The sequence below is a fragment of the Podarcis muralis genome, chromosome 2 (genome assembly GCF_964188315.1).
Source record: "Podarcis muralis chromosome 2, rPodMur119.hap1.1, whole genome shotgun sequence".
In the NCBI taxonomy this organism is placed as follows: Eukaryota; Metazoa; Chordata; class Lepidosauria; order Squamata; family Lacertidae; genus Podarcis; species Podarcis muralis.
The window spans coordinates 20,283,900-20,339,277 of record NC_135656.1 but is presented as its reverse complement, the minus strand read 5'-3'; the positions used below and the strand labels follow the sequence as shown (position 1 = coordinate 20,339,277).

General features: G+C 44.7%; 1 protein-coding gene across 3 annotated transcripts; it reads left to right on the top strand.

Moving 5' to 3' along the window:
• The first annotated feature begins 1,470 nt into the window (after nucleotides 1-1,470).
• On the top strand, nucleotides 1,471-8,142 carry LOC114587353 (uncharacterized). 3 transcript variants are annotated; one of them, XM_028711450.2, is made up of 5 exons: nucleotides 1,633-1,742; nucleotides 3,102-3,122; nucleotides 3,639-3,717; nucleotides 5,548-5,757; nucleotides 7,535-8,142. In XM_028711450.2, the coding sequence occupies exons 1-5, from the start codon at nucleotides 1,719-1,721 to the stop codon at nucleotides 7,702-7,704; spliced, it is 504 nt and encodes a 167-aa protein (XP_028567283.2). In that variant the 5' UTR covers nucleotides 1,633-1,718; the 3' UTR covers nucleotides 7,705-8,142. The 3 variants fall into 3 exon arrangements, with proteins under 3 accessions (XP_028567273.2, XP_028567293.2, XP_028567283.2); XM_028711440.2 differs by lacking the exons at nucleotides 1,633-1,742; nucleotides 3,102-3,122 and adding an exon at nucleotides 1,471-1,618; XM_028711460.2 differs by lacking the exon at nucleotides 3,102-3,122 and having other exon boundaries at nucleotides 1,632-1,742.
• Nucleotides 8,143-55,378: the final 47,236 nt, after the last annotated feature.

Genomic DNA, 55,378 nt, shown 5'->3' with positions numbered 1-55,378 from the left:
GAAGAGTTTGCACAAGAATGCAGTTAACAGAACGTGCTCATCAGTGCACTTGCATTTAGATTTCAGTAGATGCAACCCAAAGTTTGCAGGCATACAGTTGAAAGCTAAAATATAAAATATAGGGTACTACTACGACTTCCAGGCAGTCTTGAATTCTTGCATCCATTATTTTAGGGAAAAAACATAACTCTGTGCCGCTGTCCTGTGTTAAGACTCCAAATGTAATAAAATGTTTCCACTGGCCCATGTTTTCAAACAGGTGTCATGACACCACTGCCCAATCGAAACCTGTAGCATGCTCTGGGTAAATGATTTTATAAATTTTAAGCATAAACACAAGTTTAGAAAGCATAATAAAGCAAAACTTGTGCAGTGCTGGCGCGCATGCCAACAATCTTTTTGGACACAGGACAAAGTGAATTCCTCCTGAGTACGTGTGCATACCCAAAAATAAATAATCACTGGAATAATAATAATGGATGATGTGAGGTGGAGTTCAAACGTCTATACAGTAATAATAATAATAATAATAATAATGGTTGATTTGAAGTGGCGTTCAAACTTCAATACAGTAATAATATAATAATAATGGATCATGTGAGGTAGAGTTCAAACTTCTATACAATAATAATGATGGATGGTGTGATGTGGAGTTCAAATATCTATATAGTAACAATAATAATAAGGGATTATGTGGGACGCGGGTGGCGCTGTGGCTCAGCGCCTAGGACTTGCCGATCGAATCCCCATGGCGGGGTGCGCTCCCATCGTTCGGTCCCAGCACCTGCCAACCTAGCAGTTCGAAAGCACCCCCAGGTGCAAGTAGATAAATAGGGACCGCTTACTAGCGGGAAGGTAAACGGCATTTCCGTGTGTGCTACGCTGGCGACGTGACTCGGAAGTGTCTGCGGACAGCGCTGGCTCCCGGCCTCTAGAGTGAGATGAGCGCACAACCCTAGAGTCTGTCAAGACTGGTGCGTACAGGCAGGGGTACCTTTACCTTTATGTGAGATGGAGTTCAAACTTCTATACAGTAATACTACTACTAATAATGGATGGTGTGAGGTGGCGTTCAAACTTCTATACAGTAATAATAATAATAATAATGGATGGTGTGAGGTGGAGTTCAAACTTCTATACAATAATAATAATAATAATAATAATAATAATAATAATAATAATAATAATAATAATAATAATAATGGGTGGTGTTAGGTGGAGTTCAAACTTCTATACAGTAATAATAATAATAATAAGGCAAGCTGCAGCACGCAACCTCCTCTCCGCCCTCGCCCACCCTTGCGGCGGGCAGGCGAGAAGCCGGCAGGGGCGCGCGCGGGGGAGGGTTCCCAAAGGATCAGCTTCTTGGTTCCGGGAGCGGATTGGTCGGCTGCTCAAGGGGAGCGCCCCGAGGGTCGGCCACGTGACACACGCGCGCCTGCGGCCGCGGAGTAAGTGGCGGCGCAGCTGCATTTCGGGGCAGGCGCCGGTTGCGTCCGGGTGACACTGTGACTGAGGGGCGGACTCTGGCCGCGCGGGGCAGGGGGGCGGCAGCGCGCGCATGGAGGCGGTCGGGCAGCGCGAGCCTCCGGGGCGCCGCCTCCTCCCAGAGCAGCGGGTGAGGGGAAAACGGCCACGGGCTGGGAGAGAGAGAGAGAGGCTCTGGAGTTCACGTGCAGGGGGAGGAAACACGTGTTAAACTTGTTCTCACGTTCGAAATGTCCAGCTACTTTTTTGGGAGGGTGAGGAAGGGAGGTCCCACGAAAAGCTGTCGAGCGGGTCCTTTAAAACAGTGGTTCCCAACCTTTGTTTTTGGTCATGCCCCACCTAAGCATCTCTCAAATCCTAATGCTTCCCAAATTCTTATTATTCAAAAGGTGAACTCCTATTCACGTGGAGGAAGCCTAAAATGCCATTCACTGAGATGTTATTTTCGAATTGCCCCCCTGTGGTTGGGAACCACGGCTTTAAAATGTAAAAGGAAACCTGGACGCCCCCCCAAAAGAGAACATTGGGGGGGGGCAGGCTTCTGTTAGTTTGTTGAAGTGTTTCTATTGATTTTAAATACTTTTTTTGGGGGGGGGGGAACTGCCCCTCCTTGGTTATGCCCATGTCCCCCAACATGGGGGAATTGAGAATTGCTGAATTGGAAGGAATCCTGTGAGGGTCGTCGAGTCCAACATCGTGTTGCTACTTTTGTTCTGGCAAAATGCAGGGCGGGGAGGTTATATTTTTAAATATTTTTAAATAAAAAAATTGATACTGAAGTGATTTCAAAGCATAGGAGCCAACTGCTAGGGGCCAAGGTCCACGCCCCAATAAAATATTTGAGGGGGCCAGGCTACCCCAAAGTTGTTGGGCATTGCCATTCAGATTGTATGTGCCGTGTCTATCGATGGATTATGTGGGTCCCCCAATGTTTTATTCAAGTTGTCACTCTCCCTTCAAAGCAATCCATTGCAAGCTGTTGCAGCCTAACAGGATGGCTGCTCTGAAGTTTGTCGCACAGACGTGCACATGAAATTGTAAATCTGTCTTGCGCTTTGCTATGCACAACTTAAATGCATGACCTTTCGCACACCCTTTCCAACACATGCATTTGGAGAGGATCCCTAACTTGGCAGAGAGAGAGCCCTGAAATACAGGACAAAACTCTTGTCAATACAGGACTAGCATTTGACATTTAAATATGGGACAGTCCTGCATTATACAGGACAGGTGGCAACCCTAAAATGCAGGAACATGAGGTTCCCCATCCCATTTGAAACCATACCGGACCCTGCTGAGCTTTGCAAATGTGCTAGTGGTTTTATTGCTGCAGACATTTCCTCTGCTCTTGTAAAGAACAGCTTCCCAGGGTACTGACTTTTTCTTGGATGAAGTAAGGTGGAGTTCAAACTTCTATACAGTACTCCAGAATTATTATTACGTTTTGTAGGGAGGGAGTGGAAATTAATATGGGCCTTTCTGCATCTGAGGCATTTTGTATTGTTCTGGGGATCGCTGGATAAATTATTTACTTTCTGAAGGGTTAAAAAAAATCTGTAGAGTGTTTCCCTGTGGTTGATCCTATATCTTCTGTTGTTCTGCTCCTGACAAAGACAAAGAATGAGCATTATCAGGTGAACAAATGGGTGGAGTCTTAGAGGTTTTTTGTTCATTTGGATAAACTTGTTGACACCCTTCTTTAGAAATAAAATTTCCAACCTCTGAGCAGGAGGGTTGGAGTCTGTACCTCTTTATATGGCTTCCTTTTTTGACTCCAGGGAAGCAAGTGTGCCAGTGCATTTGTATATTGTGGTAGAAGGAAACATTTTCTTAAGACAAGTGTTGTGATTGTTCTCATGAGGTTACACGAGGAGGCTAATAATTTCCATAACATACGTTAGGAATCATCATCTGACAATTTAGTTAACTAAATAGGTCATAACAGTGAAATCAGCATTAAAAATATACACAAATAGGTCACAAACATTTTGCTCACTGTAAAAGGTAATGTAACACAATCTTTCAAAAATAAAGAGATGGTTACCAAAAGCTCAATAATAGGATAATTTATTGTCCAGTAACAGCCAATCTCATGAGGAATCCAATCAAAGATGTGGATCATTTGACTTCTTAAACGTTTTCCCCTCTAGAAAAAGGCTGATGCATCTGCATTTGCTGGACAGGAGGAATTTGAAGTGGTGAAGACTTTCAGCTGGAGGCCTGGAAAAGGTACTTTTTTGGGGTGGGGAGGAAATGGCTGAGAAGTACAATCTTAGCTTTGAATACCAGAGATTCCCATATTCCTGGGAGAAGGCCCTATGGTTCAGTAGTAGAATACATACCTTGTACAGTATATCTCCCAAGCTCTCAATCCTTGTAAGAGACTTTGAGTAGCAGAACTGGGAAAGAGGACAGCCACTGCTAGTCCTTGCTGGTTTAGGTGATGCACTGGTATTGTTCAGTAGATGGTAGCTCCTTATAATATAATATACATATATTGCTGGGATCTGCCCTCTCGGGAGACAGTGGAAGGGTGTGCCTTCGGGGGTGAAGTCCAACTGTTGGAGCCTGCTGTGGCTATGTTTTTATCTCCATGAACTGGAACGTGTGCAGAGGAGGACAACCAAGATGATCAGGGGTCTAGAAACCAAGCCTTTTGAGGAACAGTTGAAGTTGCTGGGTATGTTTAGCCTGGAAAAGAGGAGACTCAGAGGAGATATGATAGCCATCTTCAAATATCTTAAGGGCTGTCACATGGAAGATGGAGCAAGTTTGTTTTCCCCTGCTCTAGAGGGTAGAACTCAAACCAATGGCTTCAAGTTACAAGAAAGGAGATTCCCACTAAACATCAGGAAGAACTTTCTGACAGTAAGAGCCATTCAACAGTGGAATGGTCTGTCTCGGAAGGTTGTGGACTCTCCTTCCTTAGAGCTTTTAAAGCAGAGGTTGGATGGTCATCTGTCAAGGATGATTTAGTTGAGATTCTTGCACAGCAGGGGTTGGACCAGATGACCCTTGGGGACCCTTCCAACTCTTACGATGAGAGCTGTGAGGCTATAAACTGAACAAGGAAGTGCTACCATGAGAGCTGGAAAGCCACGCTCCCACGTTTGCAACTTGGGAAGGGAGTTTGGAAGATTACACAAACACCTTTGCTAGCTGAAACAACTTTTGTTGTAAATGTTGGATGGAGTAACCCCTAGCATGTATCCATCCCATAGGAGCCAATTCCTAGGGGCCAAGGGGTCTTTGCATCTCCCCCCCAATAAAATATTTGAGGGGCCCCCCAGCTGATGGGCATTGCCATTCAAATGGTGTCTGTGCACCATGGCAATGTGATCAGTTATGCAAGGCTTACTTGCCCCCCCCTGCAATATTTTATTCCAAGTTGGTACCCCTGATCCACTCTTGTACAATGAGACCAACATTTCTGTCCTGTCCCCCAGTTGCATCCCTTTTGCATGACGCGGTGTCACCCAGCTTTTCACACTATTCCATGAAAGTTGCAGGCTTCCTCACAGTCATTCTGCACCCCATCATTGTTTTCTTCCGTCTCTGCCACAGTCATTCCCAGAACGACCAGTCTTCCCTCCTCGGATGTGCTTCACAAACCCATGACAACATTTTCTCCCCCCCCCCCACTTAACCGCACCATCCCTTCCTCTCTCTGCGCTAACTGCCCCAGCCGCCACTTGACCAACATTCAGATTCCCTTCGCAACAGTTGCCAATGCTGCCCTGAACTGCCTATCCCTCCCAACTAGTTACGTTTTTACTTATCCCTTGTTTTCCTCAGTCAACTAGCTTTATGAAATAATATCTGTTAAAACTGAAAGGGAAACCTCAGACAATATTTGATACTAAATGATTACCAGGTGGGAATTTGTAATATTCAAAGATCGCCTCAAACAACAGCAGTTGTTTTCTGCTGCCACGTACAATGAAGTGAGGAAATGGCTAAGCTGATTTATTGCGTTAACCTATCAAACTCCCTAGGTTTCTGGATCCATTTTGCTGTTTAATTTTTCAAATAAATCAACGAAGGCTTCTTTCTGTATAGGTTTGGCAGAACATGCGGCGGAGAAAGCGAAAACCGCCCTTGAGGAATTGGAAGACTTTGAGTCACTCTACGAAGACTCTGAGTCAGATGGCGAAGACGTAAGCATGCCCACAGATGCAGCTTTTATTGAGACAAAAACTGTATCTCACTACGTAGAAGAGGACTGGGATAAAGAGTTGGAAGACAACGAAAACAATAGCAATCCTTATGGTAGGTGGATGCTTCAACATGGTTCTTTTTAAAAAAAGAAAAGAAGAAAAGAAATGCTAGAAAGCCAGGTGTCTAGGGAGAGGTGCATTGTGGGAAGATTTCTTTAGAACTGCTCTTGCGATAGGCCAATAAAAGTGTCATAAGAACATAAAAAGAGCCTGTTGGATTGCTAGTCCAGCATGCTGTTCTCATGGCGACCAGCCAGATAAATGTCTGTGAGAATCCCATAAGCAGGAAGTAAGTTCAATAGCAATTGTGATTCCCAGCAGCTGGTATTCAGAGCTATACCAACTCTGATGCCTGTGGTGGTACATAGCTTCATGACTATTAGCCATTCATAGTCATATCCACGAATTTTTTAAAAAAGTATTCTTTGAATAAGTTGTACCAAATTGAGTACGAGATTAAAACTTAAGGGGTGTGGGTGGGTGTTTAAAAGGAAGCTACTATGGACATGTTTTTTTTAACCCACACGTCTATAGAGGACAGAGTGTGGTGTAAAAATAGGGATGTTTCAAGAACACAAAGGTATCTCTTTTAATCTGTGAAACTTTGGAGATACGCAATCTAAGACTACATGTGTCACTCAGTTCATAGCAACAGCATTAGATGTGTGAGAGAGTAGAGCAGTCTGGGAGAACAGAGTAGGCCGGGTATATGTACCAGTCTTTTGAAAAAGCAGTTGTAAGACAGCTAAAGATCAAAATCTACTTGGCACCTAGATGCAGCAGTTGTCGAGACTACATTGACAAAACGTACATCCCATCTCCTTGTAGGGCCAGCCCTGTCATGTGGCGGAGTAAATCAGCCACTTCTGGTAGCAGGTGCTGTAGGGTGGTGGCGGCAGCAGCAGCAGTTTGTTGAGCCGTTCCTCCTGAACCCTCTGGCCATTCCCATTCTGAGCTGGTGCTCTGGAAGCAGCGATACTTCCTTGCTGTTGGTCTGGGATGGCTGACTGTCTCACCTAGTTACCTTCTCCCAGTACATCACAGATGGTTGGGAAAAGCCCCCGAGAAAGCAAGCAGAGAGGGAAACAGTCCAGGGCTTGTAGTCTAGCAGCCATCAGACGTACGCACATATTGCTCTACTCAACATGATATACTTTGGTGCTACCACTTCTGGATTACAGCATTGGTTTGAGCAGTTGAGCAGTAGCGCTGGAGAATATTATCTTCCTGAAACTTGTTCTAATCAAGAGAGGAAGTTTCCATTTTTTCTGCATGACTTGCCAACATGCTTATTGCAATATGTGTGGAGTGGTGAAGGAAGGGGAAATTAATTATTCAGTGGCACAACAACAACAACAACAAACAACAAAAAATTTTCTTGCCATGTTATTTTACTTAACAACTTGGATCCAAATTTCATTGTGTTCAGCATAGACCTTTATAAGGCTAAAGTAAGTTGACATACTGCTTAAGTAAGTTGATATCCTTTGATGAGAGTTGCAACCGAATTGCAGAATAAGCACACACTGATAAACGCTCTGAGATCCAATTTTGTGCATGTATTTAGCTTTCTGTTCTCTTGGCTCAAGGAAGAAAGCTGACAACATGGCCTTAAGGGTTGTTGGGAAGATAAAATGATATCCTCTCCATGTATGCTGCCCTAGGCTTATTGGAGGAAGGGTGGGATGAGAGGAATAATTGTTATCAAAAATAATTTGCTCTGATGTCAAGAGGGCTTTATTCCCTAGCGTGGGTTCTTAGAATTGCAGCCTGTTGAAGACAGCTTTATAGTGTAAATCATATTGATTTAAGTTCACTCAACACTTTAGATTTTGAAGATGTGATTCACTGCGGACGTTTCTTGGATCAAGAGCCAGTGGCATTTTCAGTTCGAGAAAAGCCTTTGTATGACCCAAGCTTGCACCATGTAGCACCGGTGACTTGGAGACAGGTAGAGACTATGCCAGTGGAAGGCCAATTTGACGACGCTGTTGACTGAGGTGATAATGGGGTAGAAATGTGGACTTCTAAACTTATATCTCCTTGAAACTTACTTGAGACTCAACATGAACACCTCTTGTATTTTATGGAATAGTTTATACAACTTGGAAACTAGAGAAGTGGAAGATCAGAAACTAGGTGGATGGCAATCTTGTAGCACTTTTCGCTTTAAATTGGCTTGGTATAGGTTTTATTTTTCAGTTCAGCATGCTGTTACTTTGAGCTGCTTATTACTTTCCCCTTGTCTCGTGTGCAATTTTAGTTATTTGATTTGACACGAACGACCTCATTGAGCTGTCAATCCATATTTGTACCCATGTTACAAACTCAACATTGTAACTGTTGCACTTCAGTTTTCTTGTAAATGTTATTTATTGGACTTTGGTGTTCTGACAGGATCGCTCCTGAAGAATACAGGCTTTTTGAGTGTGTACAATGTGTGTGTTTCATTTAATGTGATTGTCAATATAAATGTGGGGGAAATGGCTGATGCAACATAATGCTTTAGCTCCTGAATGCTTTTGCCTGCCTTCCATTGATTTAATCATGCAAATACAATGGAGCTCTTCTCAGCAAACACAAGATAATCCCCAATTAGTTCGAGAGCTATCATCCCCATGTCTTGGATTGAGCCTCAAACTTGCTTCCGTGCACCTGATTTCCTAGAAGCCAAGGAGCTCCTGTGCTGACCCTGTGCCTTTCCCCAGTAAAAAGGTAAAGGACCCCTGACAGTTAAGTCCAGTCATGAATGACTCTGGGGTTGCGGTGCTCATCTCACTTTTTTGGCCGAGGGAGCAGACGTTTGTCCGCAGACAGTTTTTCCGGGTCATGTGGCCAGCATGACTAAGCCGCTTCTGGTGAAACCGCTCCCACCGGAGCGGTACCTATTTATCTACTTGTACTTTGACATGCTTTTGAACTGCTAGGTTGGCAGGAGCAGGGACTGAGCAACAGGAGCTCACCCCGTTGCGGGGATTCGAACCGCTGACCTTCCGATCGGCAAGCCCAAGAGGCTCAGTGGTTTAGACCACAGCGCCACCCACATCCCTTTATTCCTGTAGTTCATTGCAGTTGCAGCCTGTGCATATGCAGTGCCATTTACATGGTGAAAACATACACAGAAATCTGTGCAACATGGCACCTTTTCCGTATATCACACTTTGCATAGCTGTCAAGTGTCCCTCATTTGAAGGGACAGTCCCTTATTCCAGCGCCATGTCCCGCTGCTGTCCCTTATTGATGGATGTCCCTTAAATGATGTCCCTTAAATTTCAAAGGAAGCAGCTCCTCTCCCTCCCTCCCTGCCGGCTAGGGAGGAGGGAGGCTCCAACTGTGTTGCTTGGCTGTGTTGCTCACCCAATAAGAAGTCTAAGAACGACTGGGGGGTGGAGCTTGCATGCCTTGTGTGTGGCTAGTTAATGCAAGCTGAGGGGTTTTTGAATGCTGGACGCCATTTTGTTGCACGTGCTGCTGCAAACTTTGCAGTGCAAAGCCAGGCCGGGGAGCCATCTTAAGTTGAGGCTGCATAGGCCTTGTGGTTCATGTGATTCAGATTCTATTCAGTTGAACCTCTGGTTACAAAGTTGGTTGGACAGTGTCCTCGAAGCTACCAGCATGAGTTTGACCAGACTGCAGGAGGGCAGGAAGACTGGAGTGCCTGGAACAGGTGAGGCTGCAGGTCCCTTATTTTGGCTGCTGTTCCCTTATTTTCAAGGCTGCTGGTCCCTTATTTTCAAATCTGCAAGTTGACAGCTATGCACTTTGGCACTGAATTGAGTTCACTAGATGCTTCCCGCCAGCTGTTGCCTTGAGTCTCTGGTTATTTCCTGGAGATGCAAATAGAACATTGTGACCTGGTGTTTGATGTTGATGCTGAAACTCTTGAAACACTTCTGTGTATGTGTGTGAAGGCTGATTCTTCCTTTGAGGATTAATTTGAGTGATGCCTGCTATTGCAGTCCATGCAGGACAGCCCCTAGAGGGCAGCATCAACCCAGCCCATAGTTTTTATGGCCTGTTTCCTCAGACAATAGGCTCTTACAGGGTGCAGCGGCAAAGCGATATAGTCCGAGACATTTTTAAGTGTTGATCAGGTGATACTGTGCAGGTGAAATCGTGCTTAATTGGGCCAGTGAGGTTCCTCCACCCACCCCAAAAATTGTAACATCTTGAAACTCGCATATTTTATCTGCCAGTTATCAGAATAATAATTTTAAAACTAACGATGATTTATATTTTTTGGTTCAGTTTAATTGGTATCCAGCTGCACCTGCCATATTTGAAAGCAAATTGAGCTGCCCTTTCCCATGAGCTCAGAAAGAATATCGCCTTGTCCTTACTCTCGTTTTCAAGGGATCAAAATCAATACGTAGAGAATTAGACTGCACATCATTGCCGCATAAATAAAAAGCTCAACAACTTATTTGACCCAACCCCCCCCAAGGGGTAGATCACTGCCAGTTTATTATTGTGTGAGTAGATCATTGCAGTCTCTTGGAAGTTGGCCGTCCCTGGTCTATCACATCCCATTGCTAACAATGACTTCAGTATCTGCGTGTGGATCTTACATAGCTGAAGCAGCACCGTGCATGCACAAGAAGGAAGTATTCATTTGGGGGAAACCCCACGTTTGCAGAAGTACAATAAACGTTTAGGAAAAAAATACAACCGGGTGAGCCCCTCACCCCAAGCCCCATAAGGACTGAAGCCTACTCAGTAGTCACAAAATGCCGGCTGACTTTTGGGTGTGGACCCAGGGATAAGAATAATGGAACGAAGTATCTCAGAAAAGTGTTGCTGGCTCCCTGCTTGGTCAGAACCCTGACCAGGAGCACCCCACACTGCAACACTTTGTTGCCACTCCCCCTTACTTGGAAATAATTGTCAAACGCAGACATTTCCCCTTTTTTTATTATTATCAGGAGATGCAGAACTGGGTGTCACCAGCACAGTAGTAGCGGCACTTGAGCTCAAACCTCTGGCAAATCTCCCCTGGGGATTTGAAACAAATGTTAAGATGGTATATGATAAGATGGGATATGAATACAGTGGTACCTTGGGTTACATATGCTTCAGGTTACATATGCTTCAGGTTACAGACTCCGCTAACCCAGAAATAGTGCTTCAGGTTAAGAACTTTGCTTCAGGATGAGAACAGAAATTGTGCTCCGGCGGCGCAGCAGCAGCAGGAGGCCCCATTAGCTAAAGTGGTGCTTCAGGTTAAGAACAGTTTCAGGTTAAGTACAGACCTCCGGAACGAATTAAGTACTTAACCCGAGGTACCACTGTATTTGTGGCACTGCGTGAGACAACACTTAAGAGGTGGAGCTGCTTTAACCTGAGGCACCATCTTCTGGAAGCTGTCAAACAGGTGAGAAAGGGATGGCTGGGAAAATATGCCTCTGTTCCCTAACCCTGAGAGCCAGTCCTGAAGGATACTATGGTTGATGGGAGAAAAAGCTACTGAGAGGTCTGAGGTTTACTATTCTTCTTCCAGAGATAGTCATCAAAGGCAGACTCCACGCGGAAACTGGGCCAGAAGCCAGACCGATAAATTATCGCAATCAGTATTACGCAACAGTCTCCAGAGTTGTCCTGCCACCACATGCTTGATCACCTTCCTCAAGAATAGGACGCTGCAGAGGAAGCCAAAATAACTCTTGGCTGCTTATTTTATTTGATGAGAGAATGCTCCAAAGAGGCAACCCCTCCATTGTGCATTCTGGAGCCATTTTGGACTCGCAGCTGTCCATGGAGGTGCAGATTAATTTTGTGTCCAGGGCAGTTGTCTACCAGCTCCACCTGGTATGCCGGCTGAGACCCTACTTGCTTGTGCACTGTCTTACACGTGCTGGTTATCTGCTGGTACACGTGCTGGTTATCTGCTGTTTGGAATACTGCAATGTGCTCTATGTGGGGCTACCTTTGAAGGTGACTCGGAAACTAAAACTAATGCAGAATGTGGCAAACTGGTACTGGGAGTGGCCCCTAGGACCATATAACACCAGTCCTAAAGGATCTTCACTGGTTCTCAGTACATTTCTGAGCACAATGTTGCATACCTTCCAACATTTCTCCAAGGAAAATAGGGACTTCCCGTTCCATAATGATCATTTTACTATTTATACTCCACACATCTTATTGGGTTGCTCCAGCCACTCTGGGCAGCTTCCAATATATATAAAAACATAATAAAACATTAAACAGTAAAAACCTTCCCTATACAGGATTGCCTTCAGACGGCTCAGGGGTCGAATTCGAATAACTCCATACCCTCCAACATTTCTCCAATGAAAATAGGGACGTCCTAAGGAAAAGCAGGACATTCCCGGATCAAATCAGAAACCGGGACGGCTTCTGTAAAACAGGGATGTCCCTGGAAAATAGGGACACTTGGAGGGTCTGGTATTGGTGCTGATCTTTAAAGCCCTAAATGGCCTCAGCCCTTCAGACCTGAAGGAGTGTCTCGACCCCCCATAATTCATCCTGGACACTGAGATCCAGCTCTGAGGGTCTTCTGGCGGTTCCTTCACTGCAAGAATGGAAGCTACAGGAAACCAGGCAGAGGGCCTTCTCGGTAGTGGCGCCCATCCTGTGGAATGCCCAGGGTGATGGTTGACTATTCAGTGGTACCTTGGGTTAAGAACTTAATTCATTCTGGAGGTCTGTACTTAACCTGAAACTGTTCTTAACCTGAGGTACCACTTTAGCTAATGGGGCCTCCCGCTGCCACCGCTGCACGATTTCTGTTCTCATCCTGAAGCAAAGTTCTTAACTTGAGGTACTATTTCTGGGTTAGTGGAGTCTGTAACCTGAAGCGTCTGTAACCTGAAGCATCTGTAATCCGAGGTAGCACTATGTAGCCTCTAGAAGGCAACTCTGTATAGGGAAGCATTTTAATGTGCAATGTTTTATTATGTTTTATATATATATGTTGGAAGCTGCCCAGAGTGGCTGGGGCAACCCAGTCAGATGGGCGGATGCTGCTGATGTGGTAGAATCCAAGGAACAGCATCTACATTGTGGATACAATTAAATTATGCTTGTAAGTGATGCACGGTTTAGTGAAGCACCTGCCAAAGATTGTATTTTTGTGTGTGGAGGTGGTTGGGAGATCTTTGACAATCTAATTCTTTCTTTTGCAAGGCAAATGTTCAACACTCTTCCCCCTTAATTGCATGGAATTCCTAAAGCTGTGCATTTTTTACCATTTCCTTAAAAAAAGAAGATAACTGAGGAGGTTTTGTTGTTGTCAGTTGCCTGGCAAACTGTTACATCATTAAACATGTTTAGCCTGAAAGTGTCTCAGTTAGTGTCTGCAGTTCCAGTTGTAAAAAAAAAAAGGGGGGGGGATGCAAATAATTTCACAGACCGGGAGAAAAATGCTGAAGACAGCAGCTCTTCCTAGCCATCTGCTATTCTTAGGGATTCTAGTCTAAATCCCTGAGAGTCTGGCAGAGGTCACCTGGATTAAGCAGGCCGATAAATTCTAGCACTCTCATGAGCGAATGGCAAAGCTCACAGTTTAACAAGGACTTTCTGCGGATGGAAGCCAGGACCAACTTTGGGAACTTCCTGTGACCGTGTGCTGAAGTGCTCCCTCCAGATGCTAAAGAGTATTGCAAGCATCTTTATTTTTTATCTGCATTTATAATAATAAATATACAGTATACCACTAATACCAGCATCTTATAAAGGAGAGACATCACCTTGCCAACAAAGGTCTGTATAGTTAAAGCTATGGTTTCCCCAGTAGTGATGTATGGAAGTGAGAGCTGGACCATAAAGAAGGCTGATTGCCGAAGAATTGATGCTTTTGAATTATGGTGCTGGAGAAGACTCTTGAGAGTCCCATGGACTGCAAGAAGATCAAACCTATCCATTCTGAAGGAAATCAGCCCTGAGTGCTCACTGGAAGGACAGATCCTGAAGCTGAGACTCCAATACTTTGACCACCTCATGAGAAGAGAAGACTCCCTGGAAAAGACCCTGATGTTGGGAAAGATGGAGGGCACAAGGAGAAGGGGACGACAGAGGATGAGATGGTTGGATAGTGTTCTCGAAGCTACCAGCATGAGTTTGACCAAACTGTGGGAGGCAGTGGAAGACAGAAGTGCCTGGCGTGCTCTGGTCCATGGGGTCACGAAGAGTCGGACACGACTAAACGACTAAACAACAACAACATACCACTAATTCATAAAATATATCAAAACATTAAAAATATAAAACATACAATAACATGAAAAGGCAAAAACAACAAAAGTTTAAAACAAGCATCAATGAACCGCTGATCTAAAGCATTAGCCTCCTGTGATTGGCAGGTACTGTAGAACCTCTGGATTGGCCAAGCCTGGTAGAGGGGCCAGGAGCGCAGACTTCTACCTTTGACAGCTCTCAATACAGCATCACCTGTTGCCCTGTGCCTTCAGCATCTTGCCTTTCCCTGTCCTCCAGGCTTAGATTGGAGCATGGCGGTCCAGGACTCCCAGATCAGGATTGGTAGAGCTGCCACACAGACTCATTTAGCTATTTTATAGGTTGGAACTGAGGAAATCAGACATACTTAATGTCCAACAAAATACTGGCAGATAATCAGAAGTGGCTTCAAATTCAGTGCTGCACTTTTGAGAGAAGGATAAGAAATCTACCCTTTCTTGCAAGCTTCCCTCGCCCCCCTGTAAAATCTTCCCTGGCTCTTTCCCCTTCTGCTCCAGATGTGGATTTCCTCTTGTTTTGCAAACTTGCAGATTCTGAATGGGGAATGGCTGATGGGATCTGGGTTAGCCACATCTCCCTGCACCACTCCTCTGCTTGGATCTGTGGCCTCTGGAAGGAGATTTTCATTACCTGCTGGGGTCATGCACAATTACTTGCCCCTCTGTCAAGGGATAAACAGCAAGAGAGCCCAGCCATATGCACCAGCTGCCCCAATTACATGCTCTTGTGGAGAGCAAAGAGAGTCTGGACCCTGTTAGAAACATCCTGCAAAGCACATGTGGGCGTGTGCCACAGCTTCTTGCAGTAGTCATTAAGGCTTTGATTAAGCTCCTTTGTGCAACTGGTGACAAGATGTTGCAAACTAGGCCATGCTGCTGCTTGCAATTTACTCTGTTGCTGGTACTGCTTGAAGTTTCAATGTAGTTGAAGTTTCAATGTAGTAAACAGCTCCCACCTCTTCAGTACAGTAATTCCATGATCTGGCAGGAAGAAAAGTGAACCTAGCCTTATTTTTGCTGCTCAAGGTTGATTCCAACGCAGGAGATGGTTTGTTTCCATGCAGTCACCATGTTTCTGTAACTATTGGCAAGAGCAAGCTCATGAATGGAACACGTTCAATTCTGGATCAGAGAAATTGATTGCTTTGCAGCAAACTCTTCTTATCAGTCCTAGGGAGGCTTGACTGGATCATAGCTGTCAACTTTTTCCTTTTCTTGCGAGGAATCCTATTTGGAATAATGGAATTTCCCTTAAAAAATGGGAAACGTTGACAGCTATGGACTGGATGCTGGCTTTATAAGCAGAAGTAGCACCCTGTACCTGTGGCAGAAGAGCAGTGGGGGATGGCTGTGAGTGAGGTCCATAGCTGTCAACGTTTCCCTTTTCTTGCGAGGAATCCTATTCAGAATAAGGGGATTTCCCTTAAAAAAAAGGGAAACGTTGACAGCTATGGTGAGGCCCTTAGAGATGGAGAGTGATGGGAGAATCTGGATACGTAGGGAGGAGATGCAACCCTGAAAAGAGATGAGGCGAAGAAAGGTGAGTTCCTGGACATTTTCTGCTAAAATGCTTAGAAGGCCCTGCTGGGCTTAAGCCATTCCCATGCTTAAAAGTTTAAGCTGGATCTTGAATATCCTGTGCCTTTAAATCAGGGTTGTTATGGACCCCCAACTCCCAGCGTGGCTAATCATGGTCAGGGATGAGGAGAGTTGCAGTTCAGAGACATCTGGAGATCCACATCCTGGTTTTTAAGTCAAACACAGAATGCTATCTTGAATGAGGGCAAAGTGAATTGAGGCTCCTTTCTGCTAGCTCTCATTAACAAGACTCTCAGAAAAGCCCTTGAGAAACACAATCAGATTTCCCAAGGAATAGGCACTCCCTTCGTGCAACTGCCCTTCCAAACAGTTCTTTTTAAGGGCAGTGATTCTTAAGGTCACTATACAGTGATTAGTCCTGTAGTAAAAGAGCCCTGTTGGATCAGACCCAAGTCCTACCCAGTCAAATATCCTGTTTCCCATCATGAATATCAGATGCTTCTGGGAAGCCCGCAAACAGGGCATGAGCAAAAAGAACACTCTTTCCAGCAGCTGATCTAAATAAATTAAAGGCATCGCCAACACTGAAATGCTGTTTAAAGCTACCTTAGGTTACATAGATACACACAAACATTATGGTAAATCTTTAACTGTGTTTATCGGAAACGAGCCAACTTGAACTTCACAAAGGAGGTGGCAAAGAAATACCAAGCACCTTTCTTATTGAAAGAAACACAATTCCTTTAATTCCACACCGTTCCAGAAACACAACCACTTCAGTCATGGAGAATCTCAAGACATTTCTTCGCACATCACATGACTTCTTCAGTTCCTTTGAAGTTTGCCAAGGAGTCTCTGATGAAGGAATTGCCTGCTCCATTCCAATATACCACTTGCAACAGCTAGGAAGTAAACAAAAGGACTTTGGCAATCATAATTGTGTGGGATTCCCCTCCCCCCGGACAATATTTTTTTTTAGTTTAATTATGTGTCAAATATCTTTTTAATTGATTAAATCCAGGTAATTCTAGTTGTTACCAATATCTGTGTCTTTGGCAGATATTGAAGAAACAAATGAATGAGCAACAGCTACTCATTTTTAAATTGAAAGTCTATTTTTAATATTTAATTCTTCTCATTACTGTGCTAAAATAGCCTCAATTAATTCCCTATTATAGTAACAAACAAAGACCAAAATAGCCTCATGACTCATACTATAAACTGTTTGTTCTTCCCCCAGCCCTATTGGTTCATCAGCTAAATAGTTAGTTGATTAGCCGAATGATTAAAATGTGCAGCATTTAATTAGAATTGTTCAAATCGTTGCAGGATATTCTATAATTAAAAGCAGCTGCCACAAGGGGGCAGCCTTTAGCAGTAGCCTGCAACATTCTCTGGAAGCACCGAATATAAATCTACACCATTGTAGATTCTGCGGAAACAACTAGCACTGTATTTGCACTAAGACACTGCGGAACTGGCCAATCAAGGGAAAGTAAAATGGCAAGCCACTTTCTTAGTTGAAAAAAAGAAGAAGGAGGAACTGGCATTAACTAAACTTAAGAAAATGTTTAGAGTTGGGTCTGCAAAGTTCATCGTCGTAATACAACCTCTCCTGAGCTAGTCTGGGCAGGTGCTAAGACAGAATGAATGCAAAAAAGAGGGGGGGGGGACAGTATTTGTCAATGTGAGTTTCAAAATGCCCACTTAAAAAGTGTTTTTCAAAAGTTACCCTCTTCCCCCGGCATAGGAAAACAACAGCACATCTGGTCAGTTAAAAATTGGTTGCTTACAAACTCTCCAAAGGTCAGATTCATGTGCCTCAGAAAAGTTCAACAGGGAGTAAAACTTAGTTTAGTTACAAAGTGGTGAAAGTTTCTAGATTCTTCTCTGGCGATCACTCGTACCCGAGTAAGATTGTCTTCCATAAACATGGCTTTAACAATGATTCCGTAAGTGACTGTGGAGGCCAATTCTGGATCCACACGTCCTTCCAGAGTGGGGACATAGGTTTCTGGGCAGGAGTTGATCACGGTGTGGATTTGCCAAGCGTGTCTTCCTCTTAGCACATTTCTCCCTTGCGTCCTGAGTTCGAGTGTCTTCAAAGTTCCTAGATTATTGGTATAGTGGCTTGTGCGAGCCATGCGGTTTTGCTGGAGCAACCAGTTCAAACCTCTTCATACACTGAGCTGCTCAGGTAGACTGCAGGAGAACAAAGGCTTGTTTATCTAGTTCCTCCCAAGATGAAGGGCCGTGGACACAGCTAAGCCTGGCAGGACAGCTTACTTTGTGGTATTAACCCTTTCATGCATTAATTAAACTTAAGCAAGTTGGTTATATGAGGCTGGTTAACCCCACAGTTGCCATGTTAAGCCAGCAGAGCTGATAGCTGTGGCCACTGATCCTTCTCAGTCTGCTTAGGACAGTGAAGTTCCTAGTTAAGCACCTACCTTTTCTCTGCTATTGAAAGCGAGGAGTTAAGAAGAACTGCAAGAAAGCTAATGGTATTGCAGGAATCAGCCAAGAGCAAGCAGGGAAATAGCCTTTTATAGCTTCCAGACAGAGGGATCCCAGAAATACCATATACGTTAGCAGTTGAATTGACATTTTGGAACAGGTAAATCTCACCATCATTTTAGCACCCTATTTGATTTGTGTGTGTTTTAAGTCAGCATCATTTTTTTAAAAAATGTATGAAGCTGCTGGAATAGGACAAAATGGAGAGTGAATGGATGGATAGACCCAAATAATGTTCCTTATTAAAAAAAAATTTTTTTTGGAGACAGGGAAGGCTTTTCCTCTGTTCTCTTTATTGCTAGTTTGTTTTTTCATCCATTAATATCTTAATCCCATATTAGTTTATTTAAGAGTGGATCCTGCAGGGAGACATGATGAAATGGATGAACTATTGTTGAAATTGGTTCGGACAATTTCATGCCGTGATTGTTCAAAGCTATTTGAGAAAAGAGGTAACGTTGTTCAAAGTGGACCATTCCTCTTGAACTTTCTCCTCAAGGAGGCACCAAGGCTTGTTGTCCTTTATACACCTCAAATATTGTTGATCTCCACATGGTCATCACATTACCCAGCCACTTCCTGCATCCTGAGGGGAGCCATTTTATGACACAAGTCTACCAAGTAGAAAAGGCCAACCAATCGGAAGTCTGGCGGTCAAAACAATAGTAATGTCTATTAGGTTTGGCCAACCTATTGAGCAGGAATGGTCAATGCCTAGACATTTGTATTCTGTTGGGCCCAGATAATGCTTTCTTACTTGGCTTGCCCTCTTTTCATTAGTTGAACTTTTTATGAGAACATTAAATACGCTGGCAAACTGTCCGTAAAATGCTCCCTGTGTGTTTTAATCCAAAGCGATGGTGCCGATTGCATTCCTAGACAGCAGAATTGAGAACAGAAGTGCCAAGTGTACAAAAGCAGAACGTTTAAGATCACTGAGAATAAAGAAGAGCCTCACTGTTAATATTATTAGCTCACTGTAGATACTTGAGAAGTGGGACAGGGAGAGGCTGACCCAAATGGTTCGTGCAGTTTTAAAATAGCCCTAGATGGGGTAGGTTGCCAAAGGTCAAGCTACAGGAAGAAGATCTAGAAATAAATATCCATCTGCATAGCCTTTTGCAAGCAGGTGCGCAGCTACAAATCAACATTTCTTCTCTAAAAGATGTCCTGGGCCAGATGAGTCCAAATCCCCAAACCTGAATCGCTTTGATTATGGAGATACGCTAACATTATAGGACTTAACACCATAGCTTTGTTTGGATCAGGGAACACAGTTGACAAGGTCACTTATCCAAGGCATGTCCCCCTGAACACATCACCCTTCTAGATTAAGATTATGCAGCACAGCCAGCCCTGGCAGAAATGTGTCCCAAACCACAGCCCAACTGCTAGTTTGTGTTTTTGTTACATGGAACAAACAACATTTTATATTATATTACTGTTGTAAATGGGGAAGCTGTTGGAACTCCAGTAGGTGGGCCATGTTGCATTTCCAAGATAGGTCATCTTTGAGCTTGGCAGCATCTTAAGAGATGCGACGAGGACCAGACTGGCACCACCATGGTGAAATGTTCCAGCTGGAATACTTAACAGCACCCTATGAATTGGGTAGAGTAATTTCCCCAGCTCCAATCCATATCATTGGGGGCAACTGGCAGGGAAGCAAGGAACTGACAGCAACAATCTCTAGTGGCTTAGTTCATTGGGGGCGGGGAGATTATTAGTTTGTTATTGGTTGTTTTCTTTGTTTTTTATGCTTTTATATTTTTGTGCGTGTTGTGAACCACCCTGAGATCTGCGGATGCCAGGAGGGTATACAAATTTTAACAGCAACAGCAAACCACATTGCGACCACCACTTCACATGGTGGTGATGACAACTGAATCAAATTATTAACTGGATCTTATCTACCACTTTTACCCAATAAGGTGAGACTTTGACATTGTTGTTGTTGTTTAGTCATTTAGTCATGTTCGACTCTTCGTGACCCCATGGACCAGAGCACGCCAGGCACTCCTGTCTTCCACTGCCTCCCGCAGTTTGGTCAAACTCATGCTGGTAGCTTTGAGAACACTGTCCAAACATCTCGTCCTCTGTCGTCCCCTTCTCCTTGTGCTCTCCATCTTTCCCAACATCAGGGTCTTTTCCAGGGAGTCTTCTCTTCCCATGAGGTGGCCACCAAATTTTCAAGAAATTAGCATTATGGGTGTTATACCTCCAGCAAATCCCAGAGGACCAACCCATTTTGGAAGTCTAGCAAATGTGTGATAACACGGATGTATAATACTGATGTACAAGCCTTTCTGAAAGTACTTTTTTTTTAAGCTGACATGCATTGAAATATCCGATCCTTCTTTACATAAATAAGAACATTCTTCACTATGAATGGCTCTGCTTAGAACTCTCTCCCATCTTTTGCTAGCTTTGTCTTTCCCTAATTTCAAGTTCCAAAGAATATTGTGGGTTAAACCACAGAACCTAGGGCTTGCCGATCAGAAGGTCAACGGTTCGAATCCCCGCAACGGGATGAGCTCCCGTTGCTCGGTCCCTGCTCCTGCCAACCAAGCAGTTCGAAAGCACATCAAAGTGCAAGTAGATAAATAGGTACCACTCCAGCGGGAAGGTAGACGGCGTTTCCATGCGCTGCTCTATATTAGTAATCTTTTAATGGCTGTTGAGTCTGTTAAAAAAGCATTTTTTATTACTCTTGATCAATGCAAAAAAAAAAAAAAAAATCATTAAACAAATACCATAAAAGACTATCTATAATATTGTAAAACGGGAGGGCCTTTAATGTAATAATACTTAACATTTGTATGGTCATTCAAACAACCCTGTAAGTCCATTTATTGCATACAGAAGTCCTGAACTCACTTGTTGTTACCCTCTTGACAGTGGAAATAAATGAGCCAGGAACATAGGGATGGTGCCTTGTACCAGTAAAGGTGATTTGCCCATCTATCCCAGTCTTGACTATCATTATCAGAGCCTCTGGCAGAGAAGGGTCTTCATTCCCATCACCAAATTGGGTGGAGTGGGGTGGGAAGAGGATAACGGAGCATTTTTTGTTTCTACTTATTCATTGAATTTGTGTATCTAAAGCAGGGATGGGGCCACCCAGATATTGTCGGTCACCAACTCTCGTCAGCCCCAGACAGCATGGCCAGCTGATCAGAGGTAATGGCAATTGCCCCAGGCGCAAAATGGTTAGGGGGCGCAAAATTTCAACACCCAGTGCTGCCTCAATACAGCTGCACGCTTCCGTTGCTGGGCTCTGTTGAAAATGGCTTATCCATGTTAACCAGGAAGTGACCTCTCCAGACAATGGAACTGTACTGGTCCTGAGGGCTAACAGTGTGGCAAGGTCCGAGTCCAGTCCGAGGTCGAGGGTGCGGTATGGAGGCTGTCCGTCAAAGCTGAATCTAGGTCCAAGGCAGGGAGTCGGGGGAGGTCAGGAACTCTGGCAGAAGAGCAGGACAGAGTGCAGGCAGGAACAGGTTACCAACACTGTTGCTCCCGCAACCTGGGACTGGGCTGGCTGGCTTTTATCTGCCCTGAGGCATAGGGCGGCCCCAGTCCACAGGTGACTCACCTCTCCTGGCCTGGAGGTGAGCACTCCTCCTGCGAGAACTTAGTTCCCTCCACCTCTCTGCCCTGAGTCTCTGCAGCTCAGGAGAGGCTGGAGGATTACTGGACCCAGAGGCAACCTCAGCTTCCCCTGACGGGGCTGAGAGTGGAGCACCTGCAGGCAATGGGTCCTCCATCACCTCAGGAGCCAGAGCAGACTCAGCTGGTGCCTGCACCTGAGGTTCCAGCACAGGTGACGACCCTTCAGGTTCAAACCCCAGCCCCGGCTCAGCTGGTTCTGGAGGCGGGGACTCCTGTGCAGGGTGGGATTCCTCAGGTTCAGCCTCCGAGTCCGAATCCCAGGCCATTGCAGGAACGGAACTTCTTTTATTATCTTTGCAGCTGCAATCTCCTGGGTGACGTGGAGTTGAATGTGCATGCGTACTCCGCCTGTTTCCGTACCTTCCATCCTACCTCTTCCACACAGCCCTGGGTACTGGCAACCCACGCTATGCCACTGGTTGCCACTGCAGCATTGCCCCTCCCTTCCCTTCTCTACATGGCCCTGGGCACTGGCAACCTACACTACGCCACGGGGCCTCCCCCCCCCCCCCACTTTTTAACCTTCTGCTGTAGCATGTGGCACAAATAATCTGTGCAGTGAATGCAAACTAAATCAGCTCCCTGTTGTGCTTTGAATCCACCTATATGTGGTGTGTTGCTCGATTTCCTTGTGGGCAATGTCATGCTTCACTCATTAACTTTGAATTAAAATAATGGACACACAAAACAGTGGCTGGGATGGCTTGGAGCCTTAGTGGAACTGCATGTATTTAAGAGTGGAACTGCACGTTGCGAAGGAAATGGACCCGCTGTCCCAAAGATTAGCATTGCCTGAGATTTCCTTTCCCTTCTATGCAATGCCTGGGTCAACTTACGCCCTTGCTTGGTCCTTGGTGGGCAATTTATCAACGTGGAAGTTTGCTGGAGTGGCAGAAATCACGATGCCTTTGTTTTTGTAAATTCTGTACTTTGCCAGGCAGTGGATGAGGGGGCATTTATGCCTTTGCATCCTTACCATAACAGTTCACGGCAAACAGAAGATCCTCCCCCCTAATTCTTGCATATGCTGCAAATACACTAAGGAAGTGGTTAATGAAACCATATGGTGGTGCATATTTGGAACCCAGAAAAATGCTTTTCAACTACAGCCTTAATAGATGCAGAAATGTAGTGGAAATAAAATTTTGACATCTCAAAGGGATGCTGGTGTTGTCTCACAGAGTCATTTAATTTTTTTTTTTAATGTTTGACATTTTATTAAAATTTTTATGTATGCCGGAAGCCACCCAGACTGACTGGGGAAACCCAGCCAGATGGATGGGGTATAAATTATAAAATTATTATTATTAGTAGTAGTCATAGTATTAGAATTTCCAGTGACTGCTGTATACAGCCTGCATTGCAATATATATATGAATTGAATGGGCATTCATTAAGTGGATCTGACTGTGCAGAACCTGCTATCGTTTTGTCCCCTTACACAGAAGATTATCTACCTCACCAAAATAGGAGCTTAAGTGAGGGAGAAGTGGTCAGAAACATGATCTCAAAATTCATGCTTGAAAACGATGGTTTCCAAAATAATATTGTTTAAAGTTCCTTTTTTAAAAAAAATATTGAACTCAGTTCAGCTAAACAAGCACATTTATGATAATGTTATGAGTGGCTGCTATTTCAGCACTAAATAAATTCATTTGTTGTTGTTGTAGAAAATTGCATTCTGTGTATTAGAACAGAGCTGTTTAGCAGCAATGTTTTTGAATCAGAAATGCTCCTGTTGATTTGAGTGAATACCTCTCAGCTTCGTAACATGGCCATGCCATTCTCAGGGTGAAACAGAGGAGGCGGATACCACCACCTTGAAAGACCGCAAGGGAGACTTCAATCCTAAATGTGCATTTACTTGAGAGCAAATGGCATAGAACTCATTGTGACTTAGTTCTGAGTGAGGATTGCCCAAGTAAATAAAGAAAAGACTTTGGGTCAACAATAATAATAATTTTATTATTTATACCCTGCCCATCTGGCTAGGTTTCCCCAGCCACTCTGGGGCCCCCCCAACAGAACACTTAGAAACAGAATAAAACATCAAACATTAAAAACTCCCCTAAACAGGGCTGCCTTCAGATGTCTTCTAAAAGTCAGATAGTTGTTTATTTCCTTGACATCTGATGGGAGGCTGTTCCACAGGGCGGGCGCCACTACCGAGAAGGCCCTCTGCCTGGCTCCCTGTAGCTTCACTTCTCGCAGTGAGGGAACCGCCAGAAGGCCCTTGGCGCTGGACCTCAGTGTCTGGGCTGAACGATGGGGGTGGAGACGCTCCTTCAGGTATACTGGGCCGAGGCCGTTTAGGGCTTTAAAGGTCAGCACCAATACTTTGAATTGTGCTCGGAAATGTACTGGGAGCCAATGTAGGTCTTTCAAGACCGGTACTATGTGGTCTCGGCGGCCGCTCCCAGTCACCATTCTCGCTGCTGCATTCTGGATTAGTTGCAGTTTCCAGATCACTTTCAAAGGTAGCCCCACGTAGAGTGCATTGCAGTAGTCCAAGTGGGAGATAACCAGAGCATGCACCACTCTGGAGAGACAGTCTGCGGGCAGGTGGGGTCAACATATGAAACAGCAGACAGACCAAAGAGCAGCAGTCTGACAGACCAGAGGAGGAACCTGCTAGTCTCACACAGGTATAAGCTGCCCACACTGACAAGCATTCTACCAAACAGACATAAGATTGGTCCTCTAGTTTCACCAGACTCACGTGATCAGGATTCTGGGAAGTTGCATGAGCCCCATCTACAAATTCCTGCAGATCTAGTGCCCAGTAACTTATTTTATTAATCAGAAATGCAGCATGATTCATGACCAGATCAGATCAGAACACTCCTTTGGCGGAAAAAGAAACTTGATTTTTTAAAAATATATTTTTTCTTAACTTTACGACCTTGGAGTTCACAATGCCACGATTGGCATTAGCAGCCGCAGCCGCCACTGCTTGTTGCCAATTTGTATCTCTTACATAAAGCAAACATATGAAAACACTTAGCTTGTTAAAACATTGTCAAGAGCAATGATGGCAGAAGTGGGAACCGTTTAGCAATTTTTCTTTGTCAAAGTTGATAGGAAAATTATATTTGCAGAGCAGCTGTGTGCCGAAGAGCTTCAAATTTCGCTGGCTGCAGGCACAAACAGCTTTGCGAAGAAAAGTTTAAGATGCAGAACACCCTTTCTTGATGCGGCTGGGAACTCTAGTTATTCAAATTCACCACCGCGGCTCCCTATGATTATCATCAGATGTTAATTACAATAAACAGTAGTTGCCATGCTAGCTCCAGAAATGAAAGCTGCAATCTCAAAACATGTTTACTCGGAAGTGAGCCCCATTGGGGTTAGTGGGACTTTTTTTTTCTGAGTATTTACAAGGTTGTACTGCCAGGCTAGAGTCCTACAGTCAGGGCGAACTACACATTACTCAGTGGCTGTTTCATTCAATCACAAACAAACCCAGGAGGCTGCGGATTTGAGCAGCGGAACAGCTTACCGTATTTTTTGCTCTATAAGACGCACCAGATCACAAGATGCACCTAGTTTTTGGAGGAGGAAAACAAGAAAAAAAATATTCTGAATCTCAGAAGCCAGAACAGCAAGAGGGATCACTATGCAGTGAAAGCAGCAATCCCTCTTGCTGTTCTGGCTTCTGTGATAGCTGCGCAGCCTGCATTCGCTCCATAAGACGCACACACATTTCCCCTTACTTTTTAGGAGGGAAAAAGCGAGTCTTATAGAGCAAAAAATACGGTAATCCTTTCCCCACTAGCTGACTTCCTTCTCTTAATTGCCCCCACCCCTTTGGACAGCAAATCCCACCGAACTCTGTGGATAATAGGATTGTTGAATCAATTTGCACATGCGTTTCCGGCCAGTTGTCCCACACGGTTTCTCCACATGAGTTTTGGGACAGTGCCCAGATACGATCCACACCATTGCTCCGAGCTGGAGCTGCTGAACATAATATGGGCAATCCTATCCATTGGGAGCTGGACTTGAAACTGGCCCCTCTTGGCTGAGGAACTGCTGCAATAGCTGGGAAATGTTGGTGTGAGTTCTGATACTCTCTGCCGCTGATGCGCACCGAACTTCGCTTGGTTCAGCCTCTTCCATATTTATTATCTATTCCACCATGTCTCTCCAACACATCCCTTTAGATGTTGTTCCGTTGATGCATTGTGCTTTCACCTGGCTGCTTCCTTGAGAATTACCTAAACTATGAGTTAGCAACCACAGGTTAAACTGAGGACTAATCCACACTTTATTTGTCCAGATACGGTTCTGATAGGTTTTTATTTCGTTCTGATGCTTAGCCCAGGAAAACCCGCTGCTTACTGCTGAATCAAAAAAAGTCAGTCGGATTTTCTGAAGGAGAAGAGTTTAGATTTGATATCCCGCTTTATCACTACTCGAAGGAGTCTCAAAGCGGCTAACAATCTCCTTTTCCTTCCTCCCCACAACAAACATGCTGTGAGGTGAGTGGGGCTGAGAGACTTCAGAGAAGTGTGACTGGCCCCAGGTCACCCAGCAGCTGCATGTGGAGGAGCGGAGACGTGAACCCGGTTCACCAGATTATGAGTCTACCGCTCTTAACCACTACACCACACTGGCTCTCTGCAGATTGACATTAGTTCTGGTTCAGCAGTAAATAATAATAATAATAATAATAATAATAATAATAATAATAATAATATATTATTTATACCCTGCCCATCTGGCTGGGTTTACCCAGAGACACTGGGCAGCTTCCAACAAAAGATTAAAAATACATGAAAACATCAGTCATTTAAAAACTTCCCTAAACAGGGCTGCCTTCAGACGTCTTCTAAATGTCAGATAGCTGCTTATTTCCTTGACATCTGATGTGGGGGCATTCCACAGGGCTGGCACCACTACTGAGAAGGTTCTCTGCCTGGTTCTCTGTAACTTTGCTTCTCGCAGGGAGGGAACCGCCAGAAGGCCCTCAGAGCTGAATCTCAGTGTCCAGCCTGTACAATGGGGGTGGAGATGCTCCTTCAGGTATACAGGGCCGAGGCTGTTTAGGGCTTTAAAGGTCAGCACCAACACTTTGAATTGTGCTCGGAAACGTACTGGGAGCCAATGTAGGTCTTTCAGGACTGGTGTTATGTGGTCTTGGCGGCCGCTCCCAGTCACCAGTCTAGCTTCCGCATTCTAGATTAATTGTAGTTTCCGGGTCACCTTCAAAGGTAGCCCCACATAGAGCGCATTGCAGTAGTCCAAGCGAGAGATAACCAGAGCATGCACCACTCTAGCGAGACAGTATAGCCTTCACTATACACCTTTAGGAGCCAATGTAGGTCTTTCAGGACTGTTGTTATGTGGTCTTGGCGGCCGCTCCCAGTCCCCAGTCTAGCTGCCGCATTCTGGATTAATTGCAGTTTCCTGGTCACCTTCAAAGGTAGCCCCACGTAGAGCGCATTGCAGTAGTCCAAGTAAACAGTCGGTTTTCTTGGTGAAAGCAGCAGGTCTAAGGAAAAACTTCTCAGATCCATGGCTATAGATCATGGGACAATTGGAAGAAAATGCAGAACAAAGGGAAGTGTGGATGAGACCTAAATTAGCAGATTTGTCCCCTGGCATGTTCTGAATTCATTCTTAGCACTAAGTGTGCTATGAAGCTGTGAATGAGATCCATGCCTATTTGACACATGAATTGCCCCCCCCCCCCTTTTAATGGTTTTTGGGTTTTAAAGGGGTGTCCAAACTTTTTTCAAAGAGGGCCATGATGAAGTGAATATGTGTGAGGGACGACCAGAGGGCTGACCAAAGGTGTTGAGCTTTTTATAGGATTGAAATTGTTGAGCTGGTTTTGGGATTTTACCCCAGAAAATAAACTGCCAGACCCAGCTGCCAGTCCCAGAAAAATGTACCACCTAGAGAAAAGTAATATCCCTTTATTAGCTCACAGTTTTTAAAAGTTCCGTTTTCCTCTCCCACTTACCTTTGAAATGCAACTTTGTATTTCTTTTTTAAATAGAAAGTTTAAATGCTTTTAACGAGTCAACAAGCCTCTCGATTAATATCTGTGGCCCTCTGTTCAGGAGGGGGACCTTTAAAGAGCATTCCCGCCCAGATATGTAATACGGGGGTGTCCCCTGAGCCATTTTGCTGTGTCAGGACTTAACTGCGGCTTCAATCCTTAATCATGGATTTGGTGAGACCACAAACAAAAGCTTGGGTTTGGCAAGAGCTATAAACGAAGCCATCAGGCCTTGCATGCCCAAGCTTGGTTTCCGCACAGGAACTGGAAAAACCCATTTGATTCTGCATGGGTTGCAAAACAGGCCATGTATCTGTCCCACGAGGCTCTGCGGTTCTCAGCACGTACACAGCGAAGTCAGCAGGTGTCTTGATTTACTGGATGCATTTTGCACAATTGCTGATGATGAGGAAAAAGAAGAAGAAGAGAAGGAATGGAGGGCCAAATTGTGTGTGTGGTTCTGTTATGTAAATTGGAACATTGGAAAGCTTGAGCATCTTTTTATTTATTTTTTAACACAGGTTTTTGGATATACCAGATTTGTACAAAAGAGAGGAAGAAAGTCCTTGTTGCTCCAAAAGCCACTCCCGACATAAGGAGGGGGAGTGTTTGCGGGCTCACGCCCCACCTACATCCTCGCGGGGCTGGCTGCAGCCCCGTAGGACTTGGGAATCCCGGGAGTCATCATTTAGCGGGCCAGCCAATCGGCTGGCGGCGGGGGCGGGCTTAGGAGAGTTCATTTAAGGTCGGGTGCTCGCCCCTTTCTTTTCTTCCAGCCAGCTGCGGTTTCCCACCCACCCGCCCTCTAGGTTGTCATTTGGACTTTGCTATGGGCTTTGGCTGGTCGCCGCAAAGGGCCTGGTAGGAGTTTTTCCACTTGGCTAATTGGCATTATTTTGGAAACCACTTGGTTTTTTCGCCTACCTCGTGGCAAAACGTCACACCACCTTTGGTTTTGGCGGTTAGGCATTGGCAGGGGTATTATTATGCAAATGAGTTGGGGGGAGGAACGCCATCACCTCCCCCAAATGTTGAAGGGTAGTTCGATAAAGGACTCTGGGGGGCGTCGCCTCGTCCGAAACCAATGGAGGCTAGGGCCTAAAGCGCGCTCCTGAGCGGTAACCCCTCGGGGTGCGCCTAGGGATGTGCATCTCGGGGGCTCCCCCTGTTGGTGCTTAACCCTTCCCGGTTCTATGCCGGTTAGTCTGATAGGGCCAATGCCTAAAGCGGTTAAAGGTACCCTGCTCTTAAAGGTACCCCTGCCCGTACGGGCCAGTCTTGCCAGACTCTAGGGTTGTGCGCCCATCTCACTCAAGAGGCCGGGGGCCAGCGCTGTCCGGAGACACTTCCGGGTCACGTAGCCAGCGTGACGAAGCTGCTCTGGTGAGCCAGAGCCGCACACGGAAACGCCGTTTACCTTCCCGCTAGTAAGCGGTCCCTATTTATCTACTTGCACCCGGGGGTGCTTTCGAACTGCTAGGTTGGCAGGCGCTGGGACCGAGCAACAGGAGCGCACCCCGCCGCAGGGATTTGAACCTCTGACCTTTCGATCGGCAAGCCCTAGGCACTGAGGCTTTTACACACAGCGCCACCCGCGTCCCAATACCGCTCTTACCTGTAATCAATAAAGTTGTGGCCATTTTTCGCCCATTAACCTAAATTCTGGTGTCCATGTGTCTTTATTCCATCTGTGGGAGGGGACGGGAATCGCCACGCAACCAGCCAAGGGTTTGGAATCAGTCACACGAAGAGCTGTTACTTCTTGTTCTCTCCCTTTGTTTTTGTTTTAGCCTCCTGGATATGCAATGGCAAATTTTCTCCCCCACCCCCAGAAACCGCTTCTGATTTCCACATAAGCAGTTTCAGATAGTAGAATGGCTTTGTCGCAGTGTAATTTGTGCTTGTTTTAATACAGCTGTTTTCTGCAAGAGCGCTTCTGGGCAAAAGAGCTGTTTTAATTCCCTCCCCTCCAAAAAAACCAAACAAAAACTATGCATACCTTCAGCAACAACTGGTGGGGAGAAAAAGGCAGGCTACAGCTGATGAAAAGAAAATGGAAGCAGAGGGTTTAGCTATAAATGGCACACACAGAAACACCATGACACATGTAGAAAAAGTCTGCCCAGTTGGGGAGCATGCGCTTCTATTTTAAATTTTCTTTCCTTATTGGATTATTCACAGATAATCCGCATGAGGGGGGGCACAGAGAGAGTGCATCTTGCCCCTTCAAATCCACATTAAACTCTGGTGTGGACAGGACCTAAGTTGAGAGGGGAGTCTTTGGTTCTAGCCATTTCCTTCTTTCTCTCTTTTGCTTTGTCACTGTCTTAACTATCACTTGCAAGAAATAGAAGTCAGGGTGGGCTAAGCAGATAACAGCAGCCTTGGATATTAGCGGATCCCGTTAGATTGGATGGGGCATATTAAACAGGCTGCATTGGGGAGGATTGTTAAGAGCTTCCCTCTACGCCAATAAAATGGGCCACCAGGGGTGCAGCTTTAACCCCAACCCCAACGGTGCCCTTGAAAACACACTTTTATTTTCTCCCCTATTAATGATTGCCATTTACTCATATGGGGGAAAGTAGAATTGATGCTTTTGAATTATGGTGCTGGAGGAGACTCTTGAGAGTCCCATGGACTGCAAGAAGATCAAACCTACCCATTCTTAAGGAAACCAGCCCTGAGTGCTCACTGGAAGGACAGATCCTGAAGCTGAGGCTCCAAGACTTTGGCCACCTCATGAGAAGAGAAGACTCCCTGGAAAAGACCCTGATGTTGGGAAAGATGGAGGGCACAAGGAGAAGGGGACAACAGAGGACAAGATGGTTGGACAGTGTTCTTGAAGCTACCAGCATGAGTTTGACCAAACTGCGGGAGGCAGTGGAAGACAGGAGTGCCTGGCGTGCTCTGGTCCATGGGGTCATGAAGAGTCGGACACGACTAAACGACTAAACAACAACAACAACAAGGTGGACCTGAGGCACTGTTGCAGTGTCGCTTCTCAGAAAACATCCTCTGGGGGCTTATCCACATTTACTGTCAGGGCTTGAGTTAGGCATATAAGTCACCACTTAAGTAATAAGGCACTGATGCCAGTGGAGTTACTGTAATTTTCCATGTACAGTGGCACCTCTGGTTACGAACTTAATTCGTTCCGGAGGTCCGTTCTTAACCTGAAACCGTTCTTAACCTGAGGTACCACTTTAGCTAATGGGGCCTCAAGCTGCCGGCGCGCAATTTCCGTTCTCATCCTGATGTAAAGTTCTTAACCCCGAGGTACTACTTCCGGGTTAGCGGAGTCTGTAACCCGAAGTGTTTGTAACCCGAGGTACCACTGTATAAGACGCCCCCTATTTTTGGGGACTCAAATTTAAGAAAATGGGGGGAGATTGCACAGGGTTGTTGAGCTTTTTTTAGGGGCGGATTGGCAAAAATCGCTCACTACAACGCGTCGCAAAATCTGCCTCTCGTATGTCCCTTCGCCGGCAAGAGCTGCCAATCACCCGCCCAATTGCCGCAGCGCCAGCCAGTCAAGTCAAGTCAAGTAACCTTTATTGGCATCACATAAGAACATTCAGAATGCATTCAGAATAGATAGGCCAGTGAGATCTCGTCGCCACCCCAACGGCACAGTCATCTGCCAAAGGGCAGAAGAGGCGAGCAATCCACCTCATCTCTGTGGGTTTCCAGCAAGGGCAGGATCCTGTAGCATACTTCGGCGACAAAAAAATCAAATAGAGGAAGTTAGCTACCGTCTTGGTGAGCTCCTGGGCCAGCCAATCAACACCACCCATTGACACAGCAACCAATAACATGCACAATAGCTGCTGACAGCCGCGGCACCAACCAATCAAACAACCACCCTATGCACTACCCATGTATAAGACGAGCCCCATTTTTTAGCATGGTTTTTAAAGAAATAAAAATAGTCTCATACACGGAAAAGTACAATAACTATTTATCCAAGGAAACCAAAATACAGCTCAGGCCTAGTGGTCCCAGCAACCCTTCCCGGTAGGTTTTGCCCCAAAGAGACAGTTGTGTCTTCCCACCCCTCTCTAAGGCTCATCCTCTTCAGGGTTCCCTCCCTCCAGTCTCAAACTGCGTCTGCACACAACTAATCTCTGTTCTGCTCTTTTCATTTCTCTGTGTGTTCTCAGAGACCAGGGGAGAGGGGAGTTGGTCACAGCATGCCAGGGAGACTCCCTGGATTCTTCAGCAACCTCTTGACCCCACTCCTCTCCAGCCTCTGCTTCAGCCTCAGAGTCTGAACTTCACTCTGCCCCGGACTCTTCCTGCTCACTAAACCCTGTTACCCCCAGTTGCATAGCGTGGGATGGGGCACAGGGGATGTGTGTCACCCTGCGTGCAGAATTGTTAGGAGTACAAAATTTCAACACCCAGTGCTGCCTCAATACAGCTGCATGCTTCTGTGCTCTGTTGAAAATGGCTTTTCCGTGTGAACCAGGAAGTGACATCTCCAGACAATGGAACAACTCTTCCTTTCTTATCTCTGCAGCTGTGATCTCTTAGGTGACGTGGATGCCATTAGGCAGTTGACTGTGCATGCGTACTCCACCTGTTTCCCTCCCTTCCACCCCACCTCCTCCACACAGCCCTGGGCACTGGCAACCCACGCTATGCCACTGGTTGCCTCTCCAGCTTCCAACACCTCAACCCCCTAGTCTTCTCCCTCTGACCACTCATCGTAGTCCCACCACCACTCTCCTGGCTCCGAGCCTTCTTCCCTTGGGGGTTCCCCGGCTCATGCCTCCTACCACTCCTTGGCATCCAACCAGTCTGTGACGCTTACTTTTTCTCTACTCTTTCCCGGCAAAGCCTGCTCTTTAAAGCTCAGTCGAAGCAAGCTTCCATCCGCACAGAATCTGAATTGACGTTTGCTCCCATTGGGCAATAAAGTGCAGATTTTCTGGGGCAAATAACCCCAACTGCTTAGACATGGAGCTTTTAAGCACAGAGCTATGCCTGGAAAGAGCAGAGCAAGAGTAAGTATGGATAAGCCCTTAGGGATCTCTGGTGAAGGGATGGGGGATTATATGGAGAGTAGCAGAAAGTTAATTGGGTGTTGAGACTTGTCCAAGTTCCAGTTGCTCCATTCTCTTTTTGTTTAAATGTTGTTTTGAAGGATTTTAGTACAGTGAGACCGCATAGTAATAAAAAAAAGAAGCGGCTCCTTACAGATACTATTAAAAACTTACCAAGATAAAAACGGTCTTGTATATTTATTTCTCGTCTCCAGTTTTTCCAAAAAATACAAAGGAGCTGCCAAAGAGGCCAACCGTGATGGTCATTATTCTTCCTTGTCGTATAAGAGCACAATAGGTCATTTTATTAATAAAAGAAGCGTCCAGATTTCAGCCAGCTATTCCAGTCAACAAGAAGTGTGCTTCGTTCTCCATTTTTATTTTATTTTATTTTATTTATTTTATTTTGTAACTGCAGTACTGGCTGTTGTAAGAGGACATCATACCAAGGAATGGCACTTTTTGTCCACATAGGTTTAAATAAAAATAAAACTAGAGCAATTACTTCTGGTAGCTAAAGCGGCTGAATCCAATTATTAACTGGATCTTTTCACCAGTGCAGTGAGACTTTGACATGGTGCCACCAAATATGCAAGAAATAGTATTATCGGTGTTATACCTCCAGCAAATCCTAGGAGACCAACCCATTTTGGGAGTCTAGCAAATGTCTGATACCTCTGATGTATAATACTGATGTACAAGCCTTTCTGAAAGTTTTCTTTTAAGCTGACATGCATTGAAATATCCTATCCTTCTTTACATAAATAAGAACATTCTTCACTATGAAAGGATCTGCTTAGAACTCGCTCCCATCTTTTGCTAGCTTTGTCTTCCCCTAATTTCAAGTTCCAAAGAATATTGTGGGTTAAACCACAGAGCCTAGGGCTTGCTGATCAGAAGGTCAACGGATCGCGACGGGGTGAACTCCCGTTGCTCAGTCCCTGCTCCTGCCAACCTAGCAGTTTGAAAGCACGTCAAAGTGCAAGTAGATAAATAGGTACCACTCCAGCGGGAAGGTAGATGGTATTTCCGTGTGCTGCTCTGGTTTGCCAGAAGTGGCTTAGTCATGCTGGCATGCTGTACGCCGGCTCCCTTGGCCAGTAAAGCAAGATGAACGCCACAACCCCAGAGTCGGTCACGACTGGACCTAATGGTCAGGGGTCCCTTTACCTTTACTTTTATCCTTTTAATGGCTGTTTATTCCTTTAGAGTCTGTTTAAAAAGAAAGAAAGCATTTTTTGGATTACTCTTCATTAATGCAAAAAATAGTAAACAAATATTATAAAAGACTTTAGCTATAATATTGTAAAACTGGAGGGCCTTTAATGTGATAATACTTAACATTTGTATGGTAGTACAGATGTTACTTCTTGTGTCTTTCTGCAGTCATTAAAACAACCCTGTAAGTCCATTTATTTCAGACGGAAGCCCTGAGGTTGAAAGTGAGATGCTTGCCTGATATCATCTTGTACTGGTGAAATTTGACCTGGGGACTTTCAGAGATACAGCTCAGTTTCAGGTATTATATCCAGTCTCATTTTATCTTGTTAAACCTAGAGAACGGAAGTGTGAATTCTACGTCCTTCATGTGTGCGTTTGCCAGACTTTCTTTTCTCAGACTCTTTCTTGGTCTGCTGCAATGCAGATGGAGGGGAGTTGGTTGAGTTAGGACTCATCTACGCTGGTGAGTTAAAACGTTATAAAGGTGTTATAAGCATGTGGCACCAGATGGCGCTGTAGGGCAGCGATCCATCATCAATGTAAAAGTGCCTTGAAAGCTATATAACTTTTTGAGAAGCGTTTTTACAATCGGTGTAGATCCAGCCTTACTCCTTAGTCCTTACTCTTCATTCGAGGAGTCGAAGAGGCAACTGGCCAATCGGTGGCCAGAGGTAGAAAAAGCATTTGATCTCTTATTTCTTCTGAATCTAAAGCAGCATCCTAAAACAGAATGTTGATGCAGTTGTGGGTTATGTATGATAAAATTTAAAAACGGAGTTTTCGAGTGAAATCTGCAGAAAAGGGTCACAAAATTCAGTGTGATGAGGGATTTCTTTTCAATGCAAAAGTAAGCTTTAAAGAAAGGATACTGCTTAGGGCAAGCAGGGAAGTTAAGGCTTAATTAGCTCTTCACAAAATACTTCAATGGGTTTAGCACCAAACTGGCACACTAAATATACCTTATTCCTAAAAAAAAAGAAGTTTGTCCCTAAACTAAAAGTAAGAACTTCAGCATTATTAAAATGATTAGCTATCATAATGGGAACCAATTTATAATCAATAATACTGGCTCCATTGGAAGAGAGGACAGTGTAATTCCCTTGCTGATTCCTGAAGTCCCTAACATCACAGATTTGAAATAATACGGAAATAAAAATTTCAGAAAATTGTATCTGGTCTCCGTGGAAGGAGGAGAATGAGTCATTTGCATCTAGGTTCATCAATTGTACCACAAAGTTATTTTCATATCCGGCATGAGCATTCCGATTTCCCAGTAGGATTATGACTCAGTTGGGATTTTTGCCCTCTGGTTCATCTACCACTTATTCTAACTGTTTGCAGCTGTCCTGAGAGTAATATTTGGATGGGTAGTAAATTGATTTTTTAAAATAATACTTTTTTATTAGTTTTCAATTACAGTCCAATAATAGCCTCATTAAGGGACACGGGTGGCACTGTGGGTTAAACCACAGAGCCTAGGGCTTGGTGATCAGAAGGTTGGTGGTTCGAATACCCACGACGGGGTGAGCTCCTGTTACTCGGTCCCTGCTCCTGCCAAATTACAGTTGGAAAGTACATCAAAATGCAAGTAGATAAATAGGTACCGCTCCGGCGGGAAGGTAAACGGCGTTTGCGTGTGCTGCTCTGGTTTGCCAGAAGCGGTTTAGTCATGCTGGCCACATGACCTAGAAGCTGTACGCCAGCTCCCTCGGCCAATAAAGCGAGATGAGCACCGCAACCCCAGAGCCGGCCACGACTGGACCTAATGGTCAGGGGTCCCTTTACCTTTACCTTTATAGCTTCATTATAACAATACCAATTTATAGTACTATTAGTAATAGCAGTCGTTCAAATATTTAATTATATAATTTAGATAAAGTGGCCCCCCGGGTAGTAAATTGATTTAAGGGAAAAGCTAGAGTGACTGGGGTCTTGTTTGTTAATGGGTATTTGTTAACAGGAATTTTAAAGCACAGTTTTCACTATTGGAATATGAGGGTTGCTCCTCTTTGTTCACTGAAGTGACTTGTGGTCAACAGCATTCTTGTAAATGCTGAATTCTCATACATGCCTGAAGATATGAGGCTACATTTCTTCAGGGAAATGTATGCATCTATAATATCAACAAGTTCAGCCCCTGTCGGGCAACTTGCCAAGGAACTGATGATGATGGAGAGATGGGGCGTTTCTGTGTCCCATCGAGAAGATCGCAACGTGCCTCATTCATTGGAGAATGAGTCAGCAGAAACAACCTCTCTAATTAATAGATGTTTGGAATTGCATGATAGCCGTACTATTAAAAAGAAGAAGTTGTCTTTCATCTTGTTCCAAGAAGATATTGTAAAGATGTAAAGATGCCAGCTATAGCAAGATGACATCGGGTTGTTGTATAACCATGTATCCCAAATCCAGAAAGGATTTATGCTTATATAGAGCTTAGAATGCTTTGCCCAACATGTTCCACATATGAGCCTCCGCACTGCCAAAAAAGAAAAACTAAAGAAAAGGCTGGATTAACTGCAAAGTCTACGATCCAGATTGCAGGGCGCATAGCTCTGAACGCTGCATGGACAGCATTGGAGACAGCCTCGAAACAAGAAATGGCATGAACCAGCTAAGGCATATGCTTTCTCCCCTTGAAGGAAATCTCAAATCCAATTGCTTTCAGATCCAATTAGCATGGCCGATGTAAGGTTCAGCAGACACTCCAGTTGGCTTCTGTGTTTTTTGTACAAAGAAATCTAAAAATATTTGCACGGCCGTGCTTAAAACGAAATAGGGTTTTAGAACAATTTTTAATTGTTTAAAACAAAGAAAGAAACAGCCACTGTGCTGCTTAGTGCTAGGAGCCGCCCTACTGGAAGCATTTTCTAAGAGACCCCCATTCTGCATGACACATTAAAAGCAGTATTATGACTTCCCCCAAAGAATCCTGGGAACTGCCGTTTGTTAAGGCTGCTGAGAATCATTAGGTGGCCCCTGTTTCCTTCAGTGACCTACAATTCCCAGAGTTCTCTGTGAAGAGGATTTGGCTGGTAAACCACTCTGGGAACTGCAGCAGTGTGAGTGGAACAGGAGGTCTCCAAACAACTCTCAGCATCCTTAACCAACTACAGCTCCCAGAATTCTTTGGGGGGAAGTTATGACTGTTTTAGGGACGCGGGTGGCACTGTGGGTTAAACCACAGAGCCTAGGAATTGCCGATCAGAAGGTCGGCGGTTCGAATCCCCGCGACAGGGTGAGCTCCCATTGCTCGGTCCCTGCTCCTGCCAACCTAGCAGTTCGAAAGCACGTCAAAGTGCAAGTAGATAAATAGGTACCGTTCCGGTGGGAAGGTAAACGGCGTTTCCGTGTGCTGCTCTGGTTCGCCAGAAGCTGCTTAGTCATGCTGGCCACATGACTCAGAATCTGTACACCGGCTCCCTTGGCCAATAAAGCGAGATGAGCGCCGCAACCCCAGAGTCGGTCACGACTGGACCTAATGGTCAGGGGTCCCTTTACCTTTACCTTTACCTATGACTGCTTTAATTGTCACAATACTGTTCCAGAGCCGTCTTTCCCATTGGTCTTAGTGGTTTGTTGTGCCAGGGCGCCGGCCTCTCAGGGGCGCCCTGGCAAATGGGGGAGCTGCGCGGCTTTGCCAGCAACCTCCCCTTTCCCTGCATGCCCACCAACTGCGCCCCGTCAACCATATGGCTGGCAGACGTGCAGCTTCCTTCCCAAGCCTTCGCAGGAGGAGAGCGATCTCCGCAGAGGCTTAGGATGCCCTCCCAAGCCTCTGCATCTGCTAAAGATGGCCCTGCTCCCGGTCGTTGTCCTCCTCCTGCTTCCTGTTGAAAGGCGGCGCTCAGCCTTCCTGGGCGCCCCAACACTGGAGAACATGTCTGCCAGCACGTTTTCCTGCTTGATCGCCGCCACCACCATTTACGCCATTTACCTTCCTGCCGCAGTGGTACCTATTTATCTGCTTGCACTGGCATGCTTTCGAACTGCTAGGTTGGCAGGAGCTTGGTGCATATGGGGCCGGAGAGAAGTTTGAAATGTTCCTTTTTCTTAAGGCGGTAAGTTCTGCCTTCTTCCACTGGGGTGGATTTTCAGACAAAAACTTCCTCAAAGGAAAAATCGTCTTGTGTAGTTCAGAAGGACAAAAATGGTTGGGAGTCAAAACTTTCTGTTCTTTTGGTAGGTTTAGCAAACTGATTTTCTGTCTGCGGTTGCCACAAACGCACAGTGGACTCCCAGCTCAAAAACCTATATATATATCTGCAGCATGAGACACACAGCTATTCCCAGATCTAGAGGACGAAAGTTGGACTTGACTAGGAGATATGGCTGATGTTCCTGGCCAGAAACATCTTGCTGGCATATACAGCTATTGTATCCTCCTTAGAAACAATCATAAAGGCAGGGCTGTGCATTTGAGTGTGTGGGTGTGAGATATAAATCATACTGTCCTCAACATGGCTGATCTGGCGGCTGATCTGTATGTACGGGGCTTTGTACTGACATTCATTTCTTGCAAATGTTTGGCTTGGGCTGGCTGAAACCATGGAGCAATGCAAAGCACACCATGATCAACATGCCATCAATGGTTTCACCTTCCATTTTCTGATCCTCCTAGTTTGTTTGAACTAACACCTGGTACCCTTCACAGCTTGCTTGCAGGTATTCAATGTGTTTGGTCATAACACAGGTCATGCCCAGAATCCCTTTTTTCCACGAAGGAGTTATCTAATGGGCTTTGATTTTGTAGATATGGAGGATTGTTTCAAACGTTTCTTGTGCCTGCAGTCAAGAGAAACAGAATATACACAACTTGCACACAGATGCAGTGTATACAGGCCATTTAAACTCTGGATTTCATGCACAAAGATGGAAAAGTACTGAAATACCAGCTAAAGAAGAATGGCAAGGAGAACTGATGGAATACACTGAAATGGCAAAACTAACGGAAAGACTTCGAGATAAAGACAACAGAGATTTTAAGAAGGCCTGGGAACCATTTATGTTATATTTACAGAATCAACGTAAAGAAGTGGTCTCACTTGCAGGGTTTGATTAAACACTTGCAATTCACAGAATAAATGTAGAAATAGAAACAGGATGTCAAAGTGATAAGAGAAGAATAATTATTATTTTAAAAATGACAAAGAATAAGAATTAACCAATAAGCAGGGAGGGATAATATGCCAAAAAAACAAAACAAAACAGAAAAGGGAGTTGAGGGAAGTCACTGGGGTTGGGGTTGAGGATTTATAATGTATTTTGTTTTTGAAATATTGATTGTGATGATGATAAAATTGTAAAATTCAATACAATTCATTTAATAATAATAATAATAAACCCCTCTGGATTTCATGAGCTTACAGGGAGCTTTTTAGATTGTAGTACTTTGAATTATGGTGCTGGAGGAGACTCTTGAGAGTACCATGGACTGCAAGAAGATCAAACCTATCCATTCTGAAGGGAATCAGCCCTGATTGCTTACTGGAAGGACAAATCCTGAAGCTGAGGCTCCAATACTTTGGCCACCTCATGAGAAGAGAAGACTCCCTGGAAAAGACCCTGATGCTGGGAAAGATGGAGGGCACAAGGAGAAGGGGACGACAGAGGACGAGATGGTTGGACAGTGTTTTCGAAGCTACCAGCATGAGTTTGACCAAACTGCGGGAAGCAGTGGAAGACAGGAGTGCCTGGCATGCTCTGGTCCATGGAGTCACAAAGAGTCGGACACGACTAAACTACTAAACAACAATAACTTTGAAGTGGACAAGCCAGCCCAGCTGCATTTGGAAGTCTTACTGCTCATTCTGCTGTGTGAGGTGCATCACACTCCTGCCCCCTCAGTACAGTGGTACCTCGGGTTACATACGCTTCAGGTTACATACGCTTCAGGTTACAGACTCTGCTAACCCAGAAATAGTACCTCGGGTTAAGAACTTTGCTTCAGGATGAGAACAGAAATCGCACGCCGGCGGCGCAGCGGCAGCAGGAGGCCCCATTAGCTAAAGTGGTGCTTCAGGTTAAGAACAGTTTCAGGTTAAGAACGGACCTCCGGAATGAATTAAGTACTTAACCTGAGGTACCACTGTACACCATTGCACATCTGGTGGTGCAAATTGCCGGATCAGTGTGTGAGCATTGAGACCTGCACTTCTGGCTGTCCTGGCTTACTGTGCCTTTTCATTTCCTGGCTCCAGATTGCTCATGTTCCCAGTTGTGTGTCATGCAGCCAGGCCAGGAGCACGGAAAGTTGGTCGCTAATGAAGTGCGCAGCCCAATGCTTTGCCTTCCAAGCCGTTTCTGCATCGGACATCCAACTGGCCCAGATGTGTCTCAGCGCAAACGATGCATGTTGGCTGTACACCTCTGCCCACCCAGTGCTCAGCCAATGGGAGGAGAGGAGAAGTGAAGCAGAAGATTTCTGGCATGCCATGATGGTGACAAGGGTGTCCTGAAGCAGTGCGCAGGGAACGTTTTCATTAGATGGTTTCAGAACTGTGTAGGAAGTAAGTAAGTAAATAAGTAAATTTTTATTTATACCCCGCCCTCCCTGGCCAAGACCGGGCTCAGGGCGGCTAACATCAAATATCAAATACATTGAAACACAATCAAACAATTGATTAAAATACGTCTTAAAAATTAGAATCAGGATAAAATTAAATGCAGTGACGAAATGCAAGACGAATGCCTCGCAAGACGAAAAACTCGCTAGACGAAAGGGTTTTCCGTTTTTTGAGTCGTTCCGCAAGATGAATTTCCCTATAGGCTTGCTTCGCAAGACGAAACGTCTTGCGAGTTCTTGCGAGTTTGTTTCCTTTTTCTTAAAGCCGCTAAGCCGTTAATAGCCACTAAGCTGCTAAGCCATTAATAGCCGCTAAGCCGCTAATAGCCGTGCTTCGCAAGACGAAAAAACCGCAAGACGAAGAGACTCGCGGAACGGATTAATTTCGTCTTGCGAGGCACCACTGTGATTGCCCACGAATTAAACCATAGGGTCGGGAACCTCAAGTATTCATCAGGGCCAGATATCCATGTTGGTCCCACATAAGCCGATAAAGGGCCCATGAGGTAACTTACAGGGTCCCCTGGAGGGGGGTCAAACTGGGCCTGGACTGAAGGGAAGGAAGGGAATCCAGGAAGTGGTGGTGGTGTGTGTGTGCATTTAAATCTTTTTGAATCAAGGGTATCTCTTTCGAAACCAACCCAGGGGGTTGGGAAACGTGGGTAAATGTGGGCACCTCAACTCCCCTACCTTCTTCCCAGAGCATCTGAAGTTCCCTTTGATGACCGCAGATGCATCTGCCTGATATTACCTCATCTACTACTTTCATCAGCTGTAGTCTTTGACACACTAGCTCACTTTTATGTGGTGGAGAAGTATGTTAATGAAAGGCTTTCTGCTGCTCAGCCTGAAATGATAAAAGGGGAGGGGGGAGAGAGAGAGAATAAATGAGAGGGATTTCTTGCCCAAGAAACACATTTTACATATTAAAATGTGCCTCTGATCTCAGAATAAGTATTTGTTGCCAAAGCCAGCTCCAAAGGAGTCTTGAATCAGCCTCACGTTGATATGCTGCAAGTGACTCAAAAAATCATGCAACTCATTTAAGCGATATTGCTTTAAGTAAGGTTAGCTTGAGAGAGGTTGAAACCAGAAGCAGATTCACATGGAGCTGATTCTGAAAAGGGATTTGCAAACGTTAACAAGCCTTCTTTTAGTGAGGACAAGAGCCTTTAGAATACAATCTCAGTAGATGCAGGTAGGGCTAAGGCCGCAGCCTGGCTTTCTAAGAACGTTATGAAACTCAACCTGTATAATCCCAAATGACTTCGAATTTGATTTCAAAGTGATTGGGAAAATGGCAGCTAAAACTTTATTTGTGCTGGAACTTGAAAACAGGTTTGTTTGTTTGTTCAAACACTATTAAGTTGTGACAAAGCATTTTCGAAAGCCCCCAAACTGCACTTCAAGTGAAGATCAGGCAAATCTATGAATGTTGGGACGGCAGGAAGCTGGGTTGATCAAATTCTCAAGAGGCTCCTGATCCTTTAATTGATTGAGGCTAGAAATGGAATACACTCAATAGTTCCCTGTGCTTGTTATGCATTCCTAAGGCATCTGAATTTGCCCATTCTCAGGGACAGGTAAAGGTAAGGCGACTATGGGGTTGCAGCGCTCGTCTCGCTTTCAGGCCGAGGGAGCCGGCTTTCGTCCATAGACAGCTTTCCGGGTCATGTGGCCAGCAGGACTAAACCGCTTCTGGCGCAACGGAACACCATGACGGAAGCCAGAGCGCATAGAAACGCCATTTACCATTTACCTCAGGGACAGGATACTAGGCTGGGTGGGCCTTTGAAGTGATGCGAATTTAACAAGAGCCTTACGACAGCAGGCTATAACCTCCTCCAGACCAGCATCTTGTTCTTGCAGTAGCCAGTCAGATGCCTATGGAAAGCTCACAAGCAGATCCCGAGTGCAACATCCCAACTGCTGTTTCTAGCAACTGGTATTCAGATGCTTACCATTGATTCTGAAGGTAGTGCATAGCCATTCTGACAAATAGCCATTGCTGGCTTTATCCACCATGAATTTGTCTAAACTCTTTGCACGTTCTTGGCCATCGCTATACCTTGTAGGTCAGGGATTGGACTCAAGAGGGCGAGACGGATGAGGAATGGTGGAGATCACCCCCCCCCATCTCCTGATGCTGCAGGAGAAGAAGAATGCAGCATTGATTTACAGCAGGGGTTTGAGGGGTTAATAAAATAATAATAATAATAATAATAATAATAATAATAATAATAATAATAATAATAATTAAAAAAATAAATAATAATAATAGTAATAATACAGTGGTACCTTGGGTTACATATGCTTCAGGTTACAGACTCCGCTAACCCAGAAATAGTGCTTCAGGTTAAGAACTTTGCTTCAGGATGAGAACAGAAATTGTGCTCCGGCAGCACGGCAGCAGCAGGAGGCCCCATTAGCTAAAGTGGTGCTTCAGGTTAAGAACAGTTTCAGGTTAAGTACAGACCTCCGGAACGAATTAAGTACTTAACCCGAGGTACCACTGTAATTTATTTGTACCCCGCCCATCTGGCTGGGTTTCCCCAGCCACTCTAGGCGGCTTCCAACAAAGATTAAAAATAAATTAAAATGTCACACATTCAAAACTTCCCTGAACAGGGCTGCCTTCAGATGTCTTCTAAATGTCAGGTAGTTGTTTATCTCTTTGACATTTGATGGGAGGGTGTTCCACAGGGCGGGCGCCACTACCGAGAAGGCCCTCTGCCTGGTTCCCTGTAGCTTAGCTTCTCGCAGTGAAGGAACCACCAGAAGGCCCTTGGCACTGGACCTCAGCGTCCGGGCACAACGATGGGGGTGGAGACGCTCCTTCAGGTATACTGGGCTGAGGCCGTTTAGGTTTGAGGAAAGTCATAGCTCAGAGACAGACGAACAGCAGAGTTGGGAAGAGGGGAGACAGAGGCAGGGCAGCCAACTGATACGTTGTCACTGAAGAGTATTTCTGATTCCCCTTCTCCCAGAACTCGGCTTTCATAAAGGGTGCAGGAACAACGGAATCAGAGACTTTGGGCCACAAGCAGCCACCGTAAAGGGAGATGCTGTTGCTAGGAAGGAAGGAAGGAGGAGGAGGAGAAGAAGAAGAAGAAGAAGAGTTTGGATTTGATATCCCTCTTTATCACTACCCGAAGGAGTCTCAAAGCGGCTCACATTCTCCTTTCCCTTCCCCACAACAAACACTCTGTGAGGTGAGTGGGGCTGAGAGACTTCAAAGAAGTGTGACTAGCCCAAGGTCACCCAGCAGCTGCATGTGGAGGAGCGGAGACGCGAACCCGGTTCCCCAGATTACCAGACTCCTGCTCTTAACCACTACACCACACTGACTCTGGAGGAGCCCAGTTTGGAGCAATGCCATTGTTAATTCTTGTTGTGTTCTTTTGTCTCTCGCTATTAAGATCAAATAAAACTCATTAAAAAGGACCCTGCCTTGTTTTCTCTGCTCTTGCTTCAACCGGGGGAGGAATAGCTTTTCCGAAGCCTTGACAGAACCTTGACAGTGTCGTCGGGAATTTCATAAGTTTAACTATGTACTATGCACAGAGAAGCTGCTTTTGTAGCACAAAAAGAACTTCTATTAAATGAGAGCCAAACCCACACTAGGGCAGATGAAAAGGATGTCTAGCTGTGAATAAGACCACAGTGCTCCAAATATTTACCAGAGTATCAGTGCAATTCCGTGCAAGTTTACTCAGATGTATATCTCATTGTCCAAAAGGTTTACTCCCAAGTAAATGTGCACAGGATTGCAGCTTAAGGCTGGGTCTTACCCCAAGCCATCGACACATCTGTAGGCTAGATCCCATAACAATATTTTTCAAGGCTATTGGTAAAGTGCATTGGAGTTAATTGAATAACACAGAAGTCAACTGACATGCATCACATGGTTGTTTCATTGGCCATCACCACTTGGAGCTGTTAGTTTGTTTTGTTGGCACAAAGCTGTGTTTTGAATGCTGAGGCAAACGTCCCATTCTCTTCTCACCAAAGTGTTCTTCCCATCACTGCAGCTGCTCATTTTTGAACCTCTCTCAATAAGGTCTTCCTGAATCCTGTGGCAAAAAATGAAGCTGCCATATGTTTCCAAACACAGAGCACGAATCAAAGACTTTGCAAATATAATGAGGGGCGGTGAGGGAGAAAAAAAGTTCAAATCAAGGACACCAGTGACAATGAGAGATTCATGCCAGATTTGAATTATTGCCCAAACTAACAACATTCTGATACATTGCAATACTCTAATTGTTATTCTTGTGTGGTCCATTTAACTTTAATTGTATTATTTAATTTTCCGAAAGCGGATAGACTAAACAACACCGTGGAGATAACACGCTGAGTCATGATCTCCCACTTGCCTCTTTTTAACAAAGGTTTTTATGTGTAATGCTTTGTAGCCCAATGGATCATTAAAAGCCATTTTTTGACTCTCGCCATCATTTACATGCAGTGTTAGCTATGTCTGCATGCTTTTATGCTTCCAATCAGGCATCTCTGATGGTCAGGTAAGGATTTTATGTAATTTACAGCAGTGGCTGCAACAAAATCCCTGATCCTACTCTATTCTTGCTTAAGGAAGAGCAGTCCAAGTTAGATAAGCTTCTAGAAAAGACCGTTAATACCTCCTCCATGTCCTATGGAAGTGACCGGAAAGAAAGAACAAGGGTTGTTGGATTAAAACAAGAACTCTAGAAGTATCCAGTGATATAATAGCCATCCATATCACTATCTTGGAAAATTCTAGGCTCCCTGGACCACAGAAAGTCATGTCAAAGTCATGTTTCCGTCTGTCATCTTGATTCAAAACAGTATCTGGTGTCTAAATGTCAACAAAGACTCTCACCTCCACCTCGGGAACCCTCATGCTGAATTTGGCCATGATATAGTAAGAGGAGGGACGCAGGTGGCGCTGTGGGTTAAAGCCTCAGCACCTAGGACTTGCCGATCGAAAGGTCGGCGGTTCGAATCCCCGCGGCGGGGTGCGCTCCTGTCGTTCGGTCCCAGCGCCTGCCAACCTAGCAGTTCGAAAGCACCTTCGGGTGCAAGTAGATAAATAGGGACCGCTTACTAGCGGGAAGGTAAACGGTGTTCCGTGTGCTGCGCTGGCTTGCCAGAGCAGCGATGTCACGCTGGCCACATGACCCGGAAGTGTCTGCGGACAGCGCTGGCTCCCGGCCTATAGAGTGAGATGAGCGCACAACCCTAGAGTCTGGCAAGACTGGCCCGTACGGGCAGGGGTACCTTTACCTTTACCTTTTATAGTAAGAGGTAAAAAATGGACAAAGCCATCCCAAATGATGTTTTGGTCTGTTAACTTGCTTCAAAATGGCTCCTGGCATCCCAATGGGGACAAAGTCTGCCGATCCCCACTTTGAGAACCCTTATGTCAAGTTGTTATTATTATTATTATTATGCGCGGGTTGTGATTCGCCTCTTCTTCGCATGTGCGTGATGTCATTTTGCGCTTCTGCGCATGCGCGAGCGGCGAAACCAGGAAGTAATCCTTTCTGGTACTTCCGGGTCACTGTGGGACGTAACCTGAAAGAACGTAACATGAAGCGGACGTAACATGAGGTAGGACTGTACCGCCCTATAACCGAAGGTCTCAGGGCGGTACACATAAAATATAAAATACATAAAGTCAAAACAAAACCAACAACCCAATTAAAAACCCCCAAAGAGCTAGCATTTTTAAACAGGGCATAGGATGTAGATTGAGTCAGGCAAAAGCCTGGTTGAAAAGGAACGTTTTTGCCTGGCACCTAAAGGTGTATAGTGAAGGCTATACTGTCTCGCTAGAGTGGTGCATGCTCTGGTTATCTCTCGCTTGGACTACTGCAATGCGCTCTATGTGGGGCTACCTTTGAAGGTGACCCGGAAACTACAATTAATCTAGAATGCGGAAGCTAGACTGGTGACTGGGAGCGGCCGCCGAGACCATATAACACCGGTCTTGAAAGACCTACACTGGCTCCCAGTACGTTTCCGAACACAATTCAAAGTGTTGGTGCTGACCTTTAAAGCCCTAAACGGCCTCGGTCCAGTATACCTGAAGGAGCGTCTCCACCTCCATCGTTCTGCCTGGACACTGAGGTCCAGCGCCGAGGGCCTTCTGGTGGTTCCCTCGCTGTGAGAAGCCAAGTTACAGGGAACCAGGTAGAGGGCCTTCTCGGTAGTGGCACCCGCCCTGTGGAACGCCCTCCCACCAGATGTCAAAGAGAAAAATAACTACCAAACATTTAGAAGACATCTAAAGGCAGCCCTGTTTAGGGACGCTTTTAATGTGTAATAGGTTATTGTATTTTAGTGTTTTGTTGGAAGCCGCCCTGAGTGGCTGGAGAAACCCAGCCAGATGGGTGGGGTATAAATAATAAATTATTTTTATTATTATAAGGCGCCAGGTGGACTTCCCTGGGGGGAGCATTCCACAGACGGGGAGCCACTGCAGAGAAGGCCCGTTCTCATGTTGCCACCCTCGTGTTTGGTGTGGATGTCTTGAGAGGAGGCCAAACCTATGTCAAAAAAGGGCGAGGTCACGGAAAAGTCATACTTCAGGATGCTATCTTGACTTGAAATGGTGCCTGGCACAACAACATCTACATAGCCCCCCAGTCCCACTCCAGGAATCACTGTACTGAGTTTGTGACAAGGTTCTTGAGAGGCAGCCAAAACTATGACCAAAATTGGTCAAAGTGACATTTAGACCCACCATATTGATTCAAAATCGAAGTCGAAGGAGGTGCTGAGAGAAATTAAATTCCATCAAGCACAATATTCGAAATTGATAAATCAAGAGGTTGAATGGAAAATTAAACAAATGAAGCAAAGATCATTTGAATCAGCAAATAAATGTGGAAAACTGCTAGCACGGCAGCTGAAAAAGAGACAAAAATTGAACACAGTTACAAATCTAGAGATTGAAGGGAGAATTGTTCAGAAACCAGAAGAAATCAGAAAGTGTTTCCAGAGATATTTTAAAGAACTTTACGCACAGGGGCCACAGAGAGAGTTTGAAATAGACCAATTCTTAAAAACCAATGGACTATCAAAAGTAACTCAGGAAAAGAGAACAATCCTGAATTGCAAAATAACGCAACAGGAAATTGAAGGGGCCATTCAGAATATGCAACTAGGCAAATCTCCAGGCCCTGATGGACTTACCTCCAAATACTATAAGACTTTGAAAGACTATTTGATACAACCTTTGATGGAGGTTTGTAACCAGATTATGGAGGGGAAGAAGGCACCCGAGTCGTGGAAAGAAGCTTTCATCACATTGATTCCGAAAGTGGAAACTGAAAAGACTCAACTTAAAAACTACCATCCCATCTCACTCCTAAATGTGGATTACAAAATCTTTGCAGACATTCTGGCAAGTAGACTTAAAAAAGTACTGAATGAAGTAATCCATAAGGATCAGGCAGGCTTTCTCCCAGGAAGACATTTGTTTGATAATACCAGGAATATTATTGACATTTTGGAACTTTTGCAAACTAAAATCAATACAAGAGCAGTGCTAATTTTTATTGATGCGGAGAAAGCCTTTGACAACATTTCTTGGATGTTTATGAAGAAAAACTTGGAAGGGATGGGAGTGGGACGGGGGTTTGAAAATGGAATAGAAGCAATATACTCAGAGCAGAAAGCTAAGTTGATAGTGAACAATGTGGTGTCAGAGGAGTTTAAAATTGAAAAAGGGACACGACAGGGGTGCCCCCTATCCCCTCTTTTATTTATCTCAGTCCTGGAGGTGCTTTTGAACATGATTAGGGAGGACCGGTTGGTACAAGGAATACAGGTCGGAGTGAAACAATATAAACTGAAAGCATTTGCAGATGACTTGGTTTTAACATTACAGGAGCCAGAATCTAGTACAAAAAGAGTTTTAGAACTGATTCATGAATTTGGTCGGGTGGCGGGATTTAAGTTGAACAAGCAAAAAACCAAGGTTTTGGCTAAAAATCTGACACCTACAGAAACGGATGGGTTTCAGAAAGAGACAGAATTAAGTGTTGTTAAAAAAGTGAAATACCTGGGGGTTCTTTTGTCTTCCAAAAACTTGAATTTATTTAAAGACAACTATGAAAAATGTTGGGTAGAAATCAAAAAAGATTTGGAAATTTGGTCAAGACTGAAACTTTCCTTGTTGGGTCGAATTGCAGCTATAAAAATGAATGTATTGCCGAAAATGTTATTTTTGTTTCAGGCCCTACAGATTGTGGACAGAGTGGAATGTTTTGGAAAGTGGCAGAAGGACATCTCCAAGTTTGTCTGGCAGGGCAAAAAGCCCCGAATAAAGTTTAAAATACTAACTGACTCGAAAGAAAGAGGGGGGTTTGCCCTGCCAGACTTGAGGTTGTATTATGAATCTGCAGCCTTCTGTTGGTTGAAGGATTGGTTTTTGTTGGAGAACACTGATGTCCTAGATCTGGAAGGGTTTGACAATGCTTTTGGTTGGCATGCATATTTGTGGTACGACAAGGTTAAAGTTCATAAATTGTTTAAAAACCATATTGTCAGAAGAGCAATATTTATGGTCTGGATGAAATACAAAGACTTACTAGAGGGCAAGACCCCGAGGTGGCTATCACCGGTGGAGGCCAAGGCTCGAAAAAGACCCAACATGGAGGCCTACTGGCCGAAATATTGGGAAATAATTGAAAAAACTGGAGACAATTGGAGGTTGCAGAGCCAGGAGAAATTAAAAAAATAAGGTGCGAGACTGGCTACACTATGCTCAAATTCAAGAGGTTTTTAAAATAGATAAAAAAGTTGGTTTCCAGGTGGAAAAATCGAAATTAGAGACGGAACTGTTAGAACCAAAAACTAAGATACTCTCGAGAATGTACAACTTGCTGCTTAAATGGAACACACAGGATGAGACAGTAAAATCCGCCATGATAAAGTGGGCACAGGACATTGGGCACAACATTATGTTTGAGGACTGGGAAAGGTTATGGAACACCGGAATGAAGTTCACGGCATGTAATGCCTTGAAGGAAAACATTATGAAAATGATATACCGGTGGTACATGACTCCAGTTAAGCTGGCTAAGATATATCACCTGTCTGATAACAAATGTTGGAAATGTAAAGAGGCGGAAGGGACATTCTTTCACCTCTGGTGGACCTGCCCAAAAGTGAAGGCCTTCTGGGAAGTGATTTACAATGAGTTAAAAAAGGTATTTAGATATACCTTTCCCAAGAAACCAGAGGCCTTCCTCCTGGGCATGGTGGACCAGAAGGTGTCAAAGAAGGATAGATCTCTGTTTATGTATGCTACTACAGCAGCAAGAATCCTCATCGCAAAGTACTGGAAGACACCAGATTTACCCACGCTGGAGGAATGGCAGACGCAGTTGATGGACTACATGGAACTGGCTGAAATGACTGGCAGAATCCGAGATTTGGGAGAGGAAATAATGGAGGAGGACTGGAAAAAATTTAAGGACTATTTGCAAAAACATTATAAGCTGTATGAATGTTAAAAATGTGTACGATTAGGAAACTTTTGCTTCAGCAACTTGAATAGGTGAATTGGAAACTAAGTTATAAGAAAGACGAGGTGGACAACATGAAATAACTATACTGTGTTTATTTTTAAGGTACAAATAACGGAGATACAGTATTTTGAATTTAGAAACATAGTATTTGAAAGATACAGTAAGATATGAAATAAGGTAACAAATTGCTGATGTTTTAAATGCAAAGAACGCAGGGTCCGGAAGATGTGGGGAAGTCCAGTTAGAATGGTAAAAATATTCTGGAAAGTTGGTTTTTATGTATTTCTTTTTCTCTTTATCTTCATTCTTTATTCTTTATTCTGTAAATTTCTGACTGTTTGAAAGAAAACTTAATAAAATATTAAAAAACAAACAAAAACAAAATGGAACCTAGCAGTGGTGTAGCATGTGGGGGGGGGGGGCATAGGGGCGGTTGTCCTGGCTGCAAAAATGTTAGGGGCGCAAAATTTCAACACCTAGTGCTGGCTCAATACAGCTATGTACTTCCGTTGCTGGACTCCGTTAAAAATGACTTCTCCATGCGAACCAGGAAGTGACCTCTCCAGACAATGGATCAACTCTTCTTTTCTTATCTCTGCAGCTGCGATCTCTCTATTCCACCCGTTATGCTTTCCTCAGACCCCTCTGTGTGACCCCGGGTGCCAGCAGCCCATGCTACGCCACTGGAACCCAGTGTGAAATGTCGATGAAGAGTGCCACCCCCACCTTAAACTTGTATCAAATTTGGCAGCAACAGCTTGAGAGGTATAGAGAAAAAACAGAGAGACAGACAAACCACTTCCCAAAATGTATAGTAGATGTTGGACATGAATACTTTAAAATCAATTGCTCAGTCAGTTTTCCAAAGTAACATAAACTCAGAAAGCTCTTCATGCTGATTTCCTTGCTGAGCAACCGGTTGCTGCTGGAGAGCAAAGGGAACATTTTAATGTAAGCGTTTTAATATATCTTGCCATTCGTTGGTAGATCTTCTAGTTGAGGTGGCGGCGGCCACATTCTGCAGTAAACCCACTTAGGTGTAAAACTGCCAATGACAAATGAAAGGACATCCTTTTTGCCCCGCTCCCATGGCGTACTAATGGGAGTTGGGATTTATAAGCTGTGCCAGATCCAATAAACCTGCGTTATAGCCTTTTAAAAATTGTTATACAGAACATGCCTTGTAAACTGCCACCATCTTCCTATTGTTTCATAATTTGCCCCAACTTGGCTTAACTGGATCATTAGCAGGGCAGTAAAAGCGCTATCGAATAAACTTCATTGAATATGGAAACTAATTTGGGTCTGTATTACGATAACTTCTGCAGAAGGAAACAATTACCTCGTGATTTGCTGCTGCGGCTCTGAGCGCAATATCTTTCTCGTTCACTTAGATGCAACATCACTTGTAGATTTTTTTAAAAAACTTTTTAAAATGCCCCTGTATGGTGCTATCTCCACAGGGCCGGGTTGATCGCCATCCCATATGTTCACTATGGATACTGATGCTTGTAAATATACAGGGCTGCTTTAAAAAGCAAACTGTTTTGCATACATAGCATTATCCTTCATTGGTGGCAAGCTTGGAATACATCTGAGGGCTTTTATCTCCCCACTCCTGGCAAATCTGCCTGCCAGCTATTGCTATATTTATCCATTTATATGTGCTAACTACACCATACACTGCTTCCTCCTGCATTCTTTGCGTATGGCCAGTGTAAACTAAAGATAACTTCTTACCCTTGTTTTCCAGAGCATTCTGCGTTTATGTTTTACAACACCGAATCAAAAACATTTCAAAATCCTCTAGTTAGAAAATACACATTGGGCATTTATTGTGAAATTGCTAAGGTAAAGGTAAAGGGACCCCTGGCCATTAGGTCCAGTCGTGGCCAACTCTGGGGTTGCGGAACTCATCTCGCTTTATTGGCTGAGGGAGCCGGCGTACAGCTTCCAGGTCATGTGGCCAGCATGACTAAGCCGCTTCTGGCGAACCAGAGCAGCGCACGGAAACGCCGTTTACCTTCCCGCCAGAGTGGTACCTATTTATCTACTTGCACTTTGATGTGCTTTCGGACTGCTAGGTTGGCAGGAGCAGGGACCGAGCAACGGGAGCTCACCCCGTCGAGGGGATTCAAACTGCCGACCTTCTGATCGGCAAGTCCTAGGCTCTGTGGGTTTAACCCACAGTGCCATCCACGTCCCTCGTGAAATTGCTATGCTGCCTTTATTTGGAGGTTAGCCAGTGCAGTTCCTACTTTGGTAGGAGTACAGTTGTACCTTGGAAGTTGAACAGAATCTGTTCCAGAAGTCCATTTGACTTCCAAAATGTTCAGAAACCAAAGCACGGCTTCTGGTTGTCTGCAGGAAGCTCCTGCAGCCAATCGGAAGCCGAGGAAGCCCCTTCGGACGTTCGGCTTCCAAAAACAGTTCGCAAACCGGAACAGTCACTTCTGGGTTTGCAGTGTTCGGGAGCCAAAACGTCCAAGTACCAAGGCGTTCAGGATGCAAGGCATGACAAATTGCATTATTCTGAAATTTTATGTCAAAATTGGTTCTCTGGGGTCTGAATGGAGATGTGCCATGGTCGCCGACCCAACAATATTGCATGAATTATGCAGCCTCCCCTGGGCTAATGGCTAAGGATGAGGAGAAATTTGGTTCAGTTTGTTTTTAAAGGCCAGTGAACCTAATTTGCACCTTCCGAAACAATATGCAAAATGAGACACATCCTTTGGAATTTGTACTTCTCTGAATTTTACGACACAGTTCTCCAGCCAATTAATGTTTACAAAATGCATGTACTGTGTTAAAATGTGCAAGGAGATGCATATATTATTGACAATAACATAAATTCAAAGTGTTGGTGCTGACCTTGAGAGCCCTAAATGGCCTCGGTCCTGTATACCTGAAGGAGCGTCTCCACCCCTATCGTTCAGCCCAGACACTGACGTCCAGTGCTGAGGGCCTTCTGGCGGTTCCCTCACTGCGAGAAATGAGGTTGCAGGGAACTAGACAGAGGGCCTTCTTGGTAGTGGCACCTGCCCTGTGGAACACCCTCCCATCAGATGTCAAGGAAATAAGCAGCTATCCTATTTTTAAAAGATATCTGGAGGCAGCCCTGTTTAGGGAAGTTTTTAATATTTAATGCTCTATTGTTTTTAACACTCGATTGGGAGTGTTATAAATGCATTATATGAGTGGAAATGGCTGTGCAAACAAAATTATGCGTGTTAGGCAAAACCCTGCATAAAATGTATTGTTTATATCAAAGAAATTCACACAAAAATGCTGATGAATCTTCATTAGGACTATCTATCTATCATCTATCATCATCTCTATCATCTATCTATCATCAATTTGTTTATCTATCGGTCTATCTGAAGGCAGCCCTGTTTAGGGAAGCTTTTAATGTTTGATGGACTACTGTATTTTAATATTTTGTTGGAAGCCGCCCAGAGTGGCTGGGGAAACCCATCCAGATGGGCGGGGTATAAATAACAAATTATTATTATTATTATTATTATTGGGACGCGGGTGGCGCTGTGGGTAAAAGCCTCAGCGACTAGGGCTTGCCGATCGAAAGGTCGGTGGTACGAATCCCCGCAGCGGGGTGCACTCCCGTTGCTCGGTCCCAGCGCCTGCCAACCTAGCAGCTCGAAAGCACCCCTGGGTGCAAGTAGATAAATAGGGACCGCTTACTGGCGGGAAGGTAAACGGCATTTCCGTGTGCTGCGCTGGCTCGCCAGATGCAGCTTTGTCACGCTGGCCACGTGACCCGGAAGTGTCTCCGGACAGCGCTGGCCCCCGGCCTCTTGAGTGAGATGGGCGCACAACCCTGGAGTCTGTCAAGACTGGCCCGTACGGGCAGGGGTACCTTTACCTTATTATTATTATTATTATTATTATTATTATTATTATTAGTTGTCAGCTGTCAGCTGTCAGCTGTCAGCTGTCAGCTGTCAGCTGTCAGCTATCTATACTGCGCATATATGGCAAACTTATTTGGAAATACAGACAACTGAACTTAAGCCTGGAAAGAGAAGAAACTTAACTTGACATATTCCCCCTTCCCCTACTGGTGGCAGCAGAGGCCAGTATGTGTTTCTCCTTTGGCTCCTGCTGTCCTAGGGCAATATATGTCCCATAGGTTACCTTTCTTCCATGAAGTTCAAGGCTGCATCCGCAGGGCTCCCTAGCAGCCTCCCCATCCAGACCTGTATAGCTTCCACAAGGTACCCGTATCATGTGAACCACCTCTGTCAGATTGCCAATGGCAGAAGTGGAACGCCGAGCGTAAGTGCCAGTTGGAACTCAGTAGCCTCTAATATCCTGGTGGGAGAAGGGAACTTGCATTTCAGCATCCTTTCCAATATGGAATGTGTTCCCTTAGCATCCACAAGCATCTTTCGTCTGCTGAAACCCCATCTTCCTCCCATGCCTGGAAAGGATGAAAAGCTAAGAAGGCCCCAGGGAGTCTTACTTCGGCCCCCAATTGGAAATTTGGTTGCTAAATGCCATAGGATATGACTGGCTCCAAATCTTTCCTCCAGACTGCAGGAGGCAGCGAAGATATAATCAGAGCTGTCAGATCCTTATAGCCTATTACTCATATTGGGAGAGGGGAACTTTTAAAATAAACGAATAAACAAAGTTCCAAACATTATTCACCCCCTCAGCTCTCACATGTTGGCTACTAAAACTGCAATGGAGGATAATGTGTCATGAATATGGACAGAGTTAATGTTCATAACAAATTGCTTCCTCATAGCCCACCTGTTGTTCTCTGTAAATCCCGAAAGCAGAGAAAATTTGGTCTCTTAAAAAGTTGTATTTTGGAAGGTAACAGGGAGTGTAAATGAAAGACTTCGGATTTCCTGTCCTTAAATAGGAACCTTCTGAATTATTATATAATAAATTATTATATATTTATATCTTTATATATTATATAAATTATTATATAATGGTAAGGCTTTTAAGAAATCAGCAAGAGAGGCTTTAAGGCAAGTGTGCCTCAGCAGAAAAAGCTTGACACCATGCAAGGAGCCATGACAGCCTGGACACTTAATAAATAATCCTCCAAATGTTGGGTTTAAAGAGTACATTGGGCCCATTTTACAGCGGAAACTTTCCATGCTGACCTGTATGTAATGGAAAACAATATGTTTGGAAAGAAGCAGCAGAAAACTTTGCCTCTGTTTTCTTCTGAATTGTGTCGAGATTTATGCTCAAGATCAAGCATGGTGGTGTGTAGGGATGCCAGCTTGCATAAAATATGTCCCACCCCGCATAGTCAATCACATGACATGGCACACACACACCATTTGAATGGCAATGCCCATCAACTTGAGGGGAACCCAACCCCTT

Coding starts and splice junctions, on each gene's coding strand:
- LOC114587353 (XM_028711440.2), top strand. CDS start 1,562: ATGGAGGCGGTCGGGCAGCGCGAGCCTCCGGGGCGCCGCCTCCTCCCA. Junction 3,718..5,547: donor CAGCTGGAGGCCTGGAAAAG/GTACTTTTTTGG, acceptor CTTTCTGTATAG/GTTTGGCAGAACATGCGGCG. Junction 5,758..7,534: donor AAACAATAGCAATCCTTATG/GTAGGTGGATGC, acceptor TCAACACTTTAG/ATTTTGAAGATGTGATTCAC.